At 44.0% G+C, this 70,264-nt stretch overlaps 4 protein-coding genes across 4 annotated transcripts in view; 3 read left to right on the top strand and 1 right to left on the bottom strand.

Moving 5' to 3' along the window:
- The first annotated feature begins 16,561 nt into the window (after nt 1–16,561).
- LOC107289250 (DNA-directed RNA polymerase III subunit RPC4-like) lies at nt 16,562–23,360 on the top strand. The gene is made up of 7 exons (XM_029284503.1): nt 16,562–16,601; nt 17,590–17,741; nt 18,575–18,699; nt 20,129–20,303; nt 21,653–21,915; nt 22,983–23,135; nt 23,343–23,360. Exons 2-7 carry the CDS (start codon nt 17,726–17,728, stop codon nt 23,358–23,360), a joined length of 750 nt encoding a protein of 249 aa, XP_029140336.1. The 5' UTR covers nt 16,562–16,601; nt 17,590–17,725.
- A 1,697-nt stretch (nt 23,361–25,057) lies between these two features.
- On the top strand, nt 25,058–33,729 carry LOC107289248 (DNA-directed RNA polymerase III subunit RPC4-like). The gene is made up of 7 exons (XM_029284497.1): nt 25,058–25,095; nt 26,082–26,233; nt 27,068–27,192; nt 28,097–28,271; nt 29,980–30,242; nt 31,182–31,334; nt 32,751–33,729. The coding sequence occupies exons 2-7, from the start codon at nt 26,218–26,220 to the stop codon at nt 32,871–32,873; spliced, it is 855 nt and encodes a 284-aa protein (XP_029140330.1). The 5' UTR covers nt 25,058–25,095; nt 26,082–26,217; the 3' UTR covers nt 32,874–33,729.
- A 4,747-nt stretch (nt 33,730–38,476) lies between these two features.
- LOC107289247 (ATPase family AAA domain-containing protein 1-A-like) lies at nt 38,477–48,896 on the bottom strand. Its single transcript, XM_029284502.1, has 10 exons — nt 48,883–48,896; nt 47,350–47,548; nt 45,676–45,774; nt 44,348–44,468; nt 43,520–43,720; nt 42,757–42,863; nt 42,300–42,389; nt 41,380–41,430; nt 39,932–40,107; nt 38,477–38,576 (listed from the first exon to the last, which is right to left on the bottom strand). Exons 1-10 carry the CDS (start codon nt 48,894–48,896, stop codon nt 38,477–38,479), a joined length of 1,158 nt encoding a protein of 385 aa, XP_029140335.1.
- Nucleotides 48,897–57,637: 8,741 nt separating this feature from the next.
- The window catches only part of PIWIL2 (piwi like RNA-mediated gene silencing 2), a 20,279-nt gene continuing 7,652 nt past the window's right edge, over nt 57,638–70,264 (top strand). Inside the window, exons 1-13 of the mRNA XM_015817985.2 lie at nt 57,638–57,657; nt 57,739–57,849; nt 58,602–58,719; nt 59,626–59,750; nt 60,317–60,397; nt 60,947–61,060; nt 62,251–62,439; nt 62,666–62,750; nt 63,940–64,029; nt 65,366–65,506; nt 67,427–67,540; nt 68,550–68,738; nt 69,583–69,684. Of these exons, the coding sequence (XP_015673471.1) occupies nt 57,749–57,849; nt 58,602–58,719; nt 59,626–59,750; nt 60,317–60,397; nt 60,947–61,060; nt 62,251–62,439; nt 62,666–62,750; nt 63,940–64,029; nt 65,366–65,506; nt 67,427–67,540; nt 68,550–68,738; nt 69,583–69,684 (1,449 nt within the window). The 5' untranslated portion in view covers nt 57,638–57,657; nt 57,739–57,748. The remainder of the gene's footprint in view (nt 57,658–57,738; nt 57,850–58,601; nt 58,720–59,625; nt 59,751–60,316; nt 60,398–60,946; nt 61,061–62,250; nt 62,440–62,665; nt 62,751–63,939; nt 64,030–65,365; nt 65,507–67,426; nt 67,541–68,549; nt 68,739–69,582; nt 69,685–70,264) is intronic.

Genomic DNA, 70,264 nt, shown 5'->3' with positions numbered 1-70,264 from the left:
CGTTCACTTGGTAAGCCATGCCTGACTCCCCAGGACCCATGGACCACAGCATGCCAGGCACCCCTGTCCTCCAACGTCTCCCTGAGTTTACCCAAATTCACGTTCGTTGCATTGATGACACTATCTAACCATCTCATCCCCTGCTGTTCCTTTCTCTTTTTTGCGACATAAACATATACTCCTATGAATGTTCTTTACCTCAGGGGTCTGCAACCTTGACAACTTTAAGCCTTGTGGACTTCAGCTCCCAAAATTCCTCAGCCAGCCTAGCTTAAAGTTGTCAAGGTTGCAGACCCTTGCTTTACCTGAGATCAAACCAATATCAGAGCCAAACTGGGTTTTTCACTTAATTTCACGTCTGATTGTTCGTATGCATGCAACTTGATTCAACGGTTAGTATGTGACTGTTCTGAGTGACAGGTTGGCAGGTCCTGGAAGAAAAGGAGCTGGCCTGGGATTGTGGCAAAGTGTGTCCCAACTAGCAAAAAAGGAAAATGTCCAATACTGATTTCCCCCTTGTATAATTTTTCACTAATTGACGCTATTCAGATGTCTTCTTGCTACCTTCATGTGTACATTATAAAATATACGATGACAAATATACTGGTGTTGATTTGCACATCTCTACCCTGGGCCAAGCCAGAGAACCTGTGGAAGTCTTTGGAGGCTGTTTAAAGTACTGAAGCGAAATTTCCTTCAGCTCCAGAAATATAAAACCTGCTATAGCCCTAAATATAACGCCTGCAATTCAGCAGTGTCTAGCTAGATGGCAGCACCAAACCAGTGTTGGTTGATGACAACCAGCCCAACAGAATGTGGGATGGGAGACCACCAGAAAATAACACAGCTGCAGATTAAATCTGGAAGAAGGGAATAGCCGTACATTTCCACTCCATTGCCAATAAAACTAGACAGATCTATTGATGAAGACTCTGCCAGACTATTTCTGATGGTTTTCTGGCCAACCAGTAAGATCGGGTGGAGCCCGTCCACGGCACGTTCCTTCGGTCAAAAAATACCAACTATCAGGAGCCAGGAAGGGTGCCTTCTAAGCCTCACCATTTGCCTTCTGGAATTATATTCCCCAGAGATTTGTGTCACCCTCATCCTGATGGTATTCTGGAAGGACTTAAAAGACCCATGAGTTCTGCAGGCCCTAGGGTGGGATTTTGGGAGACCCTGTAGGTGATGTGTTTGTTATTAAGGAAAGTGAGTTTGTTCAGCCACACAGGATTTTCTTGCTGTTTTTCATTGTTTTCTTTACTTGATATCAGCTACCCAGAAACATTTGAAAGTTGGACAGCTTCTAAGTCTCAGAAACAGGTAAATAAGCAAATGAGTACTGTAGGGCAGAAGTCCCCAACCTTTTGGGCACCAGGGACTGTTTCCATGGAGAAAGGTTTTTCCACGGACCGGAGAGTGCGTGGTTTTGTGTGCTGCCTGCATCCCGTGGATGGGGCTTTGCTTGTTTGTGTGGACCAGTTGCTGGCATGCGGCGCCCCGGTACCGGTCTACGGACCGGGGGTTGGGGACTCCTGCTGTAGAGTCATTAGAAGCCCAGGACATCCATTAGAAATATCCAATATCCAAATACAAACTAGCAATCGTCTTAGATCAAGAGCATCATTTATCACTACATTGTTACATAGAGCTGAGAAATTCCTTTCATCTGGAATTCAGTTATTCCAGACTGAGGTTTTTGACCGAATGAATCATTCAGGTTCTTATTATTTTCCATAATTTCGGAAGACTGGCTGAACCATCCCTTCACTGTGTTCGTACCCTACCTTCCTGTTCCGTTATAGGCAATGCTTGATTTCCGACCAAACATTTAACAACATTCAAAGCTGCAACAGCACTGAAACGAGTCCTCACACTTACGACCGTGGCAGCAGCTCCACAGTCCCATGGTCAAAAACCGGGCAGTTGACAACCAGCCTGTCTCTAACCTGGTCGAAACATTCCAGAGTCACACATTTGCCATTTGCGACTCTTCCCAAGGGAGCTTCCCACAAACCGAGTCGGGGGGGGGGGGCAAGATTTGCTTAACAGCCACGTGATTCATTTAACAACCATGGCAAAAAGATTGCAAAATTGGCCGTAACTCTTTTAATGAATGCACTGCTTAGCGACAGATGTTCTAGCCTCAGCTGTAGTTGTAAGTCAAGGACTACCTGCATCGCGTTATCCTATTTTTTTTTCTTTCTCAAGTTGCTAAGAGTAGCAAAACAAGTTTACTCTCCTCTCCCTCCCTTGCTCAACACCCCAGTGGGCTTAGCTCAGCTGAAAAGAGGCACATGTAGAAACCACGTGTTTTATACCAAGGTTTACTGGATAAACTACAATAGAAGCATTTCACATAACAGGCTAAGCCCCAGCAACCTATAACATATTGCAATATAAGCATTGAGGGGGGGAAAATCACTCAGAAGGCTTCTTGGTCAACCCAGGATATGACACGAGGTCTTCTGCACTCTAACGACAATGTCTTGACTTGTAAAACCACTGCACAAATAAACACGCAGTTATAAAACGGCTACGCCGACATGACGCACAGTGGTATCTGACTGCGCACCGAAGAATTTTGTTTCCCCTGCTCGCGATGACGCATGCTCTGCCCGGGTGCAAAGATGCACACACCTGCTTGCCGATCCCTCATCCTATGCCACAGACATGTGCTCACGTGCCCATAATTTGCACATTCCCAAATTCTGCACATGGACATGTATGCACTTCCATGTTTATAACACATAACTGTTTAGGACTTGATTTCAGGACCCCTGCCCACATTTGCCCAAATCCCGGTGCAGTGCTGGGTGTTGGAGGACTCTTTCCTGGGGCCATAAGGAATTCCACCTGGCAGATTTAATAGCTGTCATTAAGCAGCCAGCAAAGTGCGCAGGAATCAGGCAGTGCGGCATTTGTTTGTTTGCTCAGGATAGGGTGAAGATGTGTGGACTTCAATTCCCAGAATTCCCAGGGCAATTCTGGGAGTTGAAGTCGACACAACTTCAAGTTGCCAAGATCGAAAAGCACTGGGCAAATAGGACCCCCAGAGTTGGGTTTAAATCTGACGGGACCGAATTCCTGCTGTCCGACGGGCAGCGAAGAGGACCTTCTGTGCTGCAGCAAATTGCTCCACCGTTCGGCCCTCTCCAGGCCATCCTGGAACCTTTGTGCCACCTTCTGATAAGAAAAACACCACTGGCAAAATTGCCAGAAGTGGCTCCCGTACCCTCCTCCGACGAGAAAAAGTTGGGGAGGGTTGTGTAGAAGGGCTGGAATAGGGAGAAGACTCCGTTCCTTGCCCTTGGTCGTCCCCTTTCTCCTTGCTGCCCCCAAAGTTGTTGGTTGGTGGCCCATTTCTGCCGGCTTGCCTTGCGTCTTATTTCTATTTATTCCATCCACACCTGAGCTTTTTTTTTCTTCCCCTCCGGACAATTCAAAGAACCCACCCGCTTATTAATTCTCCCCTCGGCCACGCTTTTTAGCCCCACCACACACACACACACACACACACACACACACACACGACAACCCTGTGAGGTGGGTCCACCTCCGCGTGAAGAGCTGCAAGGTCTTCCTACTTCACTGACAACCCACCCCATCATCCACCACCTCCAGGATGAACTTGGAGGATTGCACGCACACACACACACACACACACACACACACACACACACACACACACACCCCGGTCTTCGGGCTTGAAGGCGCTGCTCCAAGGTCACCCAAGGATCTGACGGCCCTCTAACCGGGAGATCCCGGGCACTTCCTGGCTGAGGACGATGGGCTTTGGGGTCAGGAAGACACCAAGAGGCAGAAGGCGGCCTTCAAGGTTCCCGCGTACCCTGGCCAGGCTGCGATCGCGCTATCCCGCCCGGCTCCCTCGGTCTGGCGGCCCCGCTCGCCACGCCGCCTTACCTGGCTCCGGACCGCTGCGAAGTGAACGTGGCGGCGGCGGCGGCGGCGGCGGCGCGGGGGCAGCCCGGAACGGGCAAGGCAGATCCCGGGGAGACGGAAGAGCAGCGCTCGCCCCAACGAGGGACCGGTCCGCAAAAGCAGTCACGACGCCGGCGAGACCTTGCCGCGGCTGCTGCTGCTGCTGCTTCCCATGCCAGAAGCCCGCCGGGGAGGAGAAGGCGCCGCTTAGCCCGACTCTGCCTGGCCGCTCCGGATCTCCGCCGCCGCCGCCGCCGCCTGCAAAGCCGAGCGAGCCGAGCCGAGCCGGACCAACCTCCGGCGCGGCATGCGGCGAGGAGGGCGGGCAGAGAGACAGAGCGAGCGAGCGAGAGAGACCCAGACAGACAGGGGACTCCGGCTGCCTTCGGCCAATCGCGGAGCCACCTGCCCAGCACCGGGGGCGGGGCCAAGATCTTACACCCGCCCTCTCTGCATCCACCCCGCCCCGCCGCCGCTTGTGCGCCAGGCTGCCCCCGCCGCGCCTCTGCAGCTCCCGGTGGCGGAGAGCGCGCAGCTTAGAGGAGAGGCTGCCCCGCGCCGCAGAGAGCCGAGCCGCAGCCCGACGAGTCCGCCCGAGAAGCGCAGATGCTAAAGGGAAGGAAAGAGGGGGGGCTTAGACGGGGAGGCCCCCCTTTCTGGATGGCCAGACTTCTTCGTCCAGGTCAGGGGTAGGCAACCTTGGCTCTTTGATGACTCGTGGACTTCAACTCCCAGAATTCCTGAGCCAGCCATGCTGGCTCAGGAATTCTGGGAGTTGAAGTCCACGAGTCATAAAAGGGCCAAGGTTGCCTACCCCTGGTCCAGGTGGATGTCCAGCAGAGCAAAGGGCGTCGTTTGCTGCACCAAATGGTCTTTCAGGGACTCCATCCCGAGGCTAAGCGCAGCCGTGGTTGATCTGGTTTTAGCCCAGGGCTTTGGCCAATCCGCCCTGGCAGGTTGGAATCTGTGGCTGGTAGCCCCGGGTGTTGGGGATGTAGACTGCAATGTTTGTTAGTTGCGAAGTCGTGTCCGACCCGTCGCCACCCCATGGACAAGGTTCCTCCAGGCCTTCCTGCCCTCTACCATCTTCTGGAGTCCATTGAAGCTCATGCCTCCTGCTTCAGTGACTCCATCCAGCCACCTCATTCTCTGTCGTCCCCTTCTTCTCTTGCCCTCCGTCTTTCCCAGCATCAGGCTCTTCTCCAGGGAGTCCTTCCTTCTCATTAGGTGGCCAAAGGACTTGAGTTTCCACTTCAGGATCTGGCCTTCTAAAGAGCAGTCGGGGTTGATCTCCTCCAGGACTGACCGGTTGGATCGCCTTGCAGTCCAGGGGACTCGCAGGAGTCTTCTCCAGCACCATGGTTCAAAGACTGCAATAGCGATAGCATTTACTTTTCTAGATGGCCCATGGTGCTTTACAGAATTCTGGGAGTTGAAGTCACCGGTCACCAAGCCAAACAATCAATAACTCATTAAAATAAACTGATGCAATTCCCTTAGTTTTCAGCTTCAGTACATGGAGCCCTGATGGTGCAGCAGTTAAGCTGTAGTATTGCAGGGAAACTCTGCCCACAGCCTGGAGTTCAATTCTGATAAGGCTCAAGATTGACTCAGGACTTCCATTCCAAGGTAACAAGGTTGAGTAGAGATGTCCTGCTCATGATTTCAATCAGATCAATCTGGCTTTTCTGTCCATTAATACTATGCACACAGTGGTTCCAGTTTCTCCCCTTGAAATGTTACTCAACATTTCATATCCATTGAAGATAACATCCCTTAGGCTAGAAACGTTTCATTTAATATTTGCTCTCTCCTATTTTCATGCTTCATCACTTATGTTCACAAATGACATGTGCCAATATATAAGGTGCATTTACATGTGTGAAATGGCCCATTATGTTTTCACACTCGTCTGGGATCAGTAGAAGGAAGGAAGAAAGGAATGCAATCCAGTTTGGATGCCTCGTTAAAACGATGCTTCAATTAAGGATTGCAGCAGAGTCAGTTTGCGCAATTAATGGAAAAGCACAGCAGTACCCAGTTCAGGAGGATAAATGGACAACATTCCTGACAGTGAAAAACTGGTAGGAAATACTGGTTAGTCTTCCAAAATAATCCAAGTGTGATCATTCTTCACCAAAAGAATCCTAAAGGAATCCTGAAAATTATAATTAGATTATGATGTTGGTTATTATTGCTGAAAGAGCAATAACCACTCAATTAGACTTAGAACACTTTGTTTAGTGACCATTCAAAATTACAATGACATTGGAAAAAGTGACTTACGACCATTTTTCACACTTACGACCATTGCAGCATCCCCATGATCATGTGATCGAAATTCAGACGCTTGGCAACTGACTCCTATTTATGATAGTTGCAGTGTGTGTGTCATTTTTGTGACTTTCTGACAAGCAAAGTTCCACGGAGAAGCCAAATTCATTTAAGAACTGTGTTATTAACAACTGCAGCGATTCACTTAAGGACTGCGGCGAGAAAGGCCATAAAATGGGACAAACTCACTTAACCACCTTCTTACTTGGCAACAGAACTGGGGGGTTCAATTGTGGTTGTGAACTAAGGACTACCTGCACAGGCTGAACGTAAAATGTGAGGGTTGCAAGCCCAGCAGTCTGAATTCTCTACGCCATCAGGGGGGGGGGGCTCATAGATTCTCCCGGAAGGCAAGACCAGCCCTTTCCTATAGGACGGAGTCAAGGTTTAAGATTCGATCGAGAAAGGGTAGCCGTCACCCTAACCTTCTACTAAGGCATCGAGGAGTGGGGAGTTAGATGATCGTCTTAGGAACGTCCCCACACCGGGAGCGTCCGGGTCTAGATCTCCCACCGTTCAATTTGAACCTATTGGTCAAACCGGGTAAGGTCGTTAGAGAAAAGTGTTGGGCAGACTTGCAGGATTGGAGACGTACCAGAGAGATCATTCAGACTGACCTCCCTCTTGTTATGCAATCCATTCCCCTTCTCTCTCCCATTCCTCTTGCTACCTGTAGCAAGACCAGCAGTGAAAAGAGAAGGAGGGGAAAGTGGGAAAGGGGAGACTTTAGGAGATTCTCAATCGTCCAGGTCTCGGCTGTCCCAAAGGTGCATTTCCAAAAGGCAACTGGACTTTCTTGGGTTCTTTTCCTTGAAAACATTTCGCTTCTCATCCAAGAAGCTTCTTCAGTTCTGAGAAGGATGAGAAGCGAAGCGTTTTCAAAGAAAAAAAAAACAAGAAACTGCAGTTGCCTTTTGGAAAAGCACCTTTGGGACAACCCATGACCTGGATCAGGGGTAGGCAACCTTGGCTCTTTTATGGCTCGTGGACTTCAACTCCCAGAATTCCTGAGCCAGCCATGCTGAGGGGAAAGGGAGAGGGTTCCAAGCTGAGCCATGCTGGCTCAGGAATTCTGGGAGTTGAAGTCCACGAGTCATGAAGGGGCCAAAGTTTCCCTCATGCTGGCTCAGGAATTCTGGGAGTTGAAGTCCACGAGTCATAAAAGAGCCAAGGTTGCCTACCCCTGACCTGGATGACTGAGAGTCTCCATAGATGTCTTCCCTAGTCCAACTTCTGCCATTGATGCTTATGGCTTAGCATCTTGCACAACCACTGTAGCTTAATTGGTGATTGACTGATTACAGTATGTGCCATAATTCTCCACTCCTAGTCACCACATGACAGATTTGTCCCTAACCTGGTCTTCTAACAGTACATCCATCGCCCCTGTAACTGAGTTCATCCACCTTGCTGCTGGTCATCCAGTATTCGAGCCCAGGGGTCCCCAACCCCTGGTCTGTGGACCAATACCAGGCCGCAGCATGCCAGCAACTGGGCCACACAAACAAGCAAAGCCGCATCCGTGGGATGCAGGCAGCACACAAAACCATGCCCCCGCCCCGGTCCGTGGAAAAACCCGTCTCCACAGAACCGTCCCTGGTGCCCAAAAGGTTGGGGACCTCTGTTCTAGCCATCTTCATAAAGCTAGATCTTCACATGATGTGTCTGCAGTAGGATAATTTGAGCCTGGCCATTTGTGCCTTGAGTGGGAATGCTGGTTGATTTGTTCAATGATCCATTGATTTGTTTTTGTTGGCTGGCCACAGCATACTCAGAAGTTTTCTCCAGCTCCAAAGTTCAAAAGCGTCAATGGTCTTCCTGTCCTACTTCTTCAAAGTCCAACTTTTGCGTCCGTAGGGTGTCAGAAATAATGTTTGTTTCCATTCCATCTAACCCTGTGCAGCAGGATGCTGTCCAGAAGTCTTCTCGTCTGTATACCGGCGAGAGAAATATGGACTTATGTACTGCCTGCCTCGGATCGGATGGTTTCCATGGTCACGTTATTTTTAGGGAGCTGATTCATAATTTGAACATGGCAGGTTTGTCATTCTGTACTTCTAGGCCGTCTCATCTGACCTTACCACCAACATTGTTCTGCAAACTGATAATTAGGAGAAAACAGAATTTGGCACCTTCCGCAGTACATGATGCATTTCCAGGGTGGTTTTGACAGCTGAAGAAGTATCTTCTTCCCACCAGAACAGGATTGACCTAAGACACTAAACTGGGAGAGGGAAAAAACAAAAACAGTAGCAACTATTTTGCACTCTTCTGTCAAAGAATGAGTGGCTACCTAAGCACAGCAGGTTATTTGGACACCTGAAACAGAAAATTCCACACGTTTCTTCCTTCTCCCCTGAAATAATAATACAATGATGACACGTAAAAGAGATAATACGTTTGTGGCCTTTCCGGGATGCTGAAAATAAGCCTATCAGCTTTGCCAGAATTGCCCAGAGTTATGCACAGTGCAAAGGATTAAGGCAGCCTTCCACTAGTTGGGAAGCTCTCCAGGTCTGTGGACTTGACCCAGGTTTTCCTGGCCAGCCTTTGCAGACTTGGGAATTGGCAGGCAGAAGGGCAGGCTGAGAATTTGCAAAGCCTTATCTGATCCTGTTGGACCTGATTGTCTGTCACTCCCTTAGGAATCGAAGGAGAGAAAAAAAAACACCACACATTAGAAATGCTTTTTCTGAGGGACAGGTTTAGCATGAGTTGATACTGATATATCATTTATAAAAGCCCTCCCTGGATTTAATGAGATTCACATCTCGTGCTAAACTGTGATTTGTTCTACGTAAGATGGGCTTTAATAAAGGCATTACAAATATCAACATAGTTAAATGAAATAATTAAATATTAAGAATAAAAATAGCCAGTTTGGTCTAATGCAGAGGTCCCCAACCTTTGGGGCACCAGGGACTGGTGCCATGGAGAAAGGTTTTTCCATGGACCAGAGGGGGTGTGGTTTTGAATATTGCCTGCATCCTGAGGATGGAGCTTTACTTGTTTGTGCGGCCTGCTTGCTTGCATGCTGTGGACCGGTGGTAGTCCATGGACCGGGGGTTGGGGACTCCTGGTCTAATGGTTAAGGCTAGAAACTGGGACACTGTGAATTCTAGTCCTGCCTTAGACATGAAAGCTGACTATGTGACTTTGGGCCAGTCTCTCTCTCTCTCTCTCTCTCTCTCTCTCTCTCTCNGTTCAGCTGATTCTGTAACTCTTGTCCCCAGCTAAAATCCTTGAGGAAACCCACAAGTAAGGGTGGGGGAAGCCATGACTATCTTGCAGGAGTCATTTTTCCACACGTATCGTTCTGAATATGGACGGTGCACGGAGCCACCCCTCACTGAAACACGCAGCAGTTGGCTGGAGATTAAAGAACAACGATCTGGAAATATTCCACCCAAATTCTTCTCGATTGCACAGCTTGTGCATGATTCAGATCAGAGTCCCACGGTTAAAAATTGGGATCCCGAACAAAACGCTGCAGAACTCATCCCAAAGTCAATTCCTGGAATTTCTTCAAAAAGCAACCTAGGGAGAATTGGTTAACTTTTCCCCTTGCAGCAAGGAAATACTAACCATCAGGAAATGCTTGAAAATAGCGATGACTCGAAAAGGTAGAACGTGTTTCCAAAAATGGGGAACCTAAAAAAGTTTATTTGTTTCTTCTTTGCAATTGTGGGAGAGCCCTGAACAAATCTTGACTCTGCCTTGATAAGGTTTAATTTGCATGCCTGGAGACAGTCTGGCGGTTCCAAGTTCCCACATTTTCTCCCCTTATCTTCTTAAGATCTTGCCAGACTGAAAGTTCTTGAAACTTAAAATTGTTTGCCCTGATTTTTGGACAGCTTTAGTTGGCTTAAAAGAATCATTTTCCTTCCACCCCCCCCTCTCTCTCTCTAGGCCAAACACAGCTATTAAAAGTTTGGACTTATTTAGCATCACCTAGCGGTAGCACACACACAAAAAAATATTTTTAATGCTTGAGCAATTTGTCCATTACCTGGGAGAACTAAGGATAAAATGAAAAACCAACCAACCAACCAACCGCTGGTTGCGTTCATGAAATATTCTATGAATAATTCATGTGAATGTTGCTTTAATCCAATTATCACTAACATTCGGAACTATAAGATAACTACTGTTTATTGGCTAGTCAATTGCAACTCACAAAAGATTATGCCTTTTAGTAAAACTGGTAAGAAAAGGTGCACCTGATTTGGAACTGTCATACTGTAGACCAGTGGTGGCAAACCTATGGCACGGGTGCCAGAGGCGGCATTCAGAGCCCTCTCTATGGGCATGCGCGCCGTCGCCCCAGTCCTAGGCCTTCACTAAACAAGTATGTTATTAACTGCACAGCTGCGATTCACTTAACAACTGTGGCAAGAAAATTTGTAAAAAAAGGAACAAAACTCACTTAACAACTGCCTTGTTCAGCAACAGACATTTTGGGCTCACTTGTGGGTCATAAGCAGCCCTCAACAATTTCTTAATTCCAGACTAATATGAATGTATTGTTGAAGGAAAAGTCTTCATCATGGTTCAGTCCAAGCCGGGAATAAACAAACATGGAGACTGCTTTAGAAAGAAGGTTGCAGTTTATTGGAGAGGAGAGCTAGACAGAAAGATGGCTCTGCGAGAAAAGAGATAGAGCACATGTAGGGAATGGGTTTTTATACCCTCTGGGGCTCTTGAGGTTGTTTCCTGTTCCTGTGAGGCTTTGTATTTCCTGTGTCATGCATTTTGACCTGTGTCCCTTTGGCATCTGTGGGTTAATCCTATTATGTCCTGTCTTAGAGTTTGGGTGAGGTATGTAGATTTTAGGTGTCTTTGTCTTCCTAAGCTTCTAGCTGGAGGGCTCCAACCTTCCTGGATTATTTACATCTGCATTTCTACAGAGCTGGTTTCTGCTTGGGGGAGGGAGACTTGGGGCTATTAAGAAAAAAACTGGGCATGCTTTTCTGCCTGTTAACATCCTTTGAGGAAATATATTTTTTCTGCCCTTTTAATATTTCCTTCTCTGGGGGGCTGACTTCCCACAGTATATTTTTATTTTTATTTTACTTTACCTTTAAACTCTAAACCAGTGATGGCGAACCTTTTAGAGACCGAGTGCCCAAACTGCAACCCAAAACCCGCTTATGCATCGTCGGGTGCCAGGTGGGCGTGGCCCATTGGGTGGGCATGGCTGAGGTGGTAGCGGCAGACTGGGTGGGACTAAAAAGTTCAATCAATCAATTCTAACTTTGCAAGATCTTTTTTTTCCCCGCGAGAAGTTGAAATTGACTGATTGAACCTTTTTTTTTTTTTTTGCACACGGCAGCGGAGGCCTAAAGCGAAAAGGTTTTATAAAGCCCAGCTGAAGGCCTAGGACTGGGGCGACGGCGCACGTGCCCACAGAGAGGGCTCTGAGTGCCGCCTCTGGCACCCGTGCCATAAGTTCGCCACCACTGCTCTAAACTTTACTTCACTTTTTGAACAGACGGCTTGTAATTTTCAGCTATAAAAGCCGCATGGTGAAATGGTGCATCCTCCACATATATCATCCAGATTGGAGGCAGAGTGCAACTCTGGTGATTGGATAAATCCTTCACAGGACTTATGGGACAAGGCATGTGGCCAGGGCAGGCTGTAGGTCATAGGCAGCTTTATCTTCCACCGTGTCTCCTAGTCCCACAGAACAGCTGCTTCATGGTATACTGTCCTCAAGCATTAATCCAGCTGTCAAATGCCCAAGAACCCCAAGACTTCCATATTTCCTTAACAGCTGAAAAACCACATTTCGACAGGAAAGAGGTGATTTTTGCCTGAGGTTTAGCCTTCCTTCAACCTCTGATTGTGAGGTGCGGAACACAGTTTGGAATTGGCAGCTTCATTGCAATCATTCATTAATAGTGTTGTATAACACTGCAGGTGACTAAATTAACACGTGCATTGTTGAGCGCGCTTGTATGACATTCTTCACATTCTTCGACGATGTGATTATAATTCTTTTCAAAGCAAACATCCTCAAGTCACCTACCGAGAACTAAAGGCTTACTTCCAAGTAAAAACGCCCAAATATTTTTATAGCACATCACATATCATACAGCCACATCCTGATTTCAAGCTTCCCACATGCATTGGGTCTGTTTATCAGAGAATGCCTGGATTAGATATTTATTATTATTCTAATGGATAAAATGCATCTAAACAATTTCAAAGAATAAATCTATCATCCAGTGAAAATCTTGAAAAACGTATGTTTGTGAAAGCCCTGGAAACATGGCCTCCGTAGTCTATGTATTTCTGTGACTTTAATTGTTGCTGTTGAGAGAAGCAGTAAAAATGCCATATTAATTTTTCCCCAAACAGGTTTTTTTCAATATATATTCCACAATACTAGTCTTTTTAGCGCATACAGTTTGATATTGAATGTGCGCAATTGTGACAGTTCACATTCTAAGCCAGTGTTTCTTAAAATATTGTCCAAGGACCCCTAGGGATTCCCCAAGACTCTCAGGGATCTGCAAAATCAAAATTGTTATATATATTGAATATATTTGCTTTTTTTTTTTTTAGAAACATGGTCATTGTTTTCATTTTTGTTTAAAAATATAGGATTTTTTCATGAAAAATATGCTGATATATGATGTGTTTACGATTGTTATTTTTACATGAGGACCCAGACTGTTGGGAGCAATATGCTGACTCCGTAAACCACTTTGAGAGGGGCTGTAAAGCACTGTGAAGTGGTATATAATAAGTCTAAGTGCTATTGTTATGAGTCAATAATAAATATTCTATGAATGCATCAGTTTTCATTTTCAGTACCGTAAATATTGGTGAAAATAATCCATACAAACAAAAGCTGGTTTAGGATCCTCCATTATTTCTAAAAGTGGGTCTTTAGAGCAAAAAGTTTAAGTAAGACTGCTCTAAGCCATTCTTTGCTGAATGAGCTGCTGGTACTTGAATGAAGTCCCAAAATGAATCCATTAATCTCTGTTTATAACTCGCTATCTGACTTTATTCCAAGCACTAACCAAACAGAACACATTGCCCCTTTGGATGTACATCCTACTGAATTTAATAGGACATAAAATGCAAAAATAATAATAGGAGGGTGGGGAGTTATTGCTTTTACTCTTTGTATATTGGGTTTTTATTTTTGGTAAGCCACTTAGGGGTTAATGAAAGTGAGCGGGCGGCCATATAAATTCTCTAAATAAATAAGTAAATAAATAAAAATATTAGAGCCACGTAGAAGATTAGGTGTAGAGGACTGTACTAAATGCGTGCTTTGAATCATAGCGTCAATCCTTTTTAATGAGGTGACTTTGCTCGTAGTTTCGCATTCCCCCCTCCGAACGGGATAGCCCACTCTCACTCATTCAATGCAACGTAGCTCAGCATCCGCCCGCGACAAAGATGGCGGTTTCCCTGCTGGCTTTCCCCCTGTCAGAAGGGAGGGGCGGGGCGGAGAAGAAGCCATGCCCGCGACAAGCATGGCGGAATGCGGAACGCATTAAGGAATACGGAACAGGTGGGAGCGTGGGCCAAGATGGCGGGCGAACGGCATGCGCATGCGCACTGAGTGGTTCTAAGTTTGCAGGGCCGGCGGAGAGGCCTGAACGGTCCGGGGAAGCTGAGGCGTCGGCCGGGAGAGGAGAACGAGGCGAGGAGCCGCTTTCCGTAAGGGCGGCGTGAACGGGAAGAAAGGGGAAGACACTCCCGAAGCTCTTGTAGTTAAGCTCGCAATGACGAGGGGTGGGTGGGGGTGGAGGCGTGGACTGGCATCGCTGGTGCTTCTCCTGGTGGTCTTCAGTCCTTACTTTAGCCCAGGAGAGGCCTGGACCGTCTCTTTTCGGCGCTAGCCGGATGCGTGGGACGACGGGTCCCATTCTCCGCAGCGCCCTTCCCAAGTGTGGGAGCACTATGGCTCCCACTGGTACCCCAGGCGGGGTGGGGATGATGGGATCAGTAGTCCGTGGGGCTGCGGGCCCGAGGTGGGTTGGCACCATTCCCACGGGCAGAGTCGGCACCCCACATATTTCCTTGCCTTCAGAAGCTTTCAAGAAGAGATTGGACAGCCACTGGTCAGAAATGATGTGCTGCCTCCTGCTTGAGCAGGGGGTTGGACTAGATGACCTACAGGGTCCCTTCCAATTCTGTTATTCTGTATAATTCCTTCAGAGGTCCGCCGTGTGTTCTTTCATGCGCTGGGTGGGCATCCTGAGAGGATGGCTGGTGTGGGTGAGATCTCTGCAAGCAGCTGGTCCCCATGGAAAAAACACAAGGCACAAGGAAGACGTCTGAAGGAAATGTGTGGGGTTTTGGCTCTGAACGTGGGAACGGTGCCCTGCCCCACAGACTACAGATCTCATCATCCCCAACCCACATGGGGTACCGGTGGGGGCTGCAATGGTCCCACGCCTCAGAAAGGTGTTGCAGAGAATGAGATCCATCGTTCTACGTATCCGTGGGGCAACTGAGAAGTTTCATCTTTGTTTGAAGGTCTTTTCAGCTAACTCGTCTTCTGTTTGGCAGGTCCTGCAAGATGTCCGAAGGAACGTCAAGTGGCGATCCCGAGAGTGCCCGGCCAACGCTTCCTGCTGCTCGAGGATTAATAGGGAGAAGGACTCCTGCGCCAATCTCGGCAGGCCGCCTGCCCTCAATCCGCTCCCGAGATCTTACCCTTGGTGGGGTCAAAAAGGCAAGAATCTCTTGCTAAAGAAGCATCTTGCAGCAGTATTTTTTATTCCTAGGATGCAGTTAGTCTGTTTGGTGTGGTGGTGAACGCACCAACCAACAAAATGGAGACCATGAGTTCTAGTCTTGCTTGGGCACAAAGCCACCCGGATAATCTTGGGCCAGCCTCTCTCAGGAAAGAGGCACGGGCAAAATCCCTTCTGAAAAACCTTGCCAAGAAAATTACAGGGACTAGCAGTTGCCAGGAGTCGACACTGACCTAAGACATGCACTCTGAGACGGTATAGGTTCTCCTGCTTGAGCGGGGGGCTGGACTAGAAGACCTCCAAGGTCCCTTCCAGCTCTATTCTATTCTCTATTCTCATTCGCACAATAGGATAAGTTATGACTGCCTCATTCACGGACTTACTATGCCTCCTTAGAAATTGTACAGATTACAACCATTTGTTTAGTGACCATTCAAAGTTACAACAGCACTGAAAAAAAGTGAGATAAAACCATTTTTTCACACTTAACGACTGTTGCAGCATCCCCATGATCACATGGTTAAAATTTGGGTGTTGGCTTGCATTTATGATGGTGGCTATTCCTTGTTCCAGGCCTCAAGTGAAATGAGAGCTGATGAGTTATTTAGCTCAGAGAGACAATTCATCAACCAAATCTCCTTTCAGTGAAAAACCAGAATATTAAAGCCAAACATGCTGACTTTTAATTACAAGATAAGGCCACTTCTTTTCAAGAAAATCAGGATCTCTTTATTTCTAAATATGCGGCACAGATGCTTATCTGCATGTTCATAGATTGCTCTAGTTGGCAAAACACTTTTGGTCATTATTGAGCTAGAAGAGCAGAGAACCATGAGGAATGTTAGTAATCGTGACAAATGGGAAACTGCTGACTTTGGAGTTTTAATTCATTAAACGTTGATCTCATTCAGTTTGGTAGCATCGATGCCAGTGAACTTTTTAAAAATAGAAACAGGCTATTCTCAGGATTCTAAATGTTTCTTTTGCTTCTTTGAATTGGTTATGCAATAAGCAAGCTATCTGGAGGACTGCGAAGTGGCTGCTTATGTGAAGGATATTTGATTCTATATGTAAACATATTTTTGTGAAATGTAGTGGTCAATTTTACTTGATGTCTTCTGATGCTAGTATTCAAATATTTTGAGACGTTGGTATTTGTTTTGGAAAGAACAAAGAGAACATGTCCATTTTCGATTGAACTTAAAGCATAACCTGAAGCCAAGAGTTTAATACTGTAGTCATAAGGAATGCAAAATATTTGGGGCCCCTAAATATTAAAACATGTTAAAAGAAATATCTTCTCCAAGCGGTGCAACTATGAAGAATGCTAAAAAATATTGTCTTCCCACAGAAATGTGAGAATCTCAATTATATTTATTAATTTTATAGTATAGCTTACTATAGTGTCAATGTGAGACGGGTAGTTATATAAATCAAATCAAATAAAGATTGGAGTTTCAATTTTAGCACACTGTGTACTCTGAGGAATGTCGTAAACAAAACATTGTGCCTAATCTATATTTGTTCTCTTGTCTCCTGTTGTTTTTTTTTATAGAAAACCTTTGCCCCTAACATTATTAGCAGGAAAATCAAAGAAGAGTAAGTTCCCTTTCAATGCTGTTTTTATGGAGTGTATTAATATGAAGGAATGCTTAATGGTCAATAAAGAACTAAGAGGATCTGTTTCAGCCTTAACCCGAAGTTATCCAATGAATCTACCTCCTGAGTTGCTATATTTTGACGCTATTTGTTCAACCTATAATTTTGCACTAAGGTGTTGCTTGGCTTATTTAGTCAACATTTCCTAAGGTATTATTTGGGAAGAAATTAGTATCATTTAAAATCATACTACCCCTATCCTTACCAAAATATAGTTCTCGTACTGTGCTTATCTGCTGTTTTATCAGCTCTCTTTGAATAACATACGTGGTTGGCAGGGGTGGTTATTATCGTGTGTTTCTCATTTGCCCAGGTAACCACTTGTTAATAAACAATTAAAATGTTGATTTTGTGGAAAGACATATAGGCCTTTAGAATGCCTTGTGTCTTTTTTCACAAAAATCCGTTTTGTTGTTCTTTTCATTTATATATCCCAAAGCTTTTTTTTTTCCAAAACACAACTAGACTTCATTGGTGTTTTCTTTGAAAATGTTTCGTTTCTCATCCAAGAAGCTTCTTCAGTTTAGAATTGAAGAATCTCGGATGAGAAGCGAAATGTTTTCAAAGAAAACACCAGGAAAATCCAGTTGCCTTTTGGGGGAAAAAAAACCACCTTTGGGACAACCGTGATTTGGAAGGTTGAGAATCTCTATAGATACTTTCATTTATATAGTTCTTTTCCTTTCCTTTTCCCCCCTGTCAACTGCCAGGTACTTAACTGCAACTATCAGCTATCTATCCATTCCCAACTCTGTCATTTGCTCTTTTAGCATGTCTGAAAGAGGGTCAGTCCTTATAAAGCTAGAGATGTAAAGGGCCTTAGGAAACTTCTGAATATTTTGGAACCTTTTAAATCCTAAAGACAGAGGTCTCTAGCTCTCGTTGAGCAATTGATTACATATTTTCTGGGTTTTTTTTTTCTGTTTAGGCCCAAAGAGGACCTTTCTGTCACAAAAGAGAAGAAAGACCGGGATCGAGATCGGCAGAGGGAAAGCCATGGACGAGGCAGAGGGAGGCCAGAAGTTATTCAGTCTCACTCCATCTTTGAGCAAGGCCCAGCAGAAATGATGAGGAAGAAAGGTTTGGGAATGATTTAAGTTGGGGCAGTCCAACGGCTACTCTTTTGGCTTTTTAATTGTCACTGTGAACTGATAAAGCTTTCCTTAAGACTCTTAGCCGGCGGGTTCCCATCCCACCAGCATCAGGCATTACAGTACGCAGGGTGAATCAAGGTAGACTTGTGAAATAGGATGGGATAAATTAGTAAAATTGGAATGTGCTGAATCTGATGGAAAGCTTTTAAGTAAGCTGTGATAGTGCATCTTGAGGGTTGGTGTAGAAATCCTCAGCATCAAAGCTGGTTGAACAAGTCCATCAGAGATGGCAGTGTTCAGTGGGGGGCTATTTGGGAGGAAGTGGACAAGATTCTCTGTGACATCAACTCTGGCACCTACAGACTGGATTCCCATTTTTTGTTTGTTTGTTTGTAAAAGCTACCAGAAGGTGACAGGAAGCTAGGATAGGCTCAGTACTTAATTCGTCCTTGGGTGAACAAGTGATGCTCCCTTGCCCAAAAACTCTTGGTCAAACAAGACATCTTGGAAAACTGTTAATCTGTCTCCAGCATGTTGCATGAACACAGAACTATTCCATTGATCATCAATTAATCACACCTTTCTCCAGAATCCTCTTTTTTCCCTTATTCCTTCTCCCTGACTCATCTTCTCTTTCCTTGTTTGCATAAACCTGGATGGGTCCACTGGTGATTCTAGTAAAGCTTTTTTGACCTAACTCTCAATGAAATGTCTGGTGTGGGTGACTTGACCGTCCCAGGCTCTTCTCAGCTGGCCACCATAAAGTTGCATTGTGAGATGTGCAACTTGGCAGTGCTGTTGTTCTTGCCTTCTGCGCAGGTACCTGGGATAAGTCGGTGGATATGTCTGATTTTGGCCCATCCCACATCATCAACATCAAGAAAGAGAAGAGGGAGACAGATGAAGAGACTAAGAAGATTTTGCGCATGTTGGAGAAAGATGATGTGAGTTTGAGAATGGCCACATTTGGGAAAAAACCATCCATAAACTGCCCAAATAATATGAACTTTATCATCATAGGACTCAGCCTCTAAGGCAGTAGCCCCCAACCTTTTGGGCGCCGTGTACCAGTTTCGCAGAGAGCGGTTTTTCCACGGCTGGGGGGTGGGTGGCATGGTTTCACATGTTGCCTATATCCCACACGTGCAGGGATGGGGCTTTGCTTGCTTGCACAGATCGATTCCTCGCAGGCCGCGGACTGGTGCGGGTCCATGGACTGGGGGTTGGGGATCCCTGTTCTAAAGCATTGGTGGGCACTGTTGCTAAGTGGAGTTGAGGGTATATGTATATATTGAACATGTTCCTTAAAATAGGAATGTTTCAATTCATTGTAATCTGATACGATTTTAACACAAAATGACTTTTTTTTGTGTTCATTTTTTTTTTCATTTTGTTTCTGTATCCCTTTGTGATCTCTGCTGTAGGAATGAAGGACAGGTTTAGGAAGCTTGTACCTATGGAAAAATTTCTCTGCACATTGATATGTTGCCAATGGTTGATGAAATACAGTCTAGACCAGGGGTAGGCAACCTTGGCTCTTTTATGACTCGTAAACTTCAACTCCCAGAATTCCTGAGCCAGCATGAGGGAAACTTTGGCCCCTTCATGACTGGTGGACTTCAACTCCCAGAATTCCTGAGCCAGCATGGCTCAGTTTGGAAACCTCTCCCTTTCCCCTCAGCATGGCTGGCTTAGGAATTCTGGGAGTTGAAGTCCACCAGTCATGAAGGGGCCAAAGTTTCCCTCATGCTGGCTCAGGAATTCTGGGAGTTGAAGTCCACGAGTCATAAAAGAGCCAAGGTTCCCTACCCCTGGTCTAAACTCTGAATACAAGATAACCAAATGCACTTTCTTTGTTGACATAACACATAATATTCCCCCAACAAATTTACCTGTAAGGGCTTGAAGTAAAAAGGTGCAAAATGTTCCGTCTCCAAACAGTTTGAGCACAACATTTCATGAAGGGTTTCACTCTTGATTGTAAAATAAACCCGGTTTGAACTTTTGGGCAAAGCGTTTCAAACCAAGCCGTCCAAAGCTCAGAACGTCGTTTTGCATTTACAGTGAGAGGTTTTACAAACCGTAACATCTATTCTCTCCCCAAAGCAAGAATACATTCTCACCTGATACTGGATCCCAAACTACCTCGGCCGCCTTTATTGGTTGGTTGGCTTGTTCATTCAGTTTAGAGGCTGAGAGATTCCAGACAACCGGCCAGCTTGACATTAAAAAAAAAAAAGACTAAGAAAGATTAGAAAACCCCCCAGATCATTGTTGTCCCAAAAACAGACTCCTGGGATAGCGTGTGAAATAGTCTCCAGGAACGGTCCTCTTCTTTAACCGGCCGTTTTCTCTTTCGTTCTTTGGTCCCAGTTCCTGGATGACCCAGGCTTGAAAAATGACATTCGAAACAAGCCAGTTCAGCTGCCCCTGGCACATTCTGGTTGGCTTTTCAAGGAAGAAGGGGATGATCAAGAGGAGAGCAAGCTATTGAACGCCGGCCATAAAGAGGAGGAGGAGCTGGAAACAGATGTATCTTCGGTGAAAGGTAGGCGGCTCACGCTGACTTGGAGCAGATGAGTCAGCAGATAAAGTGGGCATTTTGCAGCCCTGGCATTGTATGTATTGTCATTTCCTGCAAGAAGAGAAGAGTTGGGGCACGTGTGATGGTGGGGAGTTACGAAGGGGACAGACCGGGAGATACGGCTGTAGTCATTTGGTGTCCGGGTCTCCAGAAGCAGCCCTGTGGCTGCTGTAGAAAATGGGATGCTGAACCAGCTCTGATTGCTCAAGGCAAAGAGCAGCCATGTTGCAGCTGCTGTGCCAAAGGACAGTCATGCTGTCCTTTGCCTACTTGTCTACTTGTGACGCAATTCATCGAAAGCACAATCTTCCACTTCTGCCCTAGTCCATCTCGCGAGCTCTTAACGTCTTCTCACGGCTTGCTATAAAAATGATCTTTACGTACGTACAGGTAGTCCTCAACTTAACAACAGTTCACTTAGTGACCGAAGTTACAAAGGCACTGGAAAAAGTCACTTATGACTGTTGACTTACGGCACGACCGTTACAGCGTCCCCAGGGTCACGTGATCAAAATTCAGACTGACTCATATTGATGACGGTTGCAGTGTCCCGGGGGTCACGGGATCCCCTTTTGCAACCTTCTGGCAAGGCCAGTGGGGGATACCAGGTTCGCTTAACAAGCATGTTACTAATTTGACAACTGCAGTGATTCACTTAACAGGAAAAGTCGTAAAATAGGGCAAAACTCACTTACCAAATTCTCACTTTGCTCTCAGTTGTGATCGCAAGTTGAGGACCACCTGTACTTGTATATAAAGGAAGGAGAGTCCTGGCACAAAGCATAAGCATTGATGCTCCATTTTTCAAATCTCAGTTGGCTGGAGCTTGCAATGCACTGAGCTGGCAGTGTAGCTTTAGGACTGTGTGACAGCTCTAGTGATCCTCTCTGTCTCTCTCTCTCTCTGTCTCTTTCTCTCTCCCATACTGCCCTATGTATAACACAGGCAGAATTAAATTACTGTCTCTCCTTGGAATTGATCCCTCTGGTTCTAATGTTAGTAATTTGGTTTTATATTGTTTAGGGGATGGCTCCTCCTATATTACTTCTCAGGTTTCTAAATTTCTTTTAAGAGCTGTAACTATTAGAGGAGAACGTTGTAATTTCCTTTAGCCAAGGCTTCTGGTGTTTAATTGTTTGTGATTATATTTTCTTGTGTTTTCTTTTGTTGCACTTGCATTTTGGTCTGTGACCACAAATAAAAATTATTATTATTATTATTATTGCATCTTTCTCTTTCTCTCTCTGTGTCTCTCTCTGTGTCTCTCTCTGTCTCTGTCTCTCTCTCTCTCTCTCTCTCTCTCTCTCTGTCAGTGAAAGAAGAACCCCATGATGAAGAGGAGACGCCACGTGCCCAGGCTCCAGCACCCACAAAAACCCCTCCTCCCTTCCCTCACGATGTCTCTCTTGCGGAACTGCTGCCCAGGTTGAGCCTCTCCAAGGAGGAAGATTTGCTATTCCTGCAGCTGCCAGACACGCTCCCGGGACAGCCGCCCACACAGGACACTAAGCCGCTGAAAACAGAAGTGCAGAACGAGGATGGGCAGATGATGGTGATAAAACAGGAGAAGACCCAGGTGCGGCTCCTGCTGAATCAAACGGCAGGAATCTGCAGATGCTACTGCGATGCGTGTGGCCTTTGTGGCTGCAAACGGAGACCTGGAAGTCGGTCTGAGGGAAGGCAGAATGTTGGCATTTCTGCAGAGAAACAACCATGATCTAGCCCAGGGGTAGGCAATCTTGGCTCTTTTATGACTCGTGGACTTCAACTCCCAGAATTCCTGAGCCAGCCACGCTGAGGGGAAAGGGAGAGGTTTCCAAGCTGAGCCATGCTGGCTCAGGAATTCTGGGAGTTGAAGTCCACGAGTCATGAAGGGGCCAAAGTTTCCCTCATGCTGGCTCAGGAATTCTGGGAGTTGACGTCCATGAGTCATGAAGGGGCCAAGGTTCCCTACCCCTGGTTTAGGCCTGTATTTCTCAACCTTGGCCACTCGGAGATGGGTGGACTTCAACTCCCAGAATTCCTCAGCCAGCATGAGGGAACTATGGCCCCTTCATGACTTGTGGACTTCAACTCCCAGAATTCCTGAGCCAGCATGAGGGAAACTTTGGCCCCTTCATGACTCGTGGACTTCAACTCCCAGAATTCCTGAGCCAGCATGAGGGAAACTTTGGCCCCTTCATGACTCGTGGACTTCAACTCCCAGAATTCCTGAGCCAGCACGGCTCAGCTTAGAAACCTCTCCCTTTCCCCTCAGCATGGCTGGCTCAGGAATTCTGGGAGTTGAAGTCCACGAGTGGTAAAAGAGCCAAGGTTGCCTACCCCTGGCCTAGCCGTTGGTTACAAATGTATATTTTGAGATGGGATGGCAATGCTAGAACCTAAAGGATTTCCCCGGAGTTGGGTTTTTATCAGCATAATTATCCTATAATTAGTGGAAGCTAAGGAAGCTTCCCCCCCCCCCCAAAAATGAATTTTCCTGTTTTGCTTCTATAGGACTCTCTTGGCATTCAGCTCGTCTTGTCCGGGCACAGAAAATAGGATTGTAATTACATTTTAAGGGAGAGCTCAGAGCGAGTTTCCGAATGCTCTAATCTCGACTTCTTCCTCAGCTCCTAAACTTGTCCACTTCTGCTATTCCAGGAGGCCAAGGAAGCAGAGAATACCTGCACCCTGGGGAACCTCTCAGAAGGGCAGGTGGGGAAGTTGCTGATCCGCAAATCGGGGAAAGTGCAACTTGTTCTTGGCCAAGTGACTCTTGATGTAACCACGGGAACACCCTGCTCCTTCCTTCAGGTAGGCCTTCTCTCGTGGGACGTGGCTGCCCTTCAGAGACCATTTCAAACGAGAAGGGTTCAGGGCCTGTGTATCTGGGAATAGCAGTTGCAAGAAACAAGCAGCTAGCAAAGGGCTGGTGTGACACCTCGCCCCAAATGCTGCAGTCAAACCGCGGTTGAGATGGTTTGGGAATATTCGTGCTCTCAGGCTGTGGTCTTGGCTTAGGCACTTAATAGCCCTTAAGACTGATGGGAGAATCTTAATGGAGATATCCTATTTGGTCCCATGCGCTTCCAACTGGCGCCAGAGAGCCCTGAGTTGTCTGTAGGTTTCCCACAAGACCTCTGTTTAAGTCGGGTGTGTCCAACCTTGGCAACTTTTAAGACCTGTGGACAGAGCATGGCTGGCTGGGGAATTCTGGGAGTTGAAGTCCACAGGTCTTAAAAGTTGCAGAGGTTGGACATCCCTGCTTGAAAATATAAACCGTATACATGCAAATACCCTTTTTTAAAAAAGCTATGCACCAGTGCAGGGATAGGCAACCTTGGCTCTTTTATGACTGGTGGACTTCAACTCCCAGAATTCCTGAGCCAGCCACGCTGAGGGGAAAGGGAGGTTTCCAAGGTGAGCCATGCTGGCTCAGGAATTCTGGGAGTTGAAGTCCACAAGTCATGAGGGGGCCATAGTTCCCTCACGCTGGCTCAGGAATTCTGGGAGTTGAAGTCCACCAGTCATGAGGGGGCCATAGTTCCCCCATGCTGGCTCAGGAATTCTGGGAGTTGAAGTCCACGAGTCATAAAGCGGCCTAGGCTTAGGCCAGAGGTAGGCAACCTTGGCTCTTTTATGGCTTGTGGACTTCAACTCCCAGACTTCCTGAGCCAGCCATGCTGAGGGGAAAGGGAGAGGTTTCCAAGCTGAGCTATGCTGGCTCAGGAATTCTGGGAGTTGAAGTCCACGAATCATAAAAGAGCCAAGGTTGCCTACCCTTGCATTTGTGGATGAACACTGATGACAGCTCCTTGCTCAAAGTCAGCATGGTGCCAAAACTGGGTCTGGATCAGCAAGAAGAATGCACAGAATGCTCAGGAATCAAAATATCCAGATAAATTGCTAAGATTGAGAAATGATGGTCTAGATTAAGGAATAATTAAGTCTCGCTGGCGTGGAAAAGGAGTGAGGAGTTAAACAAGTATTCTTGTTTTTTTATTATTATTATTATTATTATTATTATTATTATTATTATTATTATTATTATTATTATTATTATTCTGATGTTAGCCCCAAGCTTTCAGGATAGAACAGGTTTTTGTTTTGTTTGGCTCTGGCTTAATTTAAACGACTGGGAATTGCTTATATTTCTAAAAGGCTTTTGCAGCGGGGAAATCGGCAGACAGAGCCCCTGNCTTCCGTCGCGCCCTCAAGACATGGCTCTTTCAGCAAGCGGACCTGACCTAGGGAGGATTTTATACTGGGCTCATTTTAAGGAATTTGGAAGACACAACTCTAAAATTCGGTTTAATTCGGTTTTATAGGGGGGGATTGTATATATGTTTTTGTTTTAAATATGTTGTGCGCCGCCCTGAGTCCCGCTGGGAGAAGGGCAGCATATAAATTAAATTAAATAAAAATAAATAAATAAATAAATAAAACATGTTAAAAGAAATATCTTCTCCAAGCGGTGCAACTATGAAGAATGCTAAAAAAATATTGTCTTCCCAAAGAAATGTGAGAATCTCAATTATATTTATTAGTTTTATAGTATAGCTCACCGTACTATAGTATCAAAGTGAGACGGGTAGTTATATAAATCAAATCAAATAAAGATTGGAGTTTCTATTTTAGCACACTATGTACTCTGAGGAATGTCATAAACAAAACATTGTGCCTAATCTATATTTGTTCTCTTGTCTCCTGTTTGTTTGTTTTTTTTTTAGAAAACCTTTGCCCCTAACATTATTAGCAGGAAAATCAAAGAAGAGTAAGTTCCCTTTCAATGCTTTTTTATGGAGTGTATTAATATGAAGGAATGCTTAATGGTCAATAAAGAACTGAGAGGATCTGTTTCAGCCTTAACCCGAAGTTATCCAATGAATCTACCTCCTGAGTTGCTATATTTTGACGCTATTTGTTCAACCTATAATTTTGCACTAAGGTGTTGCTTGGCTTATTTAGTCAACATTTCCTAAGGTATTATTTGGGAAGAAATTAATATCATTTAAAATCATACTACCCCTGTCCTTACCAAAATATAGTTCTCGTACAGTGCTTATCTGCTGTTTTATCAGCTCTCTTTGAATAACATATGTGGTTGGCAGGGGTGGTTATTATCGTGTGTTTCTCATTTGCCCAGGTAACCACTTGTTAATAAACAATTAAAACTGCATGTTGATTTTGTGGAAAGATATATAGGCCTTTAGAATGCCTGCGTCTTTTTTTCACAAAAATCCGTTTTGTTCTTCTTTTCATTTATATATCCCAAAGCTTTTTTTTTTTTCAAAACACAACTAGACTTCATTGGTGTTTTCTTTGAAAATGTTTCGTTTCTCATCCAAGAAGCTTCTTCAGTTTAGAATTGAAGAATCTCGGATCAGAAGCGAAATGTTTTCAAAGAAAATCCAGTTGCCTTTTGGGGGGAAAAAAACCACCTTTGGGACAATCGTGATTTGGAAGGTTGAGAATCTCTATAGATACTTTCATTTATATAGTTCTTTTCCTTTCCTTTTCCCCCCTGTCAACTGCCAGGTACTTAACTGCAACTATCAGCTATCTATCCATTCCCAACTCTATCATTTGCTCTTTTAGCATGTCTGAAAGAGGGTCAGTCCTTATAAAGCTAGAGATGTAAAAGGCCTTAGGAAACTTCTGAATATTTTGGAGCCTTTTAAATCCTAAAGACAGGTCTCTAGCTCTCGTTGAGCAATTGATTACATATTTTCTGGTTTGTTTGGTTTTTTTTCTGTTTAGGCCCAAAGAGGACCTTTCCGTCACAAAAGAGAAGAAAGACCGGGATCGAGATCGGCAGAGGGAAAGCCATGGACGAGGCAGAGGGAGGCCAGAAGTTATTCAGTCTCACTCCATCTTTGAGCAAGGCCCAGCAGAAATGATGAGGAAGAAAGGTTTGAGAATGATTTAAGTTGAGGTAGTCCAATGGCTACTCTTTGGGCTTTTTAATTGTCACTGTGAACTCATAAAGCTTTCCTTAAGACTCTTAGCCGGTGGGTTCTCACCCCACCAGCATCAGGCATTACAGTATGCAGGGGGAATCACGGTAGACTTGTAAAATAGGATGGGATAAATTAGTAGGAATGTGCTGAATCTGATGGAAAGCTTTTAAGTAAGCTGTGATAGTGCATCTTGAGGGTTGGTGTAGAAATCCTCAGCATCAAAGCTGGTTGAACAAGTCCATCAGAGATGGCAATGTTCAGTGGGGGCTATTTGGGAGGAAGTGGACAAGATTCTCTGTGACATCAACTCTGGCACCTACAGACTGGATTCCCATTTTTTGTTTGTTTGTTTGTTTGTTTGTGAAAGCTACCAGAAGGTGACAGGAAGCTAGGATAGGCTCAGTACTTAATTCGTCCTTGGGTGAACAAGTGATTCTCCCTTGCCCAAAAACTCTTGGTCAAACAAGACATCTTGGAAAACTGTTAATCTGTCTCCAGCATGTTGCATGAACACAGAACTATTCCATTGATCATCAATTAATCACACCTTTCTCCAGAATCCTCTTTTTTCCCTTATTCCTTCTCCCCGACTCATCTTCTCTTTTCTTGTTTGCATAAACCTGGATGGGTCCACCGGTGATTCTAGTAAAGCTTTTTTGACCTAACTCTCAACGAAATGTCTGGTGTGGGTGACTTGACCGTCCCAGGCTCTTCTCAGCTGGCCACCATAAAGTTGCATTGTGAGATGTGCAACGTGCAGTGCTGTTATTCTTGCCTTCTGCGCAGGTACCTGGGATAAGTCAGTGGATATGTCTGATTTTGGCCCATCCCACATCATCAACATCAAGAAAGAGAAGAGGGAGACAGATGAAGAGACTAAGAAGATTTTGCGCATGTTGGAGAAAGATGATGTGAGTTTGAGAATGGCCACATTTGGGGAAAAAACATCCATAAACTGCCCAAATAATATGAACTTTATCATCATAGGACTCAGCCTCTAAGGCAGTGACCCCTCAACCTTTTGGGCACTGTGTACCAATTTTGCAGAGAGCGGTTTTTCCGCAGACGGAGTGTGTGTGGTTTCACATGTTGCCTGTATCCCACATGTACAGGGATGGGGCTTCGCTTGCTTGCACAGACTGATTCCTCGCAGGCCGCGGACTGGTGCGGGTCCATGGACTGGGGGTTGGAGATCCCTGTTCTAAAGCATTGGTGGGCACTGTTGCTAAGTGGAGTTGAGGGTATATGTATATATTGAACATGTTCCTTAAAATAGGAATGTTTCAATTCATTGTAATCTGATACGATTTTAACACAGGATGACCTTTTTTTGTGTTCATTTTTTTTTCATCTATAGTTGTTTCTGTATCCCTTTGTGATCTCCGCTGTAGGAATAAAGGGCAGGTTTAGGAAGCTTGTACCTAGGGAAAAAATTCTCTGCACATTGATATGTTGCCAATGGTTGATGAAATACAGTCTAGACCAGGGGTAGGCAACCTTGGCCCCTTCATGACTTGTGGACTTCAACTCCCAGAATTCCTGAGCCAGGCATGCTGAGGGGAAAGGGAGAGCTTTCCAAGCTGAGCCAAGCTGGCTCAGGAATTCTGGGAGCTGAAATCCACGAGTCATGAAGGGGTCAAAGTTTCCCTCATGCTGGCTCAGCTTGACATTAAAAAAAAAAGACTTAAGAAAGATTAGAAAACCCCCAGATCATCATTGTCCCCAAAACAGACTCCTGGGATAGCGTGTGAAATAGTCTCCAGGAATGGTCCTCTTCTTTAACCAGCCGTTTTCTCTTTCGTTCTTTGGTCCCAGTTCCTGGATGACCCAGGCTTGAAAAATGACATTCGAAACAAGCCAGTTCAGCTGCCCCTGGCACATTCTGGTTGGCTTTTCAAGGAAGAAGGGGATGATCAAGAGGAGAGCAAGCTATTGAACGCCGGCCATAAAGAGGAGGAGGAGCTGGAAACAGATGTATCTTCGGTGAAAGGTAGGCGGCTCACGCTGACTTGGAGCAGATGAGTCAGCAGATAAAGTGGGCATTTTGCAGCCCTGGCATTGTATGTATTGTCATTTCCTGCAAGAAGAGAAGAGTTGGGGCACGTGTGATGGTGGGCAGTTACGAAGGGGACAGACCGGGAGATACGGCTGTAGTCATTTGGTGTCCGGGTCTCCAGAAGCAGCCCTGTGGCTGCTGTAGAAAATGGGATGCTGAACCAGCTCTGATTGCTCAAGGCCAGTGGGTCTCAACCTTTTTAATGCCGCGACCCCAACCGGTCGTAAGTTGAGGACTAAACCGGTCGTAAGTCGAGGACTAAACCGGTCGTAAGTCGAGGACTACCCAACCGGTCGTAAGTCAAGGACTTTCCCTGCCCAGGAGCGCCACGCATGTGTGGTTCCGCCCCCCCTGCGCCGGCCGAGGCGTAGCTGGCAAGCGGCAGAGACGGAGCAGGCCGACCACCAGCTGGCCCAGCCCAAGGGAGGTAAGGCACCCGCCGGAAAAGGGGGGAAAAATGGCGGACAGCCTTGCTTGGCAACCCCCGTGAAATGGTCGATCGACCCCAAATGGGGTCCCGACCCACAGGTTGAGAACCGCTGCTCAAGGCAAAGAGCAGCCATGTTGCAGCTGCTGTGCCAAAGGACAGTCATGCTGTCCTTTGTCTACTTGTCTACTTGTGATGCAATTCATCGAAAGCACGGTCTTCCACTTCTGCCCTAGTCCATCTCGCGAGCTCTTAACGTCTTCTCATGGCTTGCTATAAAAATGATCCTTACGTACGTACAGGTAGTCCTCAACTTAGCAACAGTTCACTTAGTGACCGAAGTTACAAAGGCACTGGAAAAAGTCACTTATGACTGTTGACTTACGGCACGACCGTTACAGCGTCCCCAGGGTCACGTGATCAAAATTCAGACGCTTGGTATAACTGACTCGTATTGATGACGGTTGCAGTGTCCCGGGGGTCACGTGATCCCCTTTTGCAACCTTCTGGCAAGGCCAGTGGGGGATACCAGGTTCGCTTAACAAGCATGTTACTAATTTGACAACTGCAGTGATTCACTTAACAGGAAAAGTCGTAAAATAGGGCAAAACTCACTTACCAAATTCTCACTTTGCTCTCAGTTGTGATCGCAAGTTGAGGACCACCTGTACTTGTATATAAAGGAAGGAGAGTCCTGGCACAAAGCATAAGCATTGATGCTCCATTTTTCAAATCTCAGTTGGCTGGAGCTTGCAATGCACTGAGCTGGCAGTATAGCTTTAGGACTGTGTGACAGCTCTAGTGATCCTCTCTGTCTCTCTCTCTCTCTGTCTCTTTCTCTCTCCCATACTGCCCTATGTATAACACAGGCAGAATTAAATTACTGTCTCTCCTTGGAATTGATCCCTCTGGTTCTAATGTTAGTAATTTGGTTTTATATATTGTTTAGGGGATGGCTCCTCCTATATTACTTTTCAGGTTTCTAAATTTCTTTTAAGAGCTGTAACTATTAGAGGAAAACGTTGTGATTTCCTTTAGCCAAGGCTTCTGGTGTTTAATTGTTTGTGATTATATTTTCTTGTGTTTTCTTTTGTTGCACTTGCATTTTGGTCTGTGACCACAAATAAAAATTATTATTATTATTATTATTGCATCTTTCTCTTTCTCTCTCTGTGTCTCTCTCTGTCTCTCTCTCGGTCTCTCTCTCTCTGTCAGTGAAAGAAGAACCCCATGATGAAGAGGAGACGCCACGTGCCCAGGCTCCAGCGCCCACAAAAACCCCTCCTCCCTTCCCTCACGATGTCTCTCTTGCGGAACTGCTGCCCAGGTTGAGCCTCTCCAAGGAGGAAGATTTGCTGTTCCTGCAGCTGCCAGACACGCTCCCGGGACAGCCGCCCACACAGGACACTAAGCCGCTGAAAACAGAAGTGCAGAACGAGGATGGGCAGATGATGGTGATAAAACAGGAGAAGACCCAGGTGCGGCTCCTGCTGAATCAAACGGCAGGAATCTGCAGATGCTACTGCGATGCGTGTGGCCTTTGTGGCTGCAAACGGAGACCTGGAAGTTGGTCTGAGGGAAGCCAGGATGTTGGCATTTCTGCAGAGAAACAACCATGATCTAGCCCAGGGGTAGGCAACCTTGGCTCTTTTATGACTCGTGGACTTCAACTCCCAGAATTCCTGAGCCAGCTATGCTGAGGGGAAAGGGAGAGGTTTCCAAGCTGAGCCATGCTGGCTCAGGAATTCTGGGAGTTGAAGTCCACGAGTCATGAAGGGGCCAAAGTTTCCCTCATGCTGGCTCAGGAATTCTGGGAGTTGAAGTCCACGAGTCATAAAAGAGCCAAGGTTCCCTACCCCTGGTTTAGGCCTGTATTTCTCAACCTTGGCCACTCGGAGATGGGTGGACTTCAACTCCCAGAATTCCTCAGCCAGCATGAGGGAACTATGGCCCCTTCATGACTCCTGGACTTCAACTCCCAGAATTCCTGAGCCAGCACGGCTCAGCTTAGAAACCTCTCCCTTTCCCCTCAGCATGGCTGGCTCAGGAATTCTGGGAGTTGAAGTCCACGAGTGGTAAAAGAGCCAAGGTTGCCTACCCCTGGCCTAGCCGTTGATTACAAATGTATATTTTGAGATGGGATGGCAATGCTAGAACCTAAAGGATTTCCCCGGAGTTGGGTTTTTATCAGCATAATTATCCTATAATTAGTGGAAGCTAAGGAAGCTTCCCCCCCCCCAAAAATGAATTTTCCTGTTTTGCTTCTATAGGACTCTCTTGGCATTCAGCTCGTCTTGTCCGGGCACAGAAAATAGGATTGTAATTACATTTTAAGGGAGAGCTCAGAGCGAGTTTCCGAATGCTCTAATCTTGATTTCTTCCTCAGCTCCTAAACTTGTCCACTTCTGCTATTCCAGGAGGCCAAGGAAGCAGAGAATACCTGCACCCTGGGGAACCTCTCAGAAGGGCAGGTGGGGAAGTTGCTGATCCGCAAATCGGGGAAAGTGCAACTTGTTCTTGGCCAAGTGACTCTTGATGTAACCACGGGAACACCCTGCTCCTTCCTTCAGGTAGGCCTTCTCTCGTGGGACGTGGCTGCCCTTCAGAGACCATTTCAAACGAGAAGGGTTCAGGGCCTGTGTATCTGGGAATAGCAATTGCAAGAAACAAGCAGCTAGCAAAGGGCTGGTGTGACACCTCGCCCCAAATGCTGCAGTCAAACCGCGGTTGAGATGGTTTGGGAATATTCGTGCTCTCAGGCTGTGGTCTTGGCTTAGGCACTTAATAGCCCTTAAGACTGATGGGAGAATCTTAATGGAGATATCCTATTTGGTCCCATGCGCTTCCAACTGGCGCCAGAGAGCCCTGAGTTGTCTGTAGGTTTCCCACAAGACCTCTGTTTAAGTTGGGTGTGTCCAACCTTGGCAACTTTTAAGACCTGTGGACAGAGCATGGCTGACTGGGGAATTCTGGGAGTTGAAGTCCACAGGTCTTAAAAGTTGCAGAGGTTGGACATCCTGCTTGAAAATATAAACCATATACATGCAAATACCCTTTTTTAAAAAAAGCTATGCACTAGTGCAGGGGGAGGCAACCTTGGCTCTTTTATGACTCCTGGACTTCAACTCCCAGAATTCCTGAGCCAGCCATGCTGAGGGGAAAGGGAGAGGTTTCCAAGCTGAGCTATGCTGGCTCAGGAATTCTGGGAGTTGAAGTCCACGAGTCATGAAGGGGTCAAAGTTTCCCTCATGCTGGCTCAGGAATTCTGGGAGTTGAAGTCCACGAGTCATAAAAGAGCCAAGGTTGCCTGCCCCTGCACTAGTGGATGAACAGTGGTGACAGCTCTTTGCTCAAAGTCAGCATGGTGCCAAAACTGGGTCTGGATCAGCAAGAAGAATGCACGGAATGCTCAGGAATCAAAATATCCAGATAAATTACTAAGATTGAGAAATGATGGTCTAGATTAAGGAATAATTAAGTCTCGCTGGCGTGGAAAAGGAGTGAGGAGTTAAACAAGTATTCTTGTTTTTTATTATTATTATTATTATTATTATTATTATTATTATTATTATTATTATTATTATTATTATTTATTATTATTTATTATTTTTTATTATTATTATTATTATTATTATTATTATTATTATTATTATTATTATTATTATTATTATTATTATTATTATTCTGATGTTAGCCCCAAGCTTTCAGGATAGAACAGGTTTTTGTTTTGTTTGGCTCTGGCTTAATTTAAACGACTGGGAATTGCTTATATTTCTAAAAGGCTTTTGCAGCGGGGAAATCGGCAGACAGAGCCCCTGACTGAGACCTGCCACTGAGTGGGTTTATGCTGACCCTCAAAATCCGTTTCACAAAATCTCTTGCTACTTCAGACCCGGAAAGGTTCCTTGATTGGATCTTGATGCTTGTTTACTTTTTACTTTGGGGGAGCGTTGGAGTAATTGTCCTTTTCTCTTGGCCTTGCAAAGGAGCTGGTCTCGGTCAGCATCGGGGACAATCGGAGTGGCGAGATGATCGTCTTGGGCCACGTGAAGCACAAGCTGGTTTGCGCTCCAGATTTTGAGAGCTTGCTGGCCTACAAGCATCGATAGAACTGCTGCTGTAAAAGCTCTTTGCCGGAGTAGCTAGTTGTCCTGCCTGACAACAATGATTTGGACTCTCCAAAAGTGCCCGTTCCTAAGTTGACGAAGACAGAAGCGTTTCTAGGAAGACTCTGCTAGACGAGATTGGCAACGTTTGCGGGAACGAGACTGACCCAACATCTTCCGTTGTTGGAGATTATCTGGCGCTCTAGAATCCCTGAAGTTAGGGCAAAGGGTCCCGAGGACTTGCTGCGTCCTTCCTCCCAGTTCCATACAGGATGTGACCTGCAGCCTGGTAATGACTTTCATAACTTAATTGCGCACACTACACCTGGTGATATTATCCCAAAGAGAGATTGGAAAGATGTGAGCCCTGGAGCCAAGATGGCCTGTTTGGCAGCTGTTTCCTGCAGGTGCTAGAGAAGATGTCACCGTTCCAAACATCTGTAGGAGATTGTACCATGATGCCGTTTCTCTTTCGCCTTCCGGATCTTAACCTACCACACACACTGCAGTAGGAGAAAAGGTGTGAGGGGTTTGGGAAGACACATTAGACCGTCTCTTTGGCAGTGAGATACCCCGTACGCCTCTGTTGCCCAGAACATCGACAGGCTTCTTTTATAAATGTAGATGGGAAAGAGAAACACCTCGCGCTTTTAATCAGGCTTTCATTCTCTCTACTTGAAGCGACCAAGCATCGCTGTACTTGTTGTCCTCAGTGAAAGATTCCTGCAGTGGTAGGAATGATGAGAAGTGCTGGATGGTAGTTCCTCTGTCTCTCAACAAGGGATCAGTTTTGTCATCAGAAAAGCTTATTCTGATCATTATAGCCAAAATCATTCTACCCACACTTCTGTCTGACTGTCTGTCTGCCTGCCTGCCCTCCCCTCTCTCTCTCTCACACACACACACACACACACACACACACACCTATTGAGGAATTCAATGCTCTGGCTTAAAATGATTTTCCTTTCACACTCTACCTTGGACTTTGGACACGGATCACAAGAAAGTTCTGATTTGCTTGCCTTCATTATCTTGCTTTGCCAAAGAGGACAATTAAGTGTTTAAAGATTTTTTACAGAGCAGCAGTTAAAGTATTTATTCTGCTCGGGGTTTTGTTCTTTACAGCAACCGGGACATCATAAACCTGAGAAAGCTCATGGTAGCATTTACTGCAAAGATTAGTCCTCCGTTGAAGCTTTTTTTTTTTCCCAACTGGGCACCTTTTATTTGATCTTGACTACGGAAAATTGGAGAGAGCAACAACTTTGCGGTCAAGTTTTTGTCGTTTATTTATCCCCTGTATATCTGTAAATAAAAGTGGACTGGAATGATTCTGTGTGTACAGTCCAAGGAATCTGAATACGTTTGCACTTTGAAGCTACGAAGTAAGGAAACGGGGAAGACATTTTCACCTCACCTGTCAGTGGATACTTAGGCAGTCCAGTAAGACTTGACATTATTTGTCAAGTGCCTGGGAAATCAGGAGATTTGGGCGGTTCAAAGGAGTACAAAGATTTATTGCAAGCTTAAAACTCTCTACAACAACCTGGCCAACTAATGGTCAAGGGAAATGAGCGGGAGATAAGAATAGAAGGAATTCAAGTTGGGCTGGACTTAGATCTTTTGTGGGTATGCAGAGACTCATGACTTACGATGCGTTTGACCCCTGCCTCGGGCCCGGCCTGGTCATCTACAGTATTCCTTATAAAGAGAACAATGTACGGCAGCATGTTAACCATGTGCAAATATTAATTGATTGAAAATGACAGAGAATCTGGCGCTCATAGCAAAAGCAGCTTTGGGACAGTGGAGTCTGAGATACTTTGTGATCATTGGGGGGAAAAGAGATAACTAGTGGAGCCAGAAGAAAAAAAGAGAAGAAGTAGGAACTCTTGAGAATCAAAAAGTGCCTGTCCCAGCTGCTTATAAAAAATATCTTAAGGTATTATATGGACCTTTTTTCTTTTCAACCTTTCAGAATCAGAAATGTATTGTTTATCAGTGGATGTTTTATTTAGTTTGATTACAGAAGGCAATATTAACACAGTAGACCTCCATGCTTCCTGAGACAGCCAAGGCCATTGAAGTCTTAACAAAGCTGGGGCAAACTAGACTGAGCAAGGCTGTTTTAATGGAAACCACACTTTGCAATTAATTCAACAATTGTGACTAAGAGAGAAACCGGTGTCCTTTACAGGCTTCCTCTACACCTCTGCTGATATTTTTTATTGATATCTAGCAATGAGAACTCAAGTTTTCTTGAATGAAGAGGCCTAAGGGGCAGTGTTCAGGGTCTGCTCTTTATTGTAAGCCAAGGAAGAAACATCCAATAAATAAGAGCCTTCTTACCAGCATAGATGTAGAATTAAATCATTTCCCTTTGCAAAGTCCCATGTATTTGTTGCATTTTAAACTGCCCACCAACAACAAGCCTTAGCGGATATCCAGAGTAGAAGCAAGGAAATTACCAAGTGAGATAGAAGAAAACAAATGGCAAAGCAAGATTATAGGCTGCAAAATAACTGTAATTTTTTTTGGGAAATCTCTTTATAAACGTTTTAAGAAAGCCTACTAATCAAACAGCTGGCAGCATCAGAAATAGAAATCGAAGCAGTCAGGCGTGGATTTAAAAAGTGTTTGCGTACTGTCTATGGGTAGGAGCCGAAGATCTGTGGGGTAAAATCCAGGGTGGTCTCTAGGAAACAGAATTGCTGAGGATGAAAAGTGAACAGCTTCAAGACATTCTTGGAAAGACTCGGTCATTAGTAGGACCTCCAGGAAGCTGCTCCTGCCTCCAGGAGCTGTAGATGGAATTTTGTTCTGAAGTGCTCATTCAAAGATGGAAGTTTAAAGATCATCAGGTCTGAAACATCAGTCCCACTGGACGTGGACTTTCTTAGAAGTTACCAGGATCCTCCTCTCCTGCGTGTTCTTCCATGGGATGGAAAGAAAAATGTCATCCTTTGCAAGCTGGACTGGTAAAAGAGGGGCCCGTAGCTGGTACGACGGTAGAAGCTTGTTGCGTAATTATTGGCGTAAATGTTCTTTAATGTACTTTGCTGTCTGGAAAGCTTTCAGATTCAGCGTCCCTCCCTGAATCCCTTGCATACCAATCAGGATGAGGCAAATCGGGTTAACCAGGACCACAGCGATGGCATGGGTGCAGCTGTCCTTCTTGTCCCCACGGTAGACCTTGGTTCGGAGATCCATCGTGTGTTGTTGGGCATCAGTGTACAGATTGTCTCGTATGACCAGACATTTGTGGCCACCCAGCGTCAAACCCTGAGTGAGGAGTACGTTTCTGTTTGTGCCAAGAAGAGCTTGGATTTCTGGTTTGGTCATTCTGGACAAGATGCCACCTTGATGGGCACGCAAGACCTGCTGTTGTGCTATGGAGATAACTGCGGCATCGCAGCACAAGCCATCTCTCATGAAATTGTTGATACACCCTTGCCAAGAAGTCATTTGGCAATTTGGGGAGTGTTGCCTTTAGAGACACCTTGTAGCTGCTTTGGAAAAACCCCAGGTCGCCTTTGTCAGACAGGCCAGTTTGGCTCTTCTGAAACCAAGTTTGGTTGGTTGGTTGGTTGGAAATCTTAATTTCCCTCCGTCACTCAGTATACCTGGCCCTAAGAAGATGAAATATTTAAGGTTCCAACAAGATAATAGCTGCTTGCTGAGTCTATTTCCATGCGCTGTTGATGGACGGATCTCAAAAATAATTGGCAATCAAGTTTTAGGACACAGACCCTTCAGCAGTTACTTGGTCTTTTCCAGTGTTGTCTTGGATACAACTACTTGGATACAAGTACAGGCTCCTAGCTCTTTGTTCTAGAATCCTGACAGTACTACCCACCTTTCTTGTGATGTCGTAATGCATCTTTTCCTGAAGGAATCGAAACAGCTCAAGTTGTTTTATGTGGACGGGTGCATATCCCATCATACTTTTAGCTAACAATCATAGTTTTTGTTTGGGTCTGCATCTGATAGTATACAAGTTACAAAATTATCCTTTTGAACCAGAAGACTTAGGACCAAGACAGGTTCCCTCAAATACATGGATATTGGAATCGTGATTATTGGGGTTCCCACATCAAGGCCACGAAGCACGCTTGGGTTCCCAATTGCCTATTAGTTGCTATTGTTGGGATTTTAACTGCAGTTGATTGATTGTTTCTTCATTTTTTTAAAAATTAATTTCGCCACCAGAGTTGCATTGTTCAAGTTGGGTGAGACCATGTAGATATTTATGGTGAGACCATAAATATTCAGGCGGGCATTTTGAAAAGCTCCTTTTTCTGGACCAAGTTCTACCTTGCAGCATGTTACAACCCCAGTTCCCCAGCCAGTTTCTTAAGTGGAATTTAGAATTTAGGATTGCTTCTATGATGGTGTATTTAGTTCCTGGCTCTCTCTTTAGTGGTTTTAGCAGGGTTTGGGCTCAAGCCCCCGAAGGAACTGAGTCTTCTCAGCTTGAAACCCAAATGTAAGAGTTGCAAGCACATTGGCCCCGTATATTCTGCAGAAACCTGGTATTTGGCAGCCTTCCACCTGCAGAGCAGGCTGAATTTCAGGCAAAAAGGCAAAGATGCGGTAAGGAATACTTTCCCCAAATCGGTGAGACCAGACTCTACTTACAACTTCTGACCAGGAGATGGCAGCAAACGGCAACCAATGAAGCTCAAACCCAGTACTGAGGGACAGAAGAAAAAAGGCTTATGAGGAAGTCAAGTATCATCATCCATGTATCAGCAACTTCTCAATTTTCTTCTACGTGAGAACAACTAAGTTACTTAACCTCTTTTCTGGGCTCCCCAGAGCCTTCTCTGACCACCCTTTAAGAAAGCGATTCACATGATTTCCTGCATTTTGAAGTGGAAAAATCTTCAAATACTGTGTTGTGAGACGTACTCTCCAAATTAAAATAAAAAACTTGGGCTGTGTTAAATTCTGTTTCTGGTTGAAAAAAAGCAGAAGCAGTGATTGGAACATTTAGCTGAGGCTTAGCGGACCCTCCAAAACTTAAGAGGCATTCTAGAAGAAATGAAAACTCAAGACTAATTGAAATTATTAACCTCGTACGCATCCACGAGTACACGCAAAGTCACAGGCAAGCAAAACTTTAATAAGTAATCGGCTTAGAACTGAAACCTGATTATTTTGTTGTGAGTTGTAGGAGTCCTTTTTCAACGTTACACCCAACTACAAAAGAAGAAGTGAAAAAAATGGTGTGAGTAACATTTCTATCCCAAATTATAATTAACACCGATACAATATTTTTTCTCTTCTTTTTTGCCCAGCGGGCCTGGCTGAGGAATTCTGGGAGTTGAAGTCCACAAGTCATAAAAGGGCCAGGTTTGAAGACCCCTGCTCTAACGTTACAACAGAACAGGGGCGTCCAACCTTGGCCACTCTAAGACCTGTGGACTTCAACTCCCAGAATTCCCCAGCCAGCCATGCTGGCTACGGAATTCTGGGAGTTGAAGTCCACAGGTCTTAGAGTGGCCAAGGTTGGCCATCCCTGCAGTAAGTAGAGCAATTGCAGTCAGGTTAATCCTGGCTCTCCAGGTTAGGAATCTCATCCAATCAGTCCAAAGCTGGTTCTGTCAGCGGGCTGAAGTGGCTCCTCTGGACTCCTTCATCTTCTCCAGGGCGAGCAGCAGGTCAAGCTGAGTAAGTGGTCTGAAGGAATTTTCCTCCAAGTCCCTGGGCATGAAAGGAAGGGAAGGAGAAAAGCTTTCTGTTAGATTATTTTTTCCTTCTAGAACTGCTCGCTCTTCTTTTCCCTTGCAACTCCTGAATTTTAGCTCATAACTGTCGAAATATTCTCATTCCTTATCAAGCTCATTCCTGAATTGGGATGATAAATACACCAGGCAGTTGCATCAGATTAAGATTTATTCTTCACCCAAGAAGAATGAGAGTAAGCTGTTAGGTGGATAGATGCAAAAAACCCCTCCATCCACCCCAGTCACCCAATGCCATTCTAAGATCATCCCACAGAAGAATTTCCTTCAGGTCTAGCCTTTAACTTTTGTGAGAATACATTTATCTATCCTCGGAATGTACACCTTGTCTCATTTCCCCGGACAAACTATCTTCAAGACCCTTGAACATTGAAGAGTAAGGAGTCAACAGCTCTTGAGGGAAGCAAAATGAGACATGGATTCTGAGCCTCAATAAGAGTCTAAACCAGTGATGGCGAACCTTTTAGAGACCGAATGCCCAAACTGCAACCCAAAACCCACTTATGCATCGTCAAGTGCCTGGTGGGTGTGGCCCATTGGCTGGGTGTGGCCCATTGGGTGGGTGTGGCTGCGGTGGTAACGGCAGACTGGGTGGGACTAAAAAGTTCAATCAATTTCAACTTTGCAAGGTCTTCTTTTTCCCCGCAAGAAGTTGAAATTGACTGATTGAACTTTTTTTTTTTTGCACACGGTGGCGGAGGACTAAAGCGAAAAGGTTTTATAAAACCCAGCTGAAGGCCTAGGACTGGGGCGACGGTGCACGTGCCCACAGAGAAGGCTCTTGAGTGCCGCCTCTGGCACCCGTGCCATAGGTTCACCAGCACTGGTCTAAATGCTCAAATAAAATATTCTAATACAGGTCGTCCTTGTCTTACGACTGCATTTGAGTCCAAAGTTTCTGCTGCTCAGTGAGACAGTCGTTAAGTGAGCTTTGCCCCATTTTATGGCTCTCCTTGCCACATTAGGAACACGCTTATTAAGTGAAGCTAGCTTCCCCGTTGACTTTGCGTGTCAGAAGATCGCAAAAGGGGAATCTGGAACACTGCAACCGTCGGAGTTGCCAAGCGTCGGGATTTTGATCACATGATTATGGAGATGTTGCAACAGTCGTCAGTGTGAAGAGCGATCCTAAGTCATTTTTTTTCCAGTGCCGTTGTAACTTTGACTGGTCACTGAATGAACTGTTGTAAGTCGAGGACGACCTGTACGGTATTCTATAAAATGTTCTAATGTTGCTGGAATGCAGCAGCACCTGGCAGCCCAACCCAGGAAGAGTCGGGGGCGAATGGGGGAAAAAAATGAGAGACGACTTACGTCTTCTCCTCACTCCCTCTGCGGTGCAGCAAGCGGGCCACCTGCCTCATTTGTTGTTTTCGGACGTAATCGCGCACGCGATACGTGGCGGCATCCCGGCACAGTTCCCACAGATCACTGCCCGAGTAACCACGTGTTCTCTCTGCCAGCTCTTTCAGGCTCACGGCATTGCTCGTCTGAGAAAAACCACCAATAAATGAAAAACTCGGGTTTCTTCAACGATTTTGCCCCTATTGTCATCTCGCCTTCTTTCAGGCAACTCAGAGGTGGCTGTGCTGGAAGAGAGGGCACTTCCTGACAGTGAGGACAATTAACCAGTGGAACAGCTTGCCTCCAGAAATCGTGGGTGCTCCATCACTGGAGGTTTTTAAGAAGAGGTTGGACAGTCACTTGTCTGAGATGGTCTAGGTCCGTGATGGCGAACCTTTTAGAGACCGAGTGCCCAAACTGCAACCCAAAACCACTTATGTATCATCGGGTGCTGGGTGGGCGTGGCCCATTGGGTGGGTGTGGCTGCAGTGGTAACGGCAGACTGGGTGGGACTAAAAAGTTCGTTCAATCAATTCCAACTTTGCGAGATCTTTTTTTCCCTGCGAGAAATTGATTGATTGATTGATTGATTGGACCGTTTTTTTTTTGCACACGGCAGCGGAGGCCTAAAGCGAAAAGGTTTTATAAAACCCAGCTGAAGGCCTAGGACTGGGGCAATGGCACCATCGCTCCCTCTTGTTGACAGGAGCAAAATGTTCTTGCTTTGGTTATTGAAATGGTTCATTCTGATTGTTCCGATAAATCCATCAATCGGAATAGAGCTGGAAGGGACCTTGGAGGTCTTCTAGTCCATCCCACTGCTCAAGCAGAAGACCCTGTACCGTTTTGGACAAGTGGTTGTCCAGTCTCTTCTTAAAAACCTCCAGTGATGAAGCACCCACAACTTCTGAAGGCAAGCTGTTCGGAAGTTTCTCCTTAATTCCAGGTTGCTTCTATTCTATCAGTTGGAATAGACCAGTTTATTAAAGAAAGAGTTGTGTTGTGGAAGCTGTATTACATGCAGGACCAAAGCAATCTGTGGCTAGGTCCAGAGTTAAAACTAAATGTGGAAGCCATCTCTTCGTGATGCCCACCTTATCTCCCAAACAGTAGGACATAGGAAACAACATCTAATGGGTCTCACCATAAATCAGAATTGAGAGCTTTGAATGGGTTTTTTTAGAATTAAGCCCAGGGCAGCCACAGACAGCCTGAAAGGACTACCTATGGGCATCCATTGTGTTTAAAATGTGGGTTTTATTGTGGAAAAGGTTTATATGAATAAACTTAACTTGCAGTTCTGCCTTGAAACCTATGATTGCACGACAGGGATGTTAACATTCCAGAAGAGCTTTTGTACAGCTCTTTCCTTTAATAACATTTAAAGTGAAAACACGCGAAGAAAGCTGGAAACTTACATTTTCTCCAGCAAGAATTAGCTTCAGGATGTCTTGTCTTTGCCTTTGGGTCTGTCGGAGCAGAGAATGGGGTTGAAAACACCACATCAAAGACGACGAGAGATAGAGAAACAGAGATAGCGAAATCTGGTGCCTTTGAATCAGTCTTGACTTTTGGCAACTGCCTGGATAGGTCCCTGCAGTTTTCTTGGCAATATTTCAGAAATGGTTTGCCATTGCCTCCTTCCTAGGGCTGAGACAGAGTGACTGGCTCAAGGTCAGCCAGCTGGCTTTGTGCCCTAACCACAGTACTAACCTGGCTGCCTCTCTATTTTTCCTATCTTCCTATCTGTGTCGGAGCCATTTCAAATATGTTCTCAACCTATGGGTCGCGACCCCATTTGGGGTCGATTGACCATTTCACGGGGGTCACCAAGCAAGGCTGTCCGCCATTTTTTCCCCTTTTCCGGCGGGTGCCTTACCTCCCTTGAGCTGGGCCAGCTGGTGGTCGGCCTGCTCCGTCTCTGCCGCTTGCCAGCTACGCCTCGGCCGGCGCAGGGGACGGAACCACACATGTGCGGGGCTCCCGGGCAGGGAAAGTCCTCGACTTACGACCGGTTTAGTCCTCGACTTACGACCGGTTTAGTCCTCGACTTACGACCGGTTTAGTCCTCAACTTACGACCGGTTGGGGGTCGCGGCATTAAAAAGGTTGAGAACCACTGTTCTATATGTTGTTTTCTGTGTTTCTGCACTTATTTTTGAGGCCATCTAAGCCTCCCTGCCACAAACGTTCTGATTCCAGGTACATTCTCCCTGAAGAACCTAATGGGTTGACTGACTGGATCTTGCAAAGTCCATATGGGATGTGAGGTCTTACTATCCAGCAGTGTGGATGGATGGGGAAGAGAGTTTGTGGGAAGAGAAGTCACGTCTACTCACAGGTAGTGCAATATGAAAAGTTGTTGGCATTCTCCTCAGGATGGCTGGGTCCACATCCTGAGGCCTATTGGTGGCTCCCAGCACCACTACCTGAAATAGATAGATAGATAAATAGACAGACAGATAGACACAGACATAAACACCAGAATTGCTGATTGTGTCAACCCTCTAAATGAGAAAAAGTGCTATTTTTTCACTGAACATCCACACTTATATATGCTCTAGAACTTTATGCATTGTTTATTTATTAGAAAATGTATACAACTAGCCTTCAAGTGACCGTGTAGTTTTATTTGTGATGTTTTAACGTTTTCTTTTTTCAGTATGCTGGTTGAGCATAATGTGCAAAGCAGGGAAGTACACAGAACTATTGCTCTGGTGGAAGAATGAATGGTCCGTATTTTTAATGCTGGCTTGGACTCCATTTGTATTGATGGATCTAAGTGTCAAGCTTTACCTGGCAGTCAGACGCCGTCTGCAGCCCGTCCCAAAGGCTCATGAATTCTGCTTTCATCATAGCTGTGGCTTCGTGATCAGTTCTGGAGCGGTTCCTCAGGAAGGCATCTGCCAGAAATGGGTAGAACATTAAAAGAATAGTTCAGCCAAGTTGAATTACTGCTTTTCTCCAGATTTTAGCCTGTTTTGTTCAGCAACTTTTGCTTTCTCTTTCACTCCGTTCTAAATCAGGAGCAAAATTCAGTGGAAATTAGGTTTTTCCAAAGACTGAACCGTTGTTTCTTACGGTACGATCTTATTCTACCTTCTCTTAAAGGGTACTGACACTAAGGATGACAGAAGACAAATCCACAGGTTTTTTTTTAAACCTAGGATTTAAAAATTCACCCTACCCTCTTTGGGATCTTTCAGGAAGAAGAGAAGAATAGAACGTTAATAGAATATCATGGATATATTACAAAATGGCACAAGCAATAAGATGGCCATTCCTAAACATCTCAGTTTTCTTTTAAAATAAAAGGCAAGTACGTATTGCTAAAATATGAGTGATTTGTCCAAGCATTTATTAAAAGTCTGATTCCCTACCCATCAATGCCCCATATCACTCCTTTTTGCTATTGGAATAGTTTTCTATTTTAATAAAAGCCTACTTAATGGGTTCGACGCAGTATTCCTTAGGGTAAGTTTTTAAAATCAAAGCTGATAATGACGAAAGAACATTAAATTACAGTACATGGTACAAAAACCACAGACTGAGATCTTACCTATTTCATCAATAAAAATGATGCAAGGTTGGATTTTGATTGCCAGAGAAAAAACAGCAGCGGTGAGTTTCTGTGACTCCCCATACCATTTGTCCATCAAGGTGGATGCTTGAAGGTTGATGAACCTGCAGCTGGATGCCTGGGCCATTGCTTTGGCAAGGAGAGTCTTGCCACATCCTGGAGGTCCATACAGTAAGACACCTAAATAAAAGGGAAAGTCATAAGCCCATATTGTTTTCCTATCACCCAGCTCCTAATGAAGTATGGGAGCTTGTCAGGATTCTGATTTAAAGGCTAAACAGCTTATGTAATGATGTAATGTGGATGATGCAATAATAGGAATGACTCAGCAGGTGTGTGTATCCCTTTAAGAGTCTGAGTATAAAAGGGAAGTTTTTTGCTGGAGTCTCTCTCGTCGGTTTGACTGCTGTAATTGCTGTGTATTGGAGTTTTCTGTTTCACCACGTGTATGTATTTTATTTCTAGTGTATATTTGTAGATGTAATGTAGTATAAACCACTATTTAATTACAAACCACTGTGTACTGCATTTACTCCTGGGTTACATAAATACATAAAGTGAGGCATGGCTAAATTAACAACTGCCTTGCTTAACAACTGAAGTTTTGGACTCAGTTTGGTCATAAGTCAAGGCCTACCTGTATGTGGGGGCCTTCCTAAATGCTTCTGTTTATTTGTTGACATCAATAGACAACAAAATAAAAATTACATTGACATGGGATAAGCAGAAGCTGGAGGGCAGGGCCTGAAATGACCAGTCTGCCTCTGGACCTTTCAGGACTCTAAAACAAAGACTTGCCAAGGATACCTTTTGGAGGCTGGCAGAGCTTGGAGTGCTCAAACAAGCGTGTCTGTTGTAATGGTAGGATTACGGTGTCTCGAAGTTCACTGACCAGCTCATCTAGGCCTGCGACATCGTTCCAAGTGACCTGCAAATTGGACAAATTTGTGGAGGGCTGAAATGAGAAAGAGGTTCTGAACCGTTTAGTAAGAGCAGCTGGGTTCCAAACCTGGCCAAGTCCAGATTTTGGACTTCAAATGTACTTGCAGTTCTCCTAACTCTCCTTCCTTCCTTCCCTCCCTCTGACTTTTTCTCTCCATGAATATTTAAATCCGTGTTGAAGGCTACCTCAATGGGAAAGTCTGGTTTGGAGTAAGTAGAGGTAATTTTTATTGTTGATAGTGAATTATTCTTCAAATCACTTTCAGTTTGATAGATATAGTATTCATACACTCTCTGAATAATAGATCGGATTGTCACTCCCACCCTCTTTTAAAAAACAAGAGGTGTCCATAGGATAGGTCCAAAAAGTGGAATTTCCTCCACAGTCTGTGGACACCTCTTGAAGAGAGAGAGAGATGGATGAGCGTCATGGCATTGGACCTGGATATCTCCGAGACCGCCTTCTGCCGCAGGTTACCTCCCATCGGCCGGTACGCTCCCACAGAGTGGGTCTCCTCAGGGTGCCGTCAGCCAGACAGTGCCGGCTGGCGACCCCCAGGGGGAGGGCCTTCTCGGTGGGAGCCCCCACCCTCTGGAACGAACTACCCCCAGAGATCCGGGTGATCCNCAACAAGCGGGATTGGCCTAGGGAATTTTAGTGGGGTTTTTAAGGGTAATTTTAACGACTAGGCCTTTACAAATATTTTCTTTTAATCTGGTTTTAATATTGATATTTGTTGTAATGTTGTTTTATAAGGCTGTCAGCCGCCCTGAGTCCGGTGAGGAGAAGGGCGGGATACAAATCAAATAAATAAATAAATAAATAATGGAAATTCTGCCTTTCCCACATCACTTTAGCCATGGATGTCAGGTCAATGGGCTACTGTCAGAACCACCAACTCTCTTCAGGTCACCATTTGGTCCTCTGGACTCTGGGCCTCTGATCTGAGATCCAGTCCTATTGCGTCACCAAGACCACATTGATGGCAAGCCAATCTAAATCCAGCATGGATAGAGCCTTCCTCTGTCTGTCCTTTAAGTAGACTTTTCATGCTACTGCCAGCATCCCTTTGAGTTTGCTCAGCTGCCAATCAAGGGCTAAATTGCTCTTTCCAGTTGCCCAGCTAACTGCAGATAGAACCACAAGTCACAGTTGATGCAGGGACAAGGGAAGGAGCAGCCCTCCCGCTTACCTTTATGTCCCTGGGAACCACCAAATGAGCTACAATGTTCATCTCATACTCCGACAGCTTCACCTTTTCTATTCCAATCTGCTTCATCAGGTCTTCTGCCTGTCCAAGGAGATTAAAAAGGGGGGGGGAGAGTAAATTCAGGTGTATAATTTAGCTTGACATGGCACTTTCATCTTAATGAGCTAGAGTTACTGACTTGTACTTACTATATTCAGCACAGGGGCCCAGTACGGCTTCAGAAAATGATTGTGGGTCTTCATAATAATGAGCACAAAAGAAATGTAATTAAAACCGGTCTAGTGAATTCTAGATGGTCACCAAGAAGCTTTTTCAGCAGCATCAAACAGGAAATGAGAACCCAGCACAATTTTTTTTTCAAGGAAGGCCCACTTATAATCACTGTTCAAAAGATCAGAAGCCTCTTTGTAATTTTTTTTCTTATTTTTTCTTATCTATTCACTAGTATAGAAACTCAAATTTAACCTGACATTTCCTTAAATGTTTATTTTCCTTCTAAACTCTTGCATTACTTTTTTATATTGGGTTTTCCATTTTCAACCACTTTGTCGTGTTTCGTAAACTTTGACCTAATTTTATTATAGGTGAGCAATCATATTTCATTGATGTCTCATAAGTGCGTGGACATGAACATATTAAAAAACTAATGAAATAATGAAGACTTGTACGCTCAACATTTGCTTTGGTTATCTAGTGTTATCTTGTTAAAAATGTCTTTAAATATGCATATGTATATGGAGAGAGAGAGAGAGAGAGAGAGTCCAACTTGTTTTTAGTTTGTATCATATACAGTATATTATGTGTAAATGAGTTTTCCCCAGCCTGACTCAACATTCTAGCCAAATTTGTGGAACTGTAACCTCAATGCTTCTAAATATATCAGTCTGGGGAAGGCTATTATAGAAAGCTTAAATGCATGACAGGAAGACTGTGACAATTATTTCCTGGAGGCAAATGTTCAGTTGTTGTTTTTTATCACCACATCTAGAATAACACAAATGAGGAATGCCCATTATTAGAGATGTTCTAAACCAGGGGTCTTCAAACTTGGCCCTTTTATAACTTGTGGACTTCAACTCCCAGAATTCCTCAGCCAGGCATGCTGGCTGAGGAATTCTGAGAGTTGAAGTCCACAAGTCATAAAAGGGCCAAGTTTGAAGACCCCTGGTTTAAACTGTTTTCTCTTGTGCAGTAAGGATTGAAACAAACATTATCTCCTAGCAAGCTATCCATTAATTTCTGAAGCTGAGTCCTTTGCTAGATCTTGAAATTATTGGTAATGCTGTATGCAGTTTTGTTATGCAATATCTCGCAGCATCTCTACTCTTCTGGCTCTGACAAAGCTAAACATGTCCCACTCTTCTCTCTTCCCATAGATACCAAGCTCCCGATTTTTCAACTGAGCTTCATCTCAGCTGTCACTGCCTATGACTCAGTGTAGACTATAATAGTTGAGTCGATCCAATTCCCTGGCACCCATCACAATGTTTTTGTTTCTACTTTTTTTTTTAAAAAAAAGAGAAAGGCAACTGAGGACACAGCAAATGAGAAAGAGGTAAGAAGGACCACTTGTCAAAAATTTGTCAAAAGCATCATTAAACAGGGGCTTAATTTTAACCATGGGAACCCAGCCACAAACATACTTGTAGTACATACTCTTTTCTTCAACTGGATTCTTTGCTTCTGGGCAGGGTCTAAGGCATCTGAGACCCACTTGATACTGAAGTAGGTGGTAGCTCCAAAAACAGCCACGCGGAGAAGAACAAGACATACTTCATTACGTGTTAGGGGACGAGTCAAGAAGTCCTTGGACAGTTCCCCCAGCAATATCTCCAAAGTGTTTCTAGCTCCCAAACTGGAACCTAAATTAAAATTCGAAATTGTATGGAGACAGGAGAGATTAGAATATAAAGATAAACTCCTGAAGCCATTGCATCAGCATTTAGTACTGCTGTTGAATTATAAAGTTAAATTATAAATTAAATTATAAATATATAAAGTACTTTGGATCATGCAATATAGATTCTTCAATTATATCTTTGCCAATAATTTACTTAGTCTCATGCTATAACATCAGGAGAATGAATAATAGGTCACCAATAGAGTGTATATGTTATCTGGGGGAAAAAATCCCAGATTACACTCTTAGAACGTCCAAATAAGATTTGGATTTCTTGTCTAAAATCTTGGAGGGTTGTAGTCAGTCACTAAAATTGAGTTAGATATAGTTTGCTCCATGTAAGGCAGTCCCAACTGTTTGGGTTCTCACAATACTTCAAAGTAACTATGTTGGTTTGATTTGTAAGACCTATTAAGCTACAAAGTAGACAATTATATTCCAGCCTAATATGTTGAACCAGTTTAGATTTCTAATTGTGGGTATGTAAAGATTTATGCCATCACATCATCACCATCATCAATCATCATTTTATAGTCTGCTGGTTTCCTAAGGACTCTCGGGAGTCTACAGATGAAATGAGTAAACAAATACAAATCCTAATGAAACACAATGTTAAAGTAACCAAACCAAATTAGAATTGTTAGTTATAGCATATCCAATCCATGGGTCCCCATACATCATGCTTTCCCAGCACGATGCTATGTGGAGATGTTGGTTTGTATTGTTCTAAAATAATATAAATTCTAAAATAGCTCTCTTAGCAGAGGGTCAGGAGAACTGCAATTAAAAGAGAAAATAGGGCCAGGGAATCTGATCTACATCAACATCAAATATGGGCTTTTGGCTCAAGAAATAGAAATGCTGATTTAAATAAATAAGATTAATACGACATCGGGAACCCTTTTGAATATGTGGAAGATATATACATTGATTATTTTTATAATTGCACTTTAAACCTACCGGTAAGCCAGCCAAGGTTGGACACTTGACAAGCCCTGTCTTAAATGAGGGTATGAATGCTCTCCGTTCTCTGACTTTGTAACATTCAGAATAATAATTGAATGCCTCCATTTTGCTATCCATCTTTGAGTGTATTTTATCAAAAGGTAGCTTAAGCAGCTAGGTCACTCTCTTGCTCAGCCCAACCCACCTCACAGGGTTGTTGATGTGGGGAAAATAGGAGGAAGAAAGCATCTTAGATATGTTCACCATCTTGAGTTATTTGTAAAAATAATAAAGGCAGAATACAAAAAAAATAAATGTCCAATGTCTGCATCAGGAAACTGTACCATCCCTGAGCCATGTTGCGACTTATTCGGTGTTGGCTTTAACGTGCTTGTGTGAACCGAATACAGAAGCTTTCAAATCGGGCCGTGCTCTTGTTGCAACAAACAGAGAAGCTGCTTGTGGTTTATGTAAAATAAATAAATAAATAAAAAACACATAGCGGTTTAGCATAGCCTGGAATTCACATCAGCAGCATTACAGTATACTTCCCCGTGACCTCCAAACAGGGACATCCTTGGAGGATGGGAAGGGGGGGATTCAAAGACAAGACATCCTGTTTTAATTGAGATCTCGGGGGTGGGGTGCAATCTTATGGCGAATTGGGAGGGACAGATTAAGGTCAATAATCCCGGGGACCCGCTGCTTTGGACCCCTAGATTAATGGCCTTAATCTGTCCCTCCCAGTTCGCTACAAGATTGTACGTGCGGAATCGGCGGGAGCGCGGTCGGGCTTCGGTTGCTGACCAGGGTGCTGAAAAGGGCTGGGATGAGGCCGCAGCGCGCAGCGGCCAAATAAAAAACAGAAAAACGCTTTGAGACTCACCCATCCGTCGCTCTCGCTGCCTCTCCAGTCGGCTGAACCTCCTCGCGTAGAAACAAGAGCCGTGGAAAAAACCCTTCCCACTTCCCTGCTCCTGACTTCTGCGCATGATGATGGGGCTTGGAATCAAAGGGCTGCCCGCCTATGAATGGAACAACCCAGGTAAGGCTAGAGGCGAGCTTTGCTTTGGGGTTTTAACAAGCACCCCCGTTTTAAGGAAAAAAACGTCATTGGTAAAATCGGAATTCAGCCCACGGGTTTAAATCTCCCTCTGTGGACTGCTTGTCTGACTACTCAGAAAATGCATAGGCTATAGTCTGTATGTAGGTGTTTGAGAAGTTCCTAACAAGCCATGTCTATTCAGGTTAATTCAGAAGGAAGAACAGAATTCAGTAGGATTTACTCCCAAGTTCTTGGCTAAAGATATCTTAGTTGAGGAACATTTCACGCTGAAGCAACTTTATCAAGTTCAGTGGGATTTTACCGCCAGGTATCATAAGAGAATCCTATCTGTATTGTATAGATAATCTTGAAGGTTGAAATCTTATTTACCTGAGAATATGTGCAACTGAACCAGACAGAATTTAACTGAACACATTCAGTTGACAATATCTTGCAGATTAATTTGAGATCCTATGAAGGGAAAACCCTAGTATCTAGCATGTAGGGAGAATGCTTTGAGATAAAGTGTATTTCTTCAGGGTTAACAGTTCCTTACCTTCTTTTTTAGGGTTACCAGACCTGAGTTTCAAGAATCCAGATGACTAAATGGCAGAAACATGAGAGTAATTGTTTTTTTTTTTTAATTTCTTTGTTGCTATTTAATGGTTGCCTGAGTTTTTGCAATCTGGCTTTGCACATTGGTTGCCACTTTTTTGTTTTAAAGGGTTTGCTGTCAGCATTTCTGCTTATGCAATCATATAATTCCCAGTTGAGTAATTCAGATTCATAATCACCCTGGCCTAAGAAATTAAATTACTCTAGAATAATTGATTCTTGAACTTGGATGACTCAATCAGTTGCACAGTCATAGCTACCATCTTGACTTTTTTGACCGAAAGAGAGAGAGGCCTGCCTTGGTTTCTTGTAGCTTTGACAAAGCATTATTTTAACAAATTCCATACAATCTGGTTCATTTAGCTCATAATACACTCACTCACCACGATACATGAAATATTCTGTAGAAATATTAAACCTGGGTTCATTGATTGCATTAAGTCATGACTTATTTATCCACATTTAATTCTTTCATTTACAATCGCCTAAGCTTACATGCTGAGCCAAAATCAAACAAGCCACAATTGCATGTAGATGTTAGGGATCCCTGTTCAAATTGGCAGTGAACAGAAGCTGATACAAATTCTAGAGACAAAATTGTAAATTTGCCAATCTGATTGTCCACCTGCAATATTTGCATTTAATCAAAAACAGACGTCCTGCTCATGTTGTACCACGTGGAGAGGTTGCTTCAATTTCTGCTCGCTGATTGAAACAGAATTGGAGTGATGCCTACCCTAAATTCTGAAAGTGGATAATTAAAACAAAACAAAACAAATGTGAACAAATCTTGTATTTCTTGCAGATGTTTCATTACCCAACTAGGTAACCTCATCAGTGCATGTTACGAAATGTTACAAACTTAATTATTTGCCGAAGCAAACGACATGCATAGCAAAGCAGACCGCAGAAACAATGACAAGGCTGCATATGATCCACCTTATAAAGCCTATCATAGCTTGACTAGTGCCTGATATTATCTAGTCCAGGGGTAGGCAACCTTGGCTTTTTTATGACTCATGGACTTCAACTCCCAGAATTCCCGAGTCTTCAACATTTGCAGAAGAAAAAGTGGTTTAAGCTTTGCTACTGTGGAAGAATAACAGTGCCACAGTCGTGTTCACATCAAACAGCCCAAGTAACCACGAGAAGACGAAATCCAGCATTAGGTTTCCTTTCCCCCCCCCCACAAACCGAAACCCGGCGCATGCTCAGAACAGCCACCACGGAAAACGCGCCTGTTTGGAACAACGGCCGCGTTCCTCAGGCACACGCTTCTGCGTTTTCCTTTCGCTCATGAATGGACCGTACCACTAAAGAGACGTTCGGAAGAAGACAGACTGATCTGTAGGATTAGTCGCGCATCCTTACTAAAATAAACCCAAGTCAATAAAAATAATTAAGTCCTCCTCCCCTGGGAGGCCGGTGCAGCCGCTTCGAGTAGGATTCTTTTGCCTGACCCCCCACGGCGTGGTCAGACTTGGACGGCTCCAAACGGAGGCGGGCACCGGACGCGAGCCCTCCACCAATAGCAGAGCAGCCCTTTGTGGAGTGGCGGGGGCCGCGCCGAATGAGGGGCCGGGAGGAGAGGCGTGAAGGTGCGGCTCGCGCTCGAGGAGGGGAGGCGGCGTGGCGGGAGCTGGTGGGCCTGTTTCGCCGGCGGCGGCCGCTTCTTCCCGCGCTGAGGGCGGTTGGGTCCCGAGCCGGGCGTAAGGAGCGGCCTTTGAGGACTCGAGCCGACGGCGAGGGTGGCTAGGTTGGATTCGTCTCGGGGAGTGGAGAGCTGAAGGGCCTTCTCGGGTCTACTCGGAGGAAAGCCCCGCTGAAGTCGTTGGAGGCAACGCCCAGGTAAGTTGTGGGTGCCTCGCTGGAAGAAGGGACTGGGCAGCCATTTAATCGGAAGGGTATAAGGCAGGGGTGTCCAACCTTGGCAGCTTTTAAGGTTTGTGGACTTCAACTCCCAGAATTCCCCAGCCAGCATGGCTGGCTGGGGAATTCTGGGAGTTGAAGTCCACAGGTCTTGATGTTAAAGTTAACCAAGGTTGGACACCCCTAGTATAGGGCCTCTTGCTTGAGCAGGGGGTTGGACTAGATGACCTCCGAGGTCCCTCCCCGTCTTATTAGTCAGGGGTCTTCCAACTTGGCCCTTTTATGACTGGTGGACTTCAACTCCCAGGATTCCTCAGCCAGTGTGTGCCTGGCTGAGGAATTCTGGGAGTTGAAGTCCACAGGTCTTTGTTAAAGTTAGCCAAGATTGGACACCCCTAGTATAGGGCCTCTTGCTTGAGCAAGGGGTTGGACTAGATGACCTCCGAGGTCCCTCCCCGTCTTATTAGTCAGGGGTCTTCCGACTTGGCCCTTTTATGACTGGCGGACTTCAACTCCCAGGATTCCTCAGCCAGTGTGTGCCTGGCTGAGGAATTCTGGGAGTTGAAGTCCACCAGTCATAAAAGGGCCACGTTGGAAGACCCCCTGTTGTATGGAAACTTAAGCAAGGAGAAAATCGATTTAGAAAGAAGGAGAAAATTTCCTGACGCAGCAATTAAGCAGAGGAACGACTTGCCTCCAGAAATTGTGGATGCTCCCAACACTGGAAGTTTTGAAAGAAGAGATGGGACAAGCATTTGTCTGAAATGGGATACGGGTTTCCTGCCTGAGCAGGGGGTTGGACTAGAAGACCTCCAAGGACCCTTCCAACTCTGTTATTCTGTCTATTCTAGATTGGCAGGGGAAGAGGGTGTTGGCGAGGGGGTGTTTGCCATAGGATGCTCATACGCAGCCTTGTGGCTACTTAGGTGGCCTTTTGCTTCTGCAAATACTTTGTATCTTCCTGAAATCCACGTTTTCTTCCAAGCAGAACCATGTATCCCACGAGGCCAGTGTTTCGGGGTGGAGCCATGTTTCAGATGTCTCTGGCTGGGCACAGGCCAGAATCTTTGCCACAGGTGTCTGAAGCTGGAAAGACTGCAGAATTTGGGGGCAAAACCTTCCTTTCAACAGTCAGGGCAGAAAGAGGATACCCATCACCAAGAAGTGCATCAAAGGTGAATACATGATTTTTACAGTAGTAGTTGATGTCACGTAAATTTCTGTTTAGATTGAACCTGAAACCTATTGAATGTATGGTATTTTACTCCTTTGGCTGGAAGAGTATATAGGCAGTTGAATTCATAAAATGCATGGTTTTTCTGAAACTGACTGAAGAGACAGTTGAAATTAAATGCTATTTCAGCCCAAGGACATAGTATGTAAGCCTCTTCCCCCCTCCCAGTCTGCAATCTCCACCAATAAATCCTTTGCCCTATTTGGGAAGTGGATGATTTCCCTTCCTCCAAAGATGAGGCTTCTGTAGAAAATAGAGGGGAGGATACTTTTAAAACCATAAATAATTTAAACCTGATGTGGACTTGGTTGCTAAGAACTGCCTCCTGATTGCAAAAGCAATTATTGCAATTTTTGATCAGCTACTAGATGTCATTCAAAAAGTAGATGGACTTAAGGCTGTAATGGAAAAACCTGTCATGGAACCAGTTACCAACCCAGCTGTTCCAGAACATGCATACTTGCACAAGACTTCGCATGTATGGAAATGTCTAAGGATGAGCTAGTCTTGCAGGATACAGGATTTTGCTGCAGATTGCAATTTATCCTGTCAATACAGATAGGTGAAGAATAGAATGGAATGGAATAGGAATAAGAATAGAATAACTTTATTGTCACTTTAAATGTATACTAATCAGCATACATTAAAATGAAATTTTGTTGCATTCAACTCTCAAAAAAATATCATTATGCATATACCCACATATGACACAGAAGCTTCACAGTCTACTTCAAATGTATACATATACATGGCGAAAAATGAGTACTACAAGTCCCTATCACAACAGCTTCACCACAGAGTATCTTCCACCAAATTTACACAAAAATCTTGGCTTCCCAGATGGAAACATCTTGGGAGAATAATATTGGCTTTTAGCCATCTTGCACTCCCTTCAATGATCCTTAAATGTAAACATACATATTTTTTTACAATGGCAGTATATGGCCTCTGCTAAATTCTGGGAGGAGAGCCAAGGTCACAAGAGAAGATAGCATAAGCTCCAGAGCTCATAACATCAGTCAGCAACTACCTATACAGCAGAATGCTCCACCACTTCCAAGGTCACACCCTTGATCTAATTAAAGGAAAAATAGACATCAGCTGACCCCATGGAAAATGAAAAAGAACTAGCTCAGTTGTTCAGCATCCTGTCCATAGAGAAGATCAATAAACCATCATATGCAAACTTGAGGTAGTGAAATCAGTGACTGCTGCATTTGACTCTCTCAACACTTTGCTACTCTCCAGGTGTCTTCCTGTTAAAAAGTTGACAAGTTCATTTTCTGAGTGCCTAAAACAACAAAAAAAGAACGCACCCCAGGCAAAAGAAGGGAACACCAAACCGATCAGCATAACACAATCTCTTTGTAACCTCCCAGATGTTCCTCCCACTGGTGATCTTTTCTCACAACTCAACATTAAAGAACAGACCAGTCAAACTATAGTCCCACTTCATCAGCCTTCCCCTGCATGGATCCTGATTCTGTTCATCTAATGCAGGGGTTTCAAACTTGCAACATCACGTGACGTGTCATGACGTATCGCGACTTTTTTTTGCCATTGCCGGCAGTGGGTGGGCGCGGTTTTGCATTTGGCCCGTGGGCCGGCAGTTTGACACCCCTGGTCTAATGGCTGCCCCATCCACAACATGCTAATCCTTCTTGCAAGTAAATTCCTTTCAAAGTATCTAACCTTCTGATCCTGTTTCCCAAACTGTCCCTATTTGTTCTGCCCATGGACTTGCCCCAGACTCTGGATATTAGTAACAGCAGCAGGAGGATGTGGTACTTTTATATAATTGTTCAGTATTTTGTTTGTATTTGGCCTTAGGGCTGTAGTAAATTTGATTTGATTTATATTTTAGTCATTAACAAAATGGATGAAACAACCTACAGGTAATCCTTGACTTACAACCTCAACGGAGCTCAAAATTTCTATTGTTAAGTGAGACGTTTGTCAAGTAATTTTGCCCTATTGTGCAACCTTTCTTACTACAGTCGTTAAGCAAATCTGTGTGTTCTAATTCAGGAGCCTTTCGTGACTGGTCCAACGTTGTCGTCCATGGTTCAGGGCCTTAGTCTTGAGGCAGCTCCTGGACCCCCTTTGGGTAAGCTCTCTTGCTATTTAGAATCTTCTTTTCTTATACCTGAGTGATTATCTAATCTAGTTTAACGAAGAGAAGGACGAGGGGGGACATGATAGCAGTGTTCCAGTATCTCAGGGGCTGCCCCAAAGAAGAGGGAGTCAAGCTATTCTCCAAGGCGCCCGGAGGCAGGACAAGAAGCAACGGATGGAAACTAATCAAGGAGAGAAGCAACCTAGAACTAAGGAGAAACTTCCTGACAGTTAGAGCAATTAACCAGTGGAACAACCTGCCTCCAGATGCGGTGAATGCTCCAACACTGGAAGTTTTTAAGAAGAGACTGGACAGCCATTTGTCCGAAATGGTATAGGGTTTCCTGCCTGAGCAGGGGGTTGGACTAGATGACCTCCAAGGTCCCTTCCAACTTTACCACTATTACTACTACTACTACTACTACTACTACTACTACTACTACTACTACTATTATTATTATTATTATTATTATTATTATTATTATTATTATTATTATTATTATTATTACTATTTGGAACTGTAAGAAAAACCTGGGCTCTATCTTGACTTTGTTTTTCAAGCAGTCTGTTCAGGCCGAGGCATTGCAGGGAGAGGCATGGGCGACATGAGCATGAAGTCCAAAGTAGATGTCCTGGGACAGCAGATGTGTCCAGGGTGGAGAGCAGGACCAGCTGGAGACACCAAGGTGGAACCGATGCTTCTTGGCCGTGGCAAGTGAGTTAAGCAACCTTGGGGTCAAGGTGGTTGGTAAAAATGGCAAGTTGCATTAAACATCCTGTAATTCGGTCACTTTGATTGGTATAGTCCAGGGGTAAGCAACCTTGGCTGTTTTATGACTCGTGGACTTCAACTCCCAGAATTCCTGAGCCAGCCGTGCTGAGGGGAAAGGGAGAGGTTTCCAAGCTGAGCCATGCTGGCTCAGGAATTCGGGGAGTTGAAGTCCACCAGTCATGAGGGGGGCATAGTTTCCCCATGCTGGCTCAGGAATTCTGGGAGTTGAAGTCCAGGAGTCATGAAGGGGTCAAAGTTTCCCTCATGCTGGCTCAGGAATTCTGGGAGTTGAAGTCCACGAGTCATAAAATAGCCAAGGTTGCCTACCCCTGGTCTAGTCTTTGGACAACTAAGCGTGAAGTCAGCTTAGTGTTCTGTTTATCGTTTTTCTGATTTAAGTTTCAATGATAAAACTGGCTGCTTTTATTTTAAGGAGAAAGGCGCTGTGACAGTTATGTATAGGTGATAATTACACATAGAAGAGCCCCCAGTCCTGTGAAAGCGAATGCTCATAATTTGTGTCTCCCTGCACACCTTTCTGTTCTGAAAAATGGCTGCTTTTGGAAACAAAACAACAGAATTGTCTATTTTCTGATTTATTTATTTTTTTAAAAAATCTGAAGGTATTTTAAGTATTGCAAGTCGTGAAGAGATATCAGTGAGGTTTATCTAACGTGAACATTGCATTCATAGCTGCAATATTTGTGATTTTTGGAATATTTATATTACACTGTTGAAGCAGTAAATAAGTCTAAGTGCTAATGCTGTTGCTATTAACCTGCCAAGGGTATTCTTGAAGTGTGATCTCATTGTTATGCCTATGGCTATTCATAATTTTGAGTTTGGATTCAGAAAATCCAGGTTTAATTTAACAACACCGAAACACCGAATTCTTAAACACGACTAACATTGAGAGCCAGTTTGGTAAAGTATTTAAGGAGTTGGACGGGAAACCGGAAGTCTTCGCTTAGACCAGGGGTAGTCAACCTTGGCTCTTTTATGACTCGTGGACTTCAACTCCCAGAATTCCTGAGCCAGCTAAGCTCTGGACCTCTGGCCAGTCCATCTCAGTCCAATCCACACACCACAGGGTGGTGGTTTTGGGGAAATGGCAGGAGGAAGGAGTATTATGCATGCCACCTTGAAATGTATAAATAAAACTGGGATACAAATCAAAATGTTGCTTTAGAACGGGTGGGGAACGATGGCTCTTTTATGACTTGTGGACTTCAACTACCAGCATTCCCGATTCTTGACATTTTTTTTTTGTTCCCCTTTTAAACATTTTCCGGGATACCCAGCTATATGGAAAGTGAAAAGCCGTCTTGGGGGCTTGACAGAACAAGCATCTTAGGCCGTGGCCGAGCCTACACAGACCCTTTTACTTCGACTGCGGAAAGTTGTTTTCCAGCACCATCAATCAAGCCTGGTCCTCCTCCTGTAGTGTCTGATGAGCCTGTGGATAAAAAGTAAGTGAGAAATGGTATGAAGCTTTGATGATTAATTAATTAATAATGCAGCCACGTAACGGGGCCCTTTCCTCCTTCCAGAGAACCACTTATGAAGCAAGGGTCAAATGGAGTACCGATCCCTTTGGCACTGAATCTGATTCAAATACACTGTAAAAACGAAGCTGTGTATCAGTACCACGTGACGTTCAGGTAATAGTTCTTGAGTCTTACTCTTTCCTCAACAGTTGAAGGCCGTTGCTTTGGGGTCTGTCATGGCTTCAGTAACTGAATGTGGACAGAAGATCCAACATCCAACTTGTTCTCTAAGTTGTAGTCCAATTGATGCTTCTTCCCGTATTTTATATGGTGGAATTTAAAGGAATATAAACCGTGTTTTCGAATCCTTAAAGCTATGTGGAAGACCTTTCATACTTTCTAAACCCCAAAGTTGTCTTGATAAGGTGCTTTTGAAAGCACTATTTGCTGCCTTTATGAGCTAAGAAGGCATCTTTTGTTAGAAGGTGGTTAGTCTCAACCCAAATATTTATTGCATCCAAGGGCAGCCATTTTATCTAACCAATCTAGCTATGGATGCTACCGTGTTAAAGATTTTGGGGGGGGACCATCAAAGGGTCTATCCGTTCATGTATTTCACTTGATAATGTAAAGCTGTAGGGAATCTGAACATTTTTCTTGTGGAAATGCATCCTAAAGGCCATGCATCTTATTTGAAGCCAAGACTGGGGAAAAAAAAATAGTTAAAACTCTTTCAGTGAAATAGTGTAGCCAACCAGTATGTAGAAGCTGCCTTTCTAATGATGTTAAGGAATGAATTGTGACGTTTTTCATGTGTGGTTATCTCTGTTCTTCTTAACCAAAACGAACAGAAATGCACACTCTTTTTTTCTAATAAAAATGAACCAACCATTTCCCCCCCCTTGATTTTCTTTTTTGTCTTTCAGCCCAAACATGGAATGTAAAAGCATGCGTCTTAGGATGCTGAAGGAACATCAGTTGGTGATAGGAGATATTTCCGCATTTGATGGCTCTCTTCTCTATTTACCCATCAAGTTGCCTCAGGTAAGATCGAGGAAAGAAACAGAAGAGTTTGCTGCAACAATTGTATCTGACAACGGTGTTTAATTCCAATTTTAATTCCAGTTCATTTTCTTAAAAGAGAACATGAAAAGAAGAACTAGGGGTGGCATGATAACAATGATCCAATATCTAAGGGACTGCCACAAAGAAGAGGGGGGTCAACCTGTTCTCCAAGGCATCTGAAGGCAGAACAACAAGCAATGGATGGAAACTAATCAAGGAGAGAACCAACCTAAAAATAAGGAGAAATTTCCTGACAGTGAGAACAGTTAATCAGTGGAACAACTTGCTTCCAGAAGTTGTGGGTGCTCCATCATTGGAGGTTTTCAAAAAGAGATTGGACAGCCATTTGTCTGAAATGGATTTAGGGTCTCCTGCTTGAGCAGGGGGTTGAAGACCCCCAAAGTCCCTTTCAACTTTGTTATTCTGTTAATATTATATTAAGCGTGAGCTTGCTTTCAAGGGTGCCTCTTTCCACACAGGAGGAAAAAAAAGTTGTCCAGCCTTTATGTTTCAAGGGGTTTTCGTAACAGTAAAGATAAGAATTGGCAATATAGCAAAAGAATTACTGTATATTAGTACAATATGCAACTTCAGTAGCAACAAAATAACATGGCGTAGTTATAAACGATGGTTTGTTTCACTTTTGATTTATGTTTCATTTTGTCTTTATTTCGTGTTGATAGACTAATTCGAAAACAAAACACTGAAATGTTCCTCTTGTTAGCTTGAGATAGCTAAGTTATGCATAGTATCTTTTTACTGCAATATTTAATAATTGGCAAGAATTGAAATTGATTATTTTGCAAACAAAATTATTTTAGAATTCTTAGGCTGTCTTACTGGCCTGTATTTGACTTCTGATAGAATATATGTCTTCCCCTTTAGAATGTTAACCTGAGGTGTGAAAGAAAGACAGATGGAATGGAAGTCAATTTAAAGATTCAGATGACCAAAGTTCTGGAACCGAGTTCAGAGTTGTGCATCCCGTTTTACAACGTTATTTTCAGAAAGTGCGTAATTTATTTTAAATTATTTTTAAAAAAAGAGCCCCCGGGACGGGGAACAGTTTTGATTCTTGGCACTTGCTCATCAAGCTGCAGAAAAAAATGGGAGTCGTTCTTATTTAAAACAATGGAGCCTGCATTTAGAAGAAGGCCATTTCATGCCTGCTCTGCTGGTGGATGCTGGAATACACTGGGACTCTGGGTTGTGCTTAGGGATTTCTCTCGAAATCTTGAAATGAATAAAGGGAAGCAAAGAGATTTAACACCAGGGATGGCTATTACCAGAAATATAGTCTGGGTATCCTTCGCGTCCAGGATCAAAAGCAAGTGGCGGGAAGTCCACCATCATTTAAGAATTGGAGAAAGAGATGGAAGTCTTTAGTTCTGGCTCTGATCCAAAGATGTTTGATAACTAATTCCTGTGGGAACTGATCTAGGTTCTTCTGCCCTCCTTTTTTAAAGGGATTGGCCAAATAATATGATTTTTTTTGTGCCCTGTGTTCATGGCTTAAAGAGCAATCTCATTTCCCAGTCTCATATTTATCTTGGTTTTTTTTAAAATGTTATTCTAGAGTGATGAAGATTTTAGATATGAAACTTGTTGGGAGAAATTTCTACGATCCTACTAGCGCTACTGTACTTCAGCAGTACAGGTTGGTATGTTGCTTTGTGTACTACGGTGTTTTAGTGTTTGATAATTTGAAAGATATGCTGTGCATTAGAAGCAACGTTCTTTTAAAATATATGTTTACGCCGTTATACTTTCACACATTTTGTAGCAAAAATTCAGTAGGTGCAAATTGAGCCACCTTGGCTAATTGCAATATATACCAAAATTAGCTGCCTTGTATCTTTGGAAAGGCTTAAAAAAAAATACAGTGGCCTATTTTTGGTGGATTATTTTATTCATTTACTTGTGAGCTAGTGAGCTCTGGGTGGTCTAGGGATATTAATAATATATATAACAATAAATTAGAGTGCGATTTCATCACGTAATAAATGTTATTATCTGAGCCTTTGTTCTATGGCAGTATATTTTAATTTCCCATCAATTGCATAGGATAACTAGTGGGGATTGTAAACAGTGAAAACAGACAGCAGCAATGATTAACTATGACTATGCCATCAATTTGACTGCATCTTTCAGTTAAGCAGTTTCCCTTTGATACTAAAAATTAGCCTCTTGTTTATTTTTCTGAAAGGTTGCAAATATGGCCGGGCTATGCAGCCAGTATCCGAAGGACAGACGGTGGGCTGTTTTTGTTGGTTGATGCTGTTCATAAGGTTATTCGGAACGATTCAGTCCTGAATCTGATGTGAGTAAAAATACTGATCTCTTCAATGGAAAACATTGCAAAAAGACCATTAGGGATAGTGTGACCCTTATTTTTTTGTGATGGAACAAAACCAGTGCCCAAGCAAGATTGCTCCTGAAGTTTACTTTGTTTGGGTCATGAGTCCCAGAGTTCGTGTAGGAATTGATTTTGGAAGGGGCGAACCATCTGTAAAATAGTCTTTAGAAAGAAGATAAAATTCATTAGGTTGGATCTAAGAGCAAGATGTGGTGTATGAGCATTGCATGTGCTATTGTGAGATGAAATGTGCTCAGATCTCCCCGGCTTATGTATTTATAGCAAATATTTCTTTGTATCTTTTATGACCTTCAATTTGTTATTTGTAACTGCATATCTCTAGTTAGGAAAAAAACATTTTTTCTATTATAATGTATTTTAATTGCCTTTTAACATTTAGGGGCCATCTGATTCTAAATACTCTGGGTGACTTACAGTTTAAAAAGTAAAACAACAATAACATGTATATCCAAAGAAATTGAAAAAATCTTAACATCCATCTAATCTTAAGACTGGGGAAAAAGTTGGCCTTGGAGGACTTTGGGTCATCACGATGATGGTGTTCCAGAGAGCTGGTGCCATAACAGAGAATCATAAGATGGTGTTGATCCTGTGTGTTCTAAAATGCGGAATTCTCAGAATACGTTTATATTGAACCATCAAATATGCCAAGTATATCTCATGCCACTCATTATTTGGCTGTCTAAGACCATTCCACAGCATTCAAAAGAGAATAAAAAAACAGAAAGGCTACAGCACATCCCTTCCAGCAACCGACATTCAGATAAGCAGCAGGGATCAGCACCAGACAATCAGACAGAAAACGACATTTTAATCAAGGAACTACGAAGTAGGCAATTAGACTTCCACCAAAACTGGCAGGGCAAACTCCTGAATATAAACAGGCAACGAACCCTGCACTCACTTGCACTTACCTGGTTCACTAATGAAACATCTGTAAGCAAACAACCAAGGTCAGAGGGCACCAAGAACTCCAAAGCATTGCAAAGTTAGAGTAAGATGAGAGTATTTGGCAGATGGAATGCTGCCAGTGGGGTAAACAGACTTCTTAAAGACGGCTGGTAAACTCGAGGTCAGACTACAACTTGGCCCTTCCTGGTTTTTAACTTTTAAGTATTTCTATTTTTATAAAGGCATAGAATTTATCAACAGAGTCAGGAAAATTTCCAAGATGAATGCACCAAGCAACTTATTGGCAACATCATAATTACCCGTTACAACAATAAAAATTACCGAATTGATGACATTGATTGGAACAAGACACCACAGAGCAGTTTTACCTTGTCAGATGGGAAGGAAATCACTTTTCTAGAGTATTACAGGTAAATGGTTATGATTCACTGTTTCTAAATAAAAGGGGGGGGGAATAATGGGAGTAAGACATTCAGTATCTTGCTTAAGATTGGTTAAAGTGTCAACCATGATCAAAGTCATTAAGTACTTTGGCTTAACTGGAGTTGTTTTCATGAGTCCTTTAGCTATTGATATTTAAAATTATCGAGCAAGTTTTGTTTTCTTCCTAGAATTCATATAACATTCTCTTTCCAGTAAAAATTATGGGATTACCATCAGAGAACTTGATCAGCCACTGTTGATTTACAGAGTTGAAAGAAGGAAAAACCCTCCAGGAAAGGTGAGAATTTGAGCAGTTGCAGTTAGAAGCAACCAATTGCTGGCATTTGTAACACAGGCATCCCTAGAGTGGCTTGATTTACGTGACCTGTCTTGGGTGAGGTTTCTGGGCTAGGATCACTTTTGAGCTTTTACAGAGGATTGCGTTTCTCTCACCATCAGCCCTACCCCTCAGATGTTCCCCACCCTCAGTTTTTTGTTTTTTTTTGTAAATAGACTAACCAATTTAGAGGGAAGCTTTAGGCTATGATGCCCCTCACTCTTATGATTTAAGCCCTTGTATGAATACAAGCATTTCAGCTGGCATAATATTGGAAATTGGCCATTGTTGCTCAAGCCCTTCAGTCTTCCAGATTAACTCCAGCAACAAACAGGAGGAGAAGTTAGTCTTAACACTGGAAGCTTTCAAGAAGAGACTGGAGAGCCATTTGTCTGAAATGGTATAGGGCAGTGGTTCTCAACCTGTGGGTCGGGACCCCATTTGGGGTCGATTGACCATTTCATGGGGGTCGCCAAGCAAGGCTGTCCGCCATTTTTTTTTCCCTTTTCCGGCGGGTGCCTTACCTCCCTTGGGCTGGGCCAGCTGGTGGTCGGCCTGCTCCGTCTCTGCCGCTTGCCAGCTACGCCTCAGCCGGCGCAGGGGGCGGAACCACGCATGCGTGGCGCTCCCGGGCAGGGAAAGTCCTCGACTTACGACCGGTTTAGTCCTTGACTTACGACCGGTTTAGTCCTCGACTTACGACCGGTTTAGTCCTCGACTTACGACCGGTTGGGGGTCGCGGCATTAAAAAGGTTGAGAACCACTGGTATAGGGTCTCCTGCTCGAGTTGGGGATGGGACTTGATGACCTCCAAGGTCTCTTCCAACTCTGTTATTCTATGTTCTAACTTATTAGTGCTAAGAAAAGACATCTCTGAGTGTTAGTCATAAGCCATTAGCTCTCAATGCTTAGCTATGCAAACCTTGTACTCGTGCAACTATCGCTTAACGTTTATTCACTGGGTTTGGGGAGAAAATTGTGACAATTAAAAAACCAACACCCTATCACCTATTTGGTTTTCTTGTCCCCATCAGCTTTCCCTTTATTATCTAATGTGTATATGGCGTACATGAACCCAGCTGATAATAATAATAATTTATTTCTGTACATCCTGTGTGCCTAATAGGTTTTGCATTTGATTTTCCTGCAGCTTCAGGAAGGTGAAATCCTGCTCGTGCCAGAGCTTTCGTTCTTGACAGGAATTCCTGAAAACATGAGAAAAGATTTTAGAATTATGAAGGTGCTTGATTGTATGTTTTATACAGAATTGGAATTTGTTTATAAAATTCTCAACCTCTTACATCAAGTATTTGGCCTCTCACCAACTTTTAAGTTGTAGCCGGCCATTGAGAGCCCTGATTTTGTTGGTTCGATAGCTTCTGAATCTTTCTCGGCTCGCTCTGCTTGAACAGTTCCCTGAGACTAAACGTGGTGACGTAAGGATGGCTGACATTTTAAGCTTGTTCTCTAATCAGCCAAAAGTTGTAGTCACTAATCACTAACGATTTACTTCTCCTACTCAGATCACAAGACAGTAATGGTATTTTTCTTGTAAAGACGTTGTTGTTCTTGTTAGTTGCGAAGTCATATCTGATATGACCCATCGCAACCCCATGGACAACGTTCCTCCAGACCTTCCTGTCCTCTACCATCTTCCGGAGTCCATTTAAGCTCCCGCCTACTGCTTCAGTGACTCCATCCAGCCCCCTCATTCTCTGTCGTCCCCTTCTTCTATTGCCCTCCATCTTTCCCAGCATTAGGCTCTTCTCCTGTGAGTCCTTCCTTCTCATTAGGTGGCCAAAGTACTTGAGTTTCAACTTCAGGATCTGGCCTTCTAAAGAGCAGTCAGGGTTGTTCTCCTCTAGGACTGACCGGTTTGAAACAAAGTTTTAGTAGATATTATATACAAGTCTGTCAAAGCAAGAACATCCAATGTTAGCAGATAGTCCTTGATGTACAACCATTTGTTTAGTGACTGTTCAGACTTATCAACAGCACTGAAAAAAAGTAATTTATGACTCATTTTTCAGACTTAACTGACCTTTGCAGTATCCCCATGGTTACATGATCAAAATTCAGACGATCGGCAACTGACTCATATTTATGACGGTCGCAGTGTCCCAGGGTCATGTGATCACCTTTTGCGACCATCTGACAAGCAAAGTCAATGGAGGAAGTCAACACCCGGGTTACTAACTTAACAACTGCAGTGATTCAGTTAATAACTGGCAAGAAAGGTCGTAAAATGGGGCAAAACTCACTTAAGAACTGTCTCATTTAGCAACAAAAATGGTGGGCTCAACTGTGGTTGTAAACCAAGGACCTGCTATAGAGAGGATTCTGTTCAGAGGATATGAAAAAGCCAAGATGGGGACCATCTTGTGCAAACAAAACTCCTGGTTTTTTTTTTTTAAGTGTAATATCTCCCCTCTGGATTTCTGTTCCTTGCGGATTTAAAAGCAAGTAACTGGAGAAGCTCCTCCTTCAAATTGCTTTGCTGGCAATGAGTTGTGTATGCTTCCTTTTTGAATTCAAGCTGAAGTGCCTTTTTCTCTGGCTGTATCCACTCCGCTTAGGACCTTACGCAGAAAGTCAACATGAGTCCCGAACAGCATCACACCTCTCTGAAGCAACTGCTGAGCAGGATTGAGAAGAATGAGGCTGCCCATAAGGAATTGTCACGGTGGGGGCTTTTCCTGGATGGGGATGTTTATAGGGTAAGGAAACTTTTGTGCTAGCCTTGCCTGTTCTTTTAACTTTGCCTGATAGGATCCTGCCTCTTTTATGAAGAACAACTTTCACAAAAACAGATTGATACGCTACTTTCCCCTTGTTCTTCTTCTTCTTTTTTTTTTTTTGCTTTGTGCTATGTTGTAGGAAATAAATGGCTAAGCTATTTATTTTTTCCTCCTTTATTTTGTGATTATTTTTCAGCATCTAGGACGGGTAGGCAACCTTGGCTCTTTTATGACGCGTGGACTTCAACTCCCAGAATTCCTGAGCCAGCCATGCTGAGGGGAAAGGGAGAGGTTTCCAAGCTGAGCCATGCTGGCTCAGGAATTCTGGGAGTTGAAGTCCACGAGTCATGAAGGGGCTAAACTTTCCCCCATGCTGGCTCAGGAATTCTGGTAGTTGAAGTTCACGAGTCATGAAGGGGCCAAGGTTGCCTACCCCTGATCTAGGAGAACTGTTAATACCAGAAAATAAATAGGTCGTTCACTTCTGCAAAGTCCCGAGAGTATTTACCCAAAGGTAGTAATTTTTGGCCCTGATCAGAAAGTTATGTAAGATTGATCTCTGCATTTGTCACCTCTTTCCTGCCATGAGCTGGTGGACAGCTCTGAATATACTTTGACAATAATTTTATACCTGATTATTAGAAGCTCAGGGCAGCCGAGCTGAAGAATTGAAAATCTTTTAAAAATTAGACCTCACAAAGAGAGAGGTTTTATTTTCGATGACTGCCCAACTTCAAAGCTTATTTTTGTTTCCTTTTCTACCCGTAATCTTGGTTCACCAACTTCTCCATGTCTGTCTTCTTGGAAAACTGCAGGCTTCAAGGAGACGTTCTGTACTACAGTACAAATTGAAATTCAGTTTTAATTTTTGAGGAAATCACACTGGGGAGAGAATTGTTCCTTTTTTCTTTTTTTTTGAAATTGACAGGGTTCAGCAGCACTCCTTCTCTCTCTAGGAACTTTAATGCCTTTCATGGCACGGGTTGATTTATTTGAGGAACTACATTTTCCCAATTACATCCGCTCATCCCATCAGCTCTAGCAAGAGAGACATGCTACGGGCTCCAGGGAACTACACTTGGTAGGCCCAAGGAGGTGGGTCTTTTCTGCTGTAGTGCCCACATCTCCCCCCCCCCAAATAAATTAGCTAATCTCCTTATTTTCTGGAAGTCCATAAAAATCTGGCTTTGTCGTTAAACCTTTGTCATGTTTCAGGGGACCAGTGAGATCTTCAAGTGGCTTCATTGCTCTTATTACTTTATTTTAAAAAAATATGACTGTTTAAACATGTTTGTTGTTTTATGCTAGTTTTGCTACACAATGCCCAAAATCGCTTCTTGTGAGTTGGAGGGGGCATATCTACAACAAATTCTCAGTCTTGAGGTTCTGCCTTGTGCAACTTCATAGATATTGAAAATCGTAACACAACCTTTGCTGAACCTGTTTGAAATCCGTGAAATAGCCAGAGGTTCAACACATCTAAAAATGTGGACTTTGCACAAAGACGTTTGGAGGATAAACAGTGTTGAAGGGAAGAGTTTTGCAGGCTTTAAGTCAGGGGTCCCCAACCCCTGGGCCGTAGCCCACTACCGCAGCCTGTTTGAAATTGGCTACGCAAGCGGCGGGCAAGCACATGCGTGCAAAGCTCCACTTGCACGTGCGGAGGGTGCGTGCACCTGCTGCTTACACAAATGGAGCTGTGTGCATGTGCACATGCCTGCCACTCAGACAGACAGACACACCCACATCCGTGCACCAGGCCGCCAAGCTGAAAAGGTTGGGGACCGCTGCTTTAAGGTATATTTGATGCTGAGCTCTAGAATTAAAATGAGCTGAGAGCTGGCCCAGGTATAGCCTTGTATGCAGCTTGACTGTTTTCTGTTTGTTGGCTTGTTTCAGACCACAGGACGCATCCTTCCCATGGAAAGAGTAAATCTGAAGAAATGCTCCTTCAAGACATCTGAAGACCTAAACTGGACTAAAGAAATCAGCAGAGAACCCTGCATTTCTGTCGTAAGCTTAATTTTGGATGTGGGCATTCTTCTGTAGGGTGTAACAGCTGATTCAGCATTCTCTTCAAAATATATAGATAGTCCTCGACTTACACCAGTTTATTTAGTGACCTTTCAAAGTTACAGCCGCACTGGAAAAAGTGACTTATGACTGTTTTTCACACTTATAACTGTTGCGGCATCCCCATGGCCACATGATCCAAATTCAGATGCTTGGCAAGGTGAGATCAGCTCCCACCCTTCTGATCTTTTTTTTTTATGAATTTCGACCCTTTCCAGGGTCCCCAGCAGGGCGAAATCAAACGCGAAAGACGGAGCCCCGTCTTCCTGCGCCCGTTCCGCCGCAATGTCAAACCGGAAGCCCCACCTTTCTGATCTTCTGTAAGGGCCTGAAGACCTGGCTTTGCCAGTTGGCTCGGGGCACCAATGGGGGACTCTCATGCTGGAGTCCCCTCACCCACACAGCCTGCTCTCTCCATCCCCATCTTTTACTTTGGTTTGTAATTCTATACTTACTGTTTTTAGAAATATTTACAATTTACAGTTTTTATAGCTTTTCATGTTGTAAGACGCCTGGAGTTGCCCCAGGGGCAAGATGGACGGTAAACAAATTTAATAAATAATAAATAAATAACGTCATCGCCGTTGTTAAGTGAATCCTGTCTTTAAGCAAATCCAGCTTCACCAGTTGACTTGGCTTGTCAGACGCCGGCTGAGAAGGTCGCCAATGGTGATTGTGGAACACTGCAACCGTCACAAATGCCTGCCAGTTGCCAAGACCTTGCCTTTTGATCACAGGGCCATGGGGTTGCTGGGACAGTCATTAGAGCAAAGATATGTCACTTCTTTTCAGTGTCATTGCAACTTGGGTTGCTCAACGAGTAGTTGTAAGTCAAGCTAATCTGTAGTAAAAATATACTATTATCCTCAAATACCTGGGAAGCCATGCATTTTTGCATGTGTGTATTTCAAGCGTCAAAAACATGTTGACTTTTCTTCTTATTTCTTAGGTTCCAATTCATTTCTGGGCACTCTTTTACCCAAAGCGGGCGATGGAACAAGCCCATGAACTAGTTAGCGTGCTGCAAAAAATCTCAGGACCGCTTGGTATCCCGTTGGCTGCACCTATTTGGAAAGAGTTGAAAGATGACCGGATAGAGACTTATGCCAGAGCTATCAAATCATTGCTAAGTAGTGAGGTGCGAGTGTATAGGTTTGTGATTTTACGATGTTGGTTTCCTCTTTGATTCTCTCTTTCTCTCTCTCTCTCTCTCGCAGCTTTATTGATCTTGACTTTCAAATAAAGTATACTGAGATGCAGAATATTAAGGCAGGAAGGGAGAAGGAAGAGTTGTGTACGGTTGGGATGCATAGAGCAAGCTCTTAGTAAAACTTTCCTGGGAAGAAGCTACTGAGCCTCAACACTTTGCCTTCTAATGGATTCATATTTTGTTGGAATATGAACAGACATATACGGTGGTATCTCGGTATTGTTAATCGGTTCCAGAAGGTGCGATGGGTAAAAAAAACGAGGGCCAAACAATTTTTTTCCCTTCAGGAAAGCAGCCGACACCGACAATTTCTAGCTTGTATGTCGCGTACTAAACATACGATGAGTATCGGGATGAAATTTTTGCATCAGAATGTGTTGAGTATCAAATTTGATGAGTTTCAAAGCAGTTGAGTATCAGAGTACCACTGTAGTTTGGCATTCAGGTTTGAAATAATTTTGCGATCGTAAAGTAATGGCAGAGAGCCCATTTGGTGTAGTGGCTAGGGTGCTAATCTAGAAATCAGGAGACCGTGAGATTCTGGATTGGGAGATTTTGGGCTCTTAACACAACCCACTTATTAGAGTTCTTGTGGGTAAATTGCAAGAAGGAAGCATTAGTTACGCTGCCTTGAGTTGCATAAAATAAAAGCAGGACGTAAATTAATAAATGACCTTAGTTTCACCTCCCAATATGCCTAACCATAGTGGTATGCTGATATTTAATGATCTTATTGCAAGCTGGTTACTCACTGTCCTTTCTCTTTATTAAGGGACCAATACAATTAGTCGTTTGTATTATCACAGGAACTAAAGATGATTTGTATAGGGCCATTAAACGGCTGTGCAATGTACAGAACCCAGTTCCTTCCCAGGTACGTAAACAGTTGTCTGTTCCTTGAGCCTGTAAAAATGCTTGAATGGACATTGCTGATTATGATACTACTTGTTTGATCACCTGTGTTTTTATGAAGCGCCTCTGATGTGTCTTTCAGGCTGAATATTAGGTGTAACAGGAAACAGTTTATACTGTTCATATATACATAGTTTGTATATGAGCTTTGAACCATTTTGTATTCTAGTGAGTTAGAGTTTTATGATATTTAAATATTAGCCAACGTTTACTAATGAATGCCAACAACGTTTAGCTTTTAATTGTGAATTGAGAATTCAATAGTTTAATAAATGGATCTTTAAAATCAGATTTTTTAGTACGTAGAAATATGGAGGAGCCTTGATCAAATGGTCTATATTTTTAATAACTTAAGGGTGTTATTTTGGGAAATATGTTTAAATATTTTTTGTTGAATGGAGGCTTAATTTTTTGTGAGGGGGAAACAAAAAGTTGTTTACTTTAAACAATAATCTCTTATTACCTTGTAATTATATCACAGCTTAGAATTAGATGTGGAAAATATGGAATTTCAACCGTTTTGACTTTTGAAAGGGCCATTT

This window comes from Protobothrops mucrosquamatus, unplaced genomic scaffold, assembly GCF_001527695.2.
Source record: "Protobothrops mucrosquamatus isolate PMUCROS unplaced genomic scaffold, P.Mucros_1.0 scaffold659, whole genome shotgun sequence".
In the NCBI taxonomy this organism is placed as follows: Eukaryota; Metazoa; Chordata; class Lepidosauria; order Squamata; family Viperidae; genus Protobothrops; species Protobothrops mucrosquamatus.
Note: the sequence above shows the minus strand (reverse complement) of the source record. Positions and strands in the feature narration are given on the sequence as shown.

Excerpts from the sequence above, each read along its gene's own strand:
- LOC107289250 (XM_029284503.1), top strand. Across the intron at positions 20,304-21,652 it reads AGATGTATCTTCGGTGAAAG|TGAAAGAAGAACCCCATGAT; the intron begins GTAGGCGGCTCA and ends TCTCTCTGTCAG. Across the intron at positions 21,916-22,982 it reads TAAAACAGGAGAAGACCCAG|GAGGCCAAGGAAGCAGAGAA; the intron begins GTGCGGCTCCTG and ends CTGCTATTCCAG.
- LOC107289248 (XM_029284497.1), top strand. Across the intron at positions 27,193-28,096 it reads GCATGTTGGAGAAAGATGAT|TTCCTGGATGACCCAGGCTT; the intron begins GTGAGTTTGAGA and ends CTTTGGTCCCAG. Across the intron at positions 30,243-31,181 it reads TAAAACAGGAGAAGACCCAG|GAGGCCAAGGAAGCAGAGAA; the intron begins GTGCGGCTCCTG and ends CTGCTATTCCAG.
- LOC107289247 (XM_029284502.1), bottom strand. Across the intron at positions 45,775-47,349 it reads GAATCCAGTTGAAGAAAAGA|GCAGAAGACCTGATGAAGCA; the intron begins GTATGTACTACA and ends CTCCTTGGACAG. Across the intron at positions 42,390-42,756 it reads AGACGGCGTCTGACTGCCAG|GTAGTGGTGCTGGGAGCCAC; the intron begins GTAAAGCTTGAC and ends TATCTATTTCAG.